Below are 72,089 nucleotides of genomic sequence, written 5' to 3'. Positions count from 1 at the left end.
GATTAATACATATGGCGACTTGGGGACTAAAACTGCGGGTTATCACCCGTGATTTGCCACGATTTTTAAATGATGCAAAAAGCGGACCTTGATACATTTACCTCCTGGACTTGTTCCTAAGTGCTTGCTCCAGTCTCCTATCCTTGGGTGTTCTCCTGCTGGATTATACTGTGTACCGAACCTCTGCTTGTGCTGACCATCCTCCTGCCTGACTACATTGTACACCAAACCTGGCTTTCCCTGGACTCCGCCTCTGCCTACTGCTTGTGTTCTGTTTTTAGCCGTAAGTGTACTATTATTGACTTGTCGTGACCCTCCTTCCTGTTTACCGTTTGGGCTACTCCGCTGCTCCCACGTGTACTGACTCCCGCTTGCCTGACCTTTCTCTACTGTATTCCTCTGTATGCCTGTGGTTGTGCTATTCTTTTCTCTACACAGTACTACACCCTGAGACAGTCCAATGGGCCACGACCTGTGAGTTCTCGACAGCAAAATCCATCCTGCTATGTTGTGCTGTGGTTGTGCTATTCTTTTCTCATCCATCCTGCCTTGTGGTTCTTGGTGAATACCGGGGAATTTGTTAGACTCCGCACCTCTGGTCTGCCAGCATCAATTAGGGTTAGTACTAGAGACCTATATTCATCTGTTTCCATGACAATAATATGGCAGTAATAATGCTAGAAAGCTAAAATATGTTTTTTATAATGCCCATGATAAAGTGCATTAATGCCTAGCAGTAGCAAAAAAAACAATGAACATGTCTAGTAGTAGTAATGCCCATTGAAAGCAATACTAATCAGTACAGGGAAATTTATAGCATCAAATAGTGCAGGTTGATGTCATAATGCATATAAAGGGTTAGTATGCAGTAATTGTCTTCAAATATGAGTGTTTATGAGCAATAAGGTGAATTAGGTTGATGAAAGAATTGCACGCCTGTGTGTTCCTCCCACGCTCGATTCCAAGACTTCTCCCGTGCTGCCCCCCTCCACTGGAACCAGCTCCCCCGCTCTATCTGAACATCACCCAACTTGTCCAGCTTCAAACGGGCCTTAAAAACACACCTCTTCCTTATAGCCTTCCAGTCCCCCACTTAACTGCCCTCCTTCCAGACTCCCACCTACCCACCTCCCTCTCCCGCCCTCCTTCCTGTCCCCCTCCTACCTTCCTCCTCGTCGCTCTCCTCCCCCCCTCTCCGTCTATGCCTCCGCTCTCCCCACGTTCCTCCTTTTACCCTTGCGTCTCTGTCCGTCCTACCCTCCCCTTAGATTGTACGCTCCTTCGAGCAGGGCCTCCTCTCCTCCTGTTCTCCACCACCTTAACTCTGCTCTCCAGCTCCTTGTCTCTTCCGTGAGGCCCTTCTACCCCTTTCTCTGCCCCTGGGGGCTCTCACCTTTCATCTAGCTGTACTTTGAGCTTCCGAGTTACTGTGCTTTTTGTTAAATGTTCCGTGCTGTCTCACCCTGTACCGTGTTTCTGTCTGTCCCTGTACGGCGCTACGGATAACTAGTGGCGCCCTATAAATAAATATTAATAATAATAATAAATAATAATAATATGTAGCACACTAATGTGCCTTTGCTCATAAATGACATAGATGAGCAAATAAAAAGTCATTACTACATGCTTTCGCTTCTACATTACGTAAGTGAATTACTCTCGTCTACATTAAGGTACGTATTACAAGCATACACATTTACATTTGACCTTGAATATAAACGTATGTATGCTTGATTTATGTGCTTCTATACAAAACAGCACATTACATTTGTTTTATGTTCGTTAATGAATCATGCCCACAGTCTCTTATATCTGCATTATCTGAGGTTATTCTCAGGGACCTCCTTTACTTACAGATACCAAATTGGAGTCTATTTATGATATATGTTTTCCTCTGGCTTAGACATACTAATTTCTGTTGAATACTAATTTTGGGCTTTTCATATTAAGTACCTGTCCACATACATCACAACATAAAATTTAGCTATAGTGCTGTCTGGACATTATGTTAAACAAAAGCCACGTGGGAGATCAGGTTTACCACATCTATAAAAAGGACTCTTTGATTCCCATTTACTACCTTTATAGAATTGGAAGATATGACACACCAGGAACCAACATCTCGGACAAGACATTAGAAAATATTTTTGAAATCTGAAATACCATAAATATTTAACAATAAAGATTTATGAATATGAATGTAAGTACTAGTCTTTGTGTATTTGGCTAACTAAAGTATAATAGGATCTAACATATATTATATTTATAATTATAGATCCCTAATAAGCGTTCCAAGCACCTGTTCATAAATCAGCACAAATGACGTTGAATTTAAAGTTTTAGCAGCTCATTTTTCTCGAAATTCCACAACCCGTTGACCAATCTAAATAAAATAAATAGAACAAAGTTAAAGGATGCTTATAGTGAAGTATGTTATAAAACACTAAGCTTGTTCAAGTGAAAAGCAGTATACATTTATATAGAAAGGATGAGTTTATCTTTTGAAGACTTCTTAGAAGCCAATCTTCTGTTTCAGTGTGGAAGCAATCACAACCAGGATTCAGCGTCTTATGCTGTGGATGAAATGCAAGCCCAAAGATGGCCACATATGAAATCTTACAGTTTATTCTAAGATATAAGTTTAAAACCCATACAATGACTATTAATCACAAAGGCTTATCTGGACTTTATGGTAGCTTTGTACCCAAACACAAAATCTCTTTTGTCCAGACCAGGGATGATGATACAGCAAGGAGCCAAAGCTCTTCACGTCCTATTGTATGGATGTCAATGCCAATCTTATACTATGAGGGCTGTCACCCTACATGTATTCTACTTGAAGTGTACTAACACCTTAAAATTATATCATACATCAAGAGTCTGAAACCATTTCTGCCCTTTCAGCAAACATTACACTTTACTTAAATATCCATGAAATTAGAAGGACTTTGATTAATAGAATCATAGCATAATTAAAAGAAGTACTAAATACCATCGAATGCAAAGGTCTATGAAGTAAGGACATTTATTTATATATCCAGGTCTGCAACAGTAATGCAAGGACAGATGAGAACATATATGAAAATTGGAGTGATTCATAAGCTTGTTACCCGACATTTCTTCTGTACGCTTAATATAATCACTGTTCTAACTCAGTAAACACTTATATATTGTTGGTTCTAGAACTTTATTTATTGACTATGTTTTGCACAGAGAGACAATGAGTACATGATTTTCTTATTACATTTTGTGTCTGGTAATCAAGGAGGGATACCTTGTTAATCTTGCAGCTCTTTCAACACACATAGGGTCTGAGAGTTGGTCTGGCTATATAGCTAGTTAATAAAGAATTAATAGCTAAGCCATGCATGTTCTCATTGCTTCTATGATAATGTATTCCATATTACTGATTGCCTCATAATAAATCATGGACACTCCCTGGAAATTAGCCTGGATTTTTATATTTAATATTTAAGATTAAAAAAAGGATTAATTGGTACCATTGGTACAAGGGCTACATGAGTATCATTCATTGCTGACATGCTAAAATTGAACAATGTTGTAAAATTGCTTCTTTATCTTAAAACGGTGTTTCTCATCCAGTGTCAAATTAATAAACACATGCATGACAGGAATGCTCATATTATTCATTTTAGTTCCCAACTATAAGCAGTCTGGGACATTCCTGCTGACACAGCTACTGTGATCTGAGCCAGACATACATAAATGTAACACAGCCAACAATTTAGTCTGCAGTGTTATTGCTGAGCAGTTGCCGATCATAGGCTCTAGGGGTGCAAATTCTGTTTTGCACATAAGTTAAATACTGACTTTTTTTTCATGTAGCACATAAATATCAACTTTAAATTTCAGTGTACAAATAAGCTATCAAGTATTTGTGTGCTACATGAAAAAACAGTCAATATTTAACTTATGTGCAAAACAGCATAATAATTTGCACCCCTTGCATTGTAACATGGTTTTGTCAAGGAGACTGAAATAAGAAGTTTTTTAAGTTAAGATCCTTAATGAATCAGGCCCTAGGCCCTGCACATGACATGAAGTGGAAGCTGGAAAAGGCATCTTATCTCTTTGTCTCGCATTATAAAGAGGCTCACACATAACCTGCAGACACTCTACTGTGTATTTGCTGTTGTAGTTTCTGCTGCCAGTGGAGGCGACGACCATGGGATGCTAGTTGACAAGCAATGTTCTATATGTCAGAGAAAAAAAAGAAACATTATGTGCCACTGTAACACTTCAGGTGATGCACACACAAACACCTTCTTGCTTTTTACTTTGCTTTTATTGTCAGGATGATAAAGTAAATTGACACACACTCTTTCTTGTAACCCTATCGCTAGATAGAGAGAGACCAACTCTCTAGCTACCGGCCACTATCTGATATCAGTCACAAAAGAGCAATGAAACAGACAGGTTTAAATAGTTTACACCCCTCACTAATTTGATGAACAGATGACACTCCCACCTTGCCTTTAAAAGGGAGTTTGTTGCAGGTGTTCTGTTTTGATTTGAGACACACACTGCCAGGCTGCAGCTTGCTGTGGAAAATATGTTTTTTTAAACCACTTCAAAACATGTTATTATTATTTATTTATATGGCGCCACAAGAATTCTGCAGCGTCGTACAACAAAACGAGACGAGTAAAACCAAAGCCAAAAAATAGCTCCAAGCACAGCAAGTACAATGGCTTAGGAGAAGAGGAATGGAGTTGAGACAGAAGGAAAGAGTGCCCTGCTTATAAGAGCACAAATGCTAAAGGGAGGGGAAACAGACAGCAAGCACTAGAGGTGTCAGTAGAGGGTATGAAGCACAAGAGGAGCATGGACAGGAAAAGAGGGAGAAGGAGAAGGTTAGGTGGATGGCTGGAAGTCTTTGAGGAACAGATAGGTTTTGAGTATCTGTTTGAAGGAGCTCAGATTAGGAGACAGATGGAGCGAGGCAGGTTGTTTCAATGGAGGGGGGAAGCGCAGGAGAAATATTGAATTCTGGCATGGGATGAGGTGATCAGTTCAGAGGAGAGGCAATGGTCGTTGGCCGAGCGCAGGAAGTGGTCAGGAGTGTGAATGGAGAGGAGGTTAGACATGTAAAGGGCAGTGGAGTAGGAAAGGACCTTGTAGGTGAGGGTGAGGAGTTGAAAGAGGATTCTGTAGGGGAAAGGGAGCCAGTGTAAGGCAAAGCAGAGAGGGGAGGTAGAGGAGGAGTGGCGTGATAGAAAAATAAGTCTTGCAGCCACATTGAGAATAGAGCGAAAGGGGGTGATATAGGAGTGGGGGAGGATGTTTAGTTAAATTAGACTCTTTACTATTATTATTTCACACATATGTCCTCCACCTGTTTCTCTTTAACTTAGGTGAACTACTGTACAAATGTGTTACTTCGTTTGCAGCCTTTCTCTGCAGATTGCCAGCTAAATACCTGTCTCCTCTTTTAGGAGCCTGTGGCAAACACCTCTCTTTGTCACAAAGACTAATAAATGAGACAGAAGTATTGTGTTTACAGTAATAATTGTATAAGTGTCAATTGCAGTACACAGTCTTATAAGCCTAGTCAAGCATAATTGTAATATAAGTGTCCTAATCAGAAACATTTGCTAACATTTGTTTTACTAGCATTAAACACATTCACTATATGGTGTATTATTAAAAAAAACATGCCTCTATAGCTCCAGTGCAGTCTTGGTGTGACCACAAGTGGAAGCAAAGTCACACACATAAACCATTAAATATTATAACATGGTCCATAGCAATGAAGGAATCATCATCATCTGGAGAGGCGAATCCTCAATCATACAATCAGAAGTGACTACTTAGTGTTGCCAGTCATCATCATCATCATCAGCGAATACATGCAGCTGCTTTCCAGCAGCCTCAAGAGACAACTATAGTGACAGGCGCATATGTAAATACCTCAATTCGCAGTTACAGAAACATGCACTTACTGTACTCGTTCTACATAAGACTGCCCCTTCCCTCCCTCCCTCACTTCTTCAAGTAAGGAGAAGCAGTTTCAGATATGATAAAATCTGCATATGCACACATTTTTTTGTGGTCATGTGAAGTACAATTGTGCATATTTCATGCTATGCAACTGGTCATAGGTTCAACTCAGCATGTGCCCAAACATACATATTTGTCAATGGAACCGGTTCACTTTGAGTTTTAGTTTAAGAGAAACAGCAATGGCTGGCCTCCTGTTGTGTAATATTGTTTAGTTTTGTTGTTCTCAATAACAGAAATGCTCATGCAGCCTTGAGACTACTTGGCCTGCTAATCCCACTTCAATTTCCATAACATGTTACCTTATCTTAAGCTGCTTGCTCTGCACAGAATTCAAGCACTATCTGATGCTACCAGGCTACAGGCAGCTTGGTAACAATGTCGCCAGAGACAGATCTTCATTAGTTCTGCTATTAGATGGATACCTGTAATTGTTGATGGAAATTATAGCTATTTGCAGGGGCGGGCTGGCCTGGGGGGCAGGGGGCCGCTCAGTTTACCCATTGTAAGGGCCGGCCGCCCAGCTTCGCCTCCCCCCCCCCCCCCAGCTGCACTATAACTTAATTATTACCGGCGGCCGCATCACATGACCGCCGCCGGTAAAAATATCATGTGATGGGCCCGCCTCCTTGATGACGCGGCCGCATCACGTATCATGTGATGCGGCCGCCTGTGCACCCCCCGGGCTGCATCTTGCCAGCCCGCGCCTGGCTATTTGCCAGAATTGTTACAAATACTGAGCCTCATTTAGATTTTTTTTGAACCCCCAAACTAGGTATTCATTTTATGTCACAAACATTCAGGACCTGTGTGTGTATGTTAAGTTGCATATATCTGGAAATAGGTTCAACTCAAAACAGAGAAAATATTTCCACTATGTCAGGTGTTTGCCAGGTGCACAAGTGTGCTTATCCTCAATGAGTTGCAATTAGCTGGAGGGATCAATATGCAAGCAACCAATCACAGGCAGCTACATAGTGCTGCTGTTATCATCATATATACACCAGGGCACCAGTACCCACAAAAGATACATCTCTAAAGAAGCATATCTGGGATTGCATTCAAGTTTTGTTAGGTCGCATCTTTAGTGTGAAACACTTACATGTAAACACTCTTAATGTACTCAGCTATAACTCACCCTTCACTATTTTGTCCCACCAGGCTCTAAGATACACTCAAATGTAGATAAGGATGCATTTTGGTATGCATGCACAATGTGTAAATGTGTATGTTTCTGCCCTGTAAATGAACATACATCCAATTTGAATTTAGGCTCAGTGTTGTTATGCCTGCTGGTTACCATTAAGGCAAGAGATTTGCATTTCTTAAAATCACAAACTCAGAAAACTACTATTTGACTATTTGGATTCTCAGAAGTGTATACAAAAGGTAGATCTGTGTAGCAGTATGGTATTATTTTCCTTTAATTATGAAACAAGATGGAGTCTATCATTGATTTCTATGTGTCTCTTTATGAACAGATACTAAGGGCTAGATTTACTAAGCTGCGGGTTTGAAAAAGTGGGGATGTTGCCTATAGCAACCAATCAGATTCTAGCTTTCATTTATTTAGTACATTCTACAAAATGACAGCTAGAATCTGATTGGTTGCTATAGGCAACATCCCCACTTTTTCAAACCTGCAGCTTAATAAATCTAGCCCTAAGTCTGTGATGTTTCAGCACATTATTTACTTGTCTTTTATGGCCATGTTTTCCCTAAACCTGGTACAGTGAACTATGTCCTTTAATCTAGCTCAGACAATGGTTATTTACCAATTAAAGGTAATGTTGGTTTTACAACAGACAGAGAGTATTTGTGTATTCTTAAGTATTTGTTGTAATGTTTGTTCTTAAGCAATATATGGATATAATTGCTCAGTTTGCAAACTTAGCTGTTTTACTCAGAATGATACTGTCATCAACTGCTCATATTGCATCAGCATTCACTTTAGTGTAAGGAAAAGGATTATATAAGATGGCCTCTTTAGACCTCGCTGGAGAGTCATGAAGGCTGTGCCAGATCTCCTCTATCAAAGTATTCTAGGATGCATGATTCAACTTGCTTGTTGAATGCGAGGTCTCCATGCTGAAAATCCAGGGAATTACGTGTGTGTCTAACAACCTATCGAAGTATTTTAATTGTCATATTAATTATTAAATCTTTTTCTTATACATAGTTTGTGAGTTTATCATTATATCTTTATGTTAGTATTTCATGATTGTAATCTTGCAACCTAATACAATCTGCATACACAATAGTAAAACAAAAATACAGACAGATTTATTAGGTAAATATTAGCTTTATTTTATGTAATATTTAAAAATGTAATTACCTTTTATTGGCCTGTTCAATGAGATTGCTATGATGGTATCACTAAACACTGCGAATAAATGGGGTTCAAAAATAAACTTTGTTTCATTTACAGGTCTGTTATACACCTGTCTTTAAAATGTCATTTAACAACTATGCCACTTAATTACCATGACCACTGTCAGTAATATTTTAAATCATTTTGTAAAGGACACATCTCCACCAAATTTCTATAGCTAAAATCTATGCTAGTCAGATAGAGCTGGTTGTCATGATTTCAAGCCACCTCCAACACAATCCCAAGTTTAGTGCATAAAAAGTGAGTATCTCACCCTCCCAATGCCACTAAGCACAACTAGCCACCACTTCAAATAAACCAAGGTTGCCAGCAGTGCCAGCAGTTGCTAGGGTAATTAGTTGATAATCACCCTCTCCCCGCACTGGATTTTCTTCTAAGTGATGGGGATCAATAAGACGCCTGCCTTTACTCATTAGTCCCTAAAGAGTTATGTGTTTCTTCAAGTAGAAACAGGCCACTGGGTAGAAATGTTGGGCTGGATAGTATGTGCATATGTCTGTATTAAGATTTTGCATTTTCCTTACCTGTGTCTCCTTATGGAGAGTTATGTCTGGAGAGACACTGCAGATCCCAGTGGGTCCTGGATGCTAGGGCATACTGGTGCTTGAAGCTCTACAAGTGTAGCATACCTAAGCAGTTTATGCCTGCCAGGGCTAGCTGGTTTCCAGAAGTGTCACATATGAAAATATTTTTGTTTACATTTTATTGAAGGCATCAAGGGCAATGCAAATAACTGTGACAAAAACCTGTACAACAACAAAATGTTAAGCTGTAGTCATAAGAACAATATAAAAAACAATACGAAAAATCAATAACCAGCTACAAACTGGACCAGTGATGCCAATTTTGGTTGAAGTAGGAGTAATGAGAGGAGGAAGGCAGATCAATTTATGTGAGTGTTTAGGGACATCAGATATAGGCATAAGAAGTATGATAAATTTTGGATTATGTGGGAACAAGGCATGGTTGATGGTGGAGCTGGTTGTAGTTTGGAACAGCTCCTTCAGACATGCAGAAAAGACAATGACTTCCCAAATCTCCTCCAGCATACCTCTGAGGTGAAACTGCTATTTTTTTACTTAACAATGTCATTAACACAAAGCGCACTGGCCAGAGATGTTGGGAGAATTCCTCATGCTATACATTTTCCTAAAGGGCTCGCATTTTTTGTTGATGATGCTGATTACAGTCATCTGTACTATGCGGCTGCATTATTATTATTATCATAGATTTGTAAGGTGCCACAGTGCTCTGCAGCACTGTTCAGTAGGGAAAACAGTACATACATAAAACAGGGACATACAAGGTAGACAAAATAAATGCAGACATGAAAACAAAGGGTATGGAGGACCCTGCTCATTAGAGAGCTTACATTCTAAGTGGAAGAGGGCATAGCTGAACAAGAGAAGCAAATGTTTTTCAGAGTGGAGATTGGGATAGTTGTGAGGGTGGATTAGTGTAAATAGTGTTATCTAGGATAAGGTCACCTCTAAAAAATAGATGGGTTTTCAAAGAGCATCTAAAGATTTGAAGGCTTTGGGAAAGTCTAATTAAGCGTGATAGGAAATTCCATAGGTGGGAGCAGCACGGGAGTAGTCTTGAAGATGGGAGTGAGAGGTGGTTACCAGAGATGAGACAAGGTGCAAGTCAGAGGTAGATCAAATAGGGCGGGAGGGAGAGTATTTTTATTTGAGATTTGAGATGTATGCAGGGGTAGTGTTGTTGTGGCCTTTGTAAGTAAGGGTGAGTAATTTGAACTTGATTCTGGAGGATACAGGGAGCCAGTGTAGGGATTTGTAAAGTGGTGCAGCAGATGTGGAGCAGTGAGAGAGGAAGATCAGCCTTGCAGCAGCATTTAGGATGGATTGGAGTGTGTATATATGGGTGTCAGGGATGCTGGATAGCAGGAGGTTGCAATAGTCAAGACAGAAGATGATGAGCGAAAGTAATAATTTTGGTAGCATGTTGAGTAAGAAAAGGGCGTATTCTGGCAATGTTTTTAAGGTGGAGTCGGAAGAGAGTCTGGATGTGAGGAATAAAGCAGAGGGCAGAGTCAAGTGTGACACCAAGGCAGCAGGCTTGGAGACTGAGAAAATTGTGATGTTATTGACAGTGAGGGAAATTTGAGGGGAGGTGGTGACTCTGGCAGGAGGGAAGCTCAGTTTTGGAAATATTGAGCTTTATGCATCGTTGGGACATCCATGTGGAGATAGCAGAAAGACAGTTGGCTACACGAGACAGTACAGAAGGAGAGAGGTCAGGGGATGAGATATAGATTTGGGTGTCATCAGCGTAGAGGTGGTACTGGAGGCCAAGTGAGCGAATTAGTGCCCCAAGAGAAGAGGTGTACAATGAAAAAGTAAAGGGCCAAGAAAAGTGCCTTGTGAAACCCCAGCAGTTAGTGGGAGTGGAAGGAAAGATGTGCCAGAGGTAGAAACACTAAATGAGCTGTTCGATAGGTTGAAAGGACTAAATTGTAGTGGAGGAAATTGGGATAGGAACGAGACTTCCTCCAGTGGCGCTCTGCAGTGTGGGAGCACTTTTGCAGGTAGCAGGTCTGCTTGTTGTGCCATGGCTGGGGTTTGGATTGTTGGAGACTATATGTAGTAGCTGGAGCTGCTTTGTCTAGGGCTGAAGTGAGTGTTTTGTTATAGAAAGGTCTGATTAGGACAGGACAATGCAGTCATTGGAGAAAATAGTTGTTTTAGTGAAAATGAGAACTAGATTTTCATAAGACTCCTTAGGTTTCCTTGTGTACCTGTTTATTTGGGTGCAGGGGGAAGGGCATGTGGTAAGGTGAGGCTGAAGGAAAGAAGGTTGTGGTCAAAGAATGGGAAGGCTAAATTGGAGAAACTAGAGATAGAGCAGTTTCAGAGAAGACAAGGTCAAGGGAGTGCCCATCAGAATGGGTGGGAATTGAGGTCCATTGGGAGTGACCAAAGGGGAAAGGAAGCGAAAGAAGTTTAGTGGCAGAAGAGACAGTGGGATTATCAATTGGAATGTTGAAATCACCTTGTATAAGTGTATGTCAGGTCAAAGGATAGGAAATAAGTGAGCCAGGCCGCAAAGTTGTCAAGGAATTTGGAAACTGGACTTGGGCGGCGTTAAATGACAGCAACATGAAGGTGGAGAGAATAAAATAGATGGATAGTGTGGACTTCAAAGTAAGAGAATGAGAGGGAGGGTGCAGAGGGTATGACTTGGAAGGTGCAGCTTGGAGAGAGTAGAATGCCTGCTCCACTACCCTGTCTGTTTCCAGGGGGTAAATGTATTAATGTCCAGATTCTTCAACTCCGGCGTGTTCAGCGTCTTTGGCGATTAAATTTAAAGCGGCGCTGCATTGTAAAGGGAAACTTCCCTTTACAATGTAGCGCCGCTTTAAATTTAATAGCCAAAGACGCTGAACACGCCGGAGTTGAAGAATCCGGACATTAATACATTTACCCCCAGGTCTGGGAATGTGGCTGAGGGAGAGTGCCCCATAGTAGAGAGCTCCAGGGAACGTAGTGTCAGAGGAGGTGAGACAAGTTTCTGTAATGGCAAAGAGGTTGAGGGATTTAGAAATGAATAGATCATGGATTATGATACACTTAAATGTATCTTCATGTGAATGCATTTGCCATACTATTTTGACTTGCATTTAACTTGGGATATAGGCAACTCAAAATAACCATGTAGATGTGCCAATTTTACAGGTGACCCCCATAGTATGCATTAAACCTTCTTGCCAACAAAACATGTCTATTTAAACAGCTTTTCTTCAGTCAGAAACAAAAAACATAGGATTTGCAAAGTGATTTGCAGAGAAACAAAATAACATCCCAATATGATGAAACAATCTGTGTTAGAATTGCTAATTTGCACAAATAGGAAGCAGCATTTTCTATTTTTCAATTCTCCAGACTGGCGTACATATTAATAATCCAAGCAAAGCTCTAAATATTGCAAGTACTATTTTCTTGTGAACGTATAACCAGCAAGAAAATTAACTTTTAACTTTTACCAACTTTCAAAATATTGCCAGTGGCATATCTGTAGACTAGATATAAGACCTGATGTAGAATTGGACACATTTTATGTAAAACATTGCAAACGTAGAATGTGTCCAAAAAAGGGGTATTTCCATGTGCATGCTGTATCGGATGTAATGCGCCCAGGTCTACAATTGTTGCATGTCTGCTAGGTTGATGTCAGGTATACATTAAAGTTCAAGATAAGGCTGAGTGAGGATTCAGAGTAGGATCTATACAATATTTCTCAATGAAGATAGCTCATAAAAGCTAGCTCATGTTAGATGCATCTTTGTTGTGTATGTCGAGGGCACTGCTATGTCAGTAGGGTGTATGATTTTAATACTGTTTCTTACAGTACCTCTTTCCTCTTTCCACAGGTCATGGATTGTATACTTTGTTTCACACAATTACAATGACTTTATCACCTAACACACTTCAATCATACAATTAATCATGCGCACCCTTCTGCTGTACTCTAAATTTGTATATTTTGTGCGATAACACATGTATAAGCGCAATCATACTCTTCTGTATGTTTGTCACTGTGACTGTAATGCAAACAGAGATATATGATATAGTCACAAAGCATATTAGTTAAGCACAATCAGCTGACAGAGGCATTCCATAAGACAATCAGAAGCCAGCCAATAAGAAGTGTTTAACTGCTGATTCTCAGTAAGATCTTTGAAAAAATAGCTACTGAGTGATGAAACGCATCAAATGCTTGGCTAATTATATGGAACCTAGTCCATGACTTTTTGGATCTGAGGATTGCAACAAAATACCTTATTGGACACCATTATTCCCTGTCTGTTTTTTATACAATATTGGAATAAAATTCATTTTTGTTTTAAATCATTACATGGAATAATGCACTGTTCCTCCTTCTTCTTTTTGTTCAACATTTTTGAGGATTGAAATAAAGGATCATTTGGCAAGCTGCTGCAACTTTGATGAAATTGATATACATAGGCACAAGATGTATGGAGTTCAAGTAAGCATATCAGTATCACCCTGATGGTGTTTCAGTCCTAAGAGCTCACAACATATAGTGTTCTATATCATTGACTACATCGATATTTCATTATATTTATTTATTACACCATATATTTCTTCTTTTTTTTCTTTTTTTTCTTTCCATGTTGGGAATTTTGGACATTCTCATCATTATTTGGAAGACTAGGATTATCCAAATTTGTTACATCATTTTGGATTTTTAGACTTAATATTGGTATATGCATGGTGATATTTGTAGCGCCCAATGCGGAAAATTTTATCAGTTGTCTTATCATTGGGTGTTGTGATAGCCCATTTTTAATTTTGTAGACTGCCACAGATAATGAAACGCTCTATTATTTTTTTAGACTTATTTTCCTTAGTAAGTGTTTAATATGGTTGATTGCATATTTCCCTCTAGGTTTTCATGCCAGGAGTTTGCTCGCCTTGTACGCTAAAGAATAGAATAACTCTTATTGTGAATCATGGTGAGTATGGATTTCCAATTAATATCATTTGGTCAGACAATTGGATTGCAAGCATGGAAGAAAATCAAAGCAGGTAAGCCAGAGAGTTCTAGTGATGTGGCTCCACTTCTTTGGGTGCAGACTTGCAGTCATATGGCAGCATAAAATGGCTGGTCTCGAATCCTCCACTGGTGGGAGGTAAAGATTTAGTATAGGGGATTGTTCCCTGTGGATTCCCGGATCGTGCAGCAGTCTTCCTAAACAGGAGGCTCCAAGCCCAACAGCGGAGCAAAGGATGTTGAGGACTGCAACCGCTTTTCCCAGGAAATGGGGAAATTAACTACCCAATAATGCATTCAGGTAAGTCCCCAGTGTTAAAGGTGACTAGGGTGCCCAATTGTAGTTATGGTTGTGAGGAGGGTAGCCACAATTTGGGCAATTTAATAGCTAATCCTGCCAAGCCATATTGACAAGCATCTGCTCAGGTCGGCATCCAGGTCATGCCCCCCAAAATCTTTGATATTCTGCAATTTTTCCAGTCGGATTTAAAATGTCAATTTTCTTAAATAAAAAATGGGTTAAAAAATTATCCTTGAGCAATAATGTACCTGACTGTTTTTATCAAAAAACTTTATGCGGCTGTCTAAATGTCACTTTTGTGTGCCTGCCTATTACAAGAATTCATGTTTTGGGCAAGAAAAATAGACATTTTTTAACTATACATGGGGCCCACAATACCCTATCCCTATCTCCAGCCTCTGTCTTCATTCCTAGTTTATTTCCTACCAGCTAACTATTTAACAGGACACCACCCCTGTATTTGCAGAAGTGCTCTGGCCACACGGGGCCTGATGCTGAGTTGTACACTCCTGACTCCCATCACCATACATGGCATTGTCACAATTATAATTGCCGGGCCTTCCCCCACCACACAGAGTGACTCTGCACACAATCAAGCTGCAGACCCTTATGTGTGCCACCAATGAATTATTCTTCCCTTCATGCAGAGAGTGTGCAAATCATTCACACAGTGATTGAGATTTGGTGGGATGTGACATCACATGAAAGAGGAGCTGCACTCTGCTCCATAGCACAGGATGGGTTGTTGAAAGGAGGGCCTGTGCCAACATAACTATTTGTACCTGATGAAGTTCTTCAAGGCCCGGCTGGACCATCCAAGCAACTGTAGCTCCATGAGGCCCATTATTAATCCAGCACTGGTTTGGAGAATATTCAGTGGTGACTTGCGGTGAACATGATCTGATTAGTTATAGGTTGTTTTGCATCCACTTGTTTTAAACCTGGGAATGCAGAAATGTGAGCAGACTCTAGTCAAACACACTCAATGTGCTCACTGTATTGCATATGCAGAAATTGTGATCACCAGAATTCAGCTGAATTTCCATTCTTTTTAAAAAAATATTCTTGCTAGTTTGTTTCAATTTACTCTGATTCACCTAATCCCAGCTTTGATCCACCATGACCACCTCATGTCAGCTATCTATAATCTCTGAGGGAGCAGCAGGCTGCATAAGAGTTATTTTTTTAGATTTTTTTAGTGTTTATTTTAACTGCGTTTGGTGTTGTTTATATTTAGAGAATTGTGTAGATTTACATATTTTAGTTTCATCTGATTAGTTTTGCTTTAGATGTTAGTTTAAAATTTCTTTGGCCAGATATCCCCCAGTATTGGTTAGTGGTGGCCACATAGAAGTAAGTCAAGCAGCTGGAGCACGAACATTTACTGCTAATGCCACTTTTAGTAGGACCAGCACAACATCTGCCATTGCACTACCTGCATATGCTATGAGCTTTAAATCTCACAACAGAGAACAAGCTCAGGTTCAGAGCAAAATATTGGCTTTCTGAAACTGGAGGTTAGCCCCAGTTTTGAGGTTGATAATTTCAACAGGGAGAGCCATGACCTCCTTGAAAGTCCGGGATGTTGTGGAGACTTTCCCACCACTGTTCTTAAAGTTGAGCTAATTCTTGTAACATTGCAAGCATTGTCTGTGAAATACTTTGTAGGACACAGATGCCATGGTGTCTGACAGAGACAGCTTTAGCAGTACAAGTCTAATTGTGGGTGTTCATAGAGTTTTGGCCTCTTACTTTTTGCTAGTTTCCATGCTACAGCATCATTGGATGGTAGCAAAGGTGCCCAACCTCAAATTTGTGGCTCTGCAGATGTTACCATAGAACCTTTGACTGCTTCAAAGTATTCATTTGGTGACATAGTGTCCCAGGCTAGCATGGATGTTCAGCCTCTAATGCCTGTGTTATCTGTTACATCTTTTTCAGGTTTGGGTAGCCCAGAATCAGTAACCTCAGGCTTGGCAGTGTAAAATGGGATTGTTGACACCTATATAAAATTCATTTCTCATAATTCATGGCGGACATTGTAGCCACAATGGGTTATAGTTGTGGTGTGAGGAGCATTGACATTTTCTATAAAGATATACTGGCAAGCTTCTCCCCTCTATACCTCTCTTTCCTAAAAATCTGAGTTTAATTAGCGGTATGTTGTGTTGCTTAGGAAGTATCCAACAGTTGGGTGGAATAAGGGTTCACGGACTCTGGAAGAGTTTAACCCATGCTGGTGTAAGCCTGAAAGATCACAGATTTAATCCACCATGCGATAGTTTGATTAGAGGCATGCATCATACAGAAAGAGATTAGAACTGCGGATTTCTTTTGTTCTCTGAATGAAAATCTGCAGGGTGCATACTAGGTCCAGCTCATCTGACGAGGTATCCCCAGCCTCGAAGCTATCCTGATCAAAAAACACAATTTTCTGGTTCAGGTGAAACCTAGAAACTACCTTCAGAATGAAGGTTTTGTTCTGAGCACCACCCTATCCTTGTGGAACACAAGAAAAGGTGATCAGCAAGATAAGACCCTCCATGGGCCCACCACAGACCCTTTCAGCTGTAAAGATCACCAGGTAGAAAGCCATCTTTAAGGAGAAAAGTTTTAAATCCCCAGATTGTCAGGGCTCAAAGGGTGACTTGTAATTCCTTGAGCACGTGGTTAAGTTACCAAGGATCCACCAGATGGATGTGAGGCATGCAGCATGCTCTGGTGAAAAGTTTGGACCTAAGACAAGGATGCCAGCTTTTTCTAGACAAAGCTGACACATAGACATTTAAGGTACTGAGTCTAAGGCCCTGATCCAAATCCCCTTGTAAAAAGGATAAAAAATGAAACAGTCTAAAAACCACTGTGAGTATCCTCTTGTTTGCATCACGAAATGTAAGCTTTCCAGTTTCTATTGTAGTTCCTGATGAGACAGGCTTTCGGGACCTCAGCATGGACTTCACCACGCTGTCTAAGAGACACTTAGCTATTAGGATATTAGGATAGTGGCTTTAATACCCCGCAAAAGTTAACCACGTTAAATGTTGATGCAGAAACAGGCTTTGTGAGAGAATGTCTTGAGGCAACAGAAGTTTTGATGTAGGAGTATCCAGCATACTGACATGATTGGAGTACCAGGACCTCATGGGGCAATCCAGGGCCATAAGGATTGTGTGGACTCCTTTTGATCTTTGTTTATGACCTTGAAGAGCATGGCCACCGGAGGTTAGAGTTAGGCTAGTGGGAATACCCAAGAAACCCCCATTGGCATCTACAAACAATGCCCTGGGGCCTCAGAACCCCATCCTGTAGTCTTTCACCGATAGCAGAGATATCATAAGTAATTGTCCAGCTGTCCCCAGCGGTCCACTAAAAAAAAACTTCCGGGTGAAGTGACCATTCCCCTGGATGAACATCCTGATGAATCACAGTTGTCAACCCTGGGAATGAACATGACCATGATGACCTAAAGATTTATTTTGGCCTATCTCATGATGAGAGCCATCTCCCTCATGACCTGTGGGGTCCTGATGCCTCCTTGGTGATTCAGGGACTGGCGCACTCTGTGGAATAAAGCAATTCATTGGTCATTTGTAAGTGGCATAAGCTCAACTTCAAGAAAACTTTGCTTTGGAAATCCCTTGAGTGGAACTGGGTGAATTGGAATGCTTCAAAGGAGGTGACAATTTTGTCCAGGAATCTCATACAAAAATGAACAAACACCCGCTTCTTTGTAAAGATGGAATTGACCATGTCCTGAATGGAGATGATATTGTCCTCCAGCAAAAACATCCATTGTAAGAGGGCATTGAAGAGTAGTCTAAAGAAAACCATCCTCCGAAATAGTAACAGGTTGGATTTCTTGATGTTCAATATTTCCCCATGTGCCTCCAGGGTCTTGCATACCTCTGTTACATGGCTGAGGAGTAATGCTGGGGAATTTGCCTTTATCAGAAGGTTGTCCAGGTATAGGATCACAGTTATCCTCAAGGACTGCAGCAAGACCACCATGATGGTAATGACCTTGGTAAAGGCTCTTGGGGGTGTTGACAATCCAGAAGCAAGGGCTCTGAACTGGAAGCACTAAGATTGCACCACAAACCAGAGGAGACACTAGTATCCCTCCCAGATAGATATGTGCAAATAGGATTCCTTAATGTCTAAGGACACCATGAACTACCCTGCTCTATATTGCTGATGACATACCTCAACAACAACATTTTGAATTTGCCAACCTGTAGATGGACGTTTAAGGACTTTAGGTTTCAGGATTGGTCTCAAGGACCTGTCCAGGTTCTATACTAAATGATTGAAGTATAAACCTCATTCTCTTTCCCTTTCTGTAACTGGAGAGATAACTTTGGAAGCCCAGGGAGTCTGAATGGCCTCTCTGAGGGATATTTTTTTTGGGTGGACCTGTGGTAAAAAAAATCCCACCACGAGAGATCTTGAAGTCTATTTCATAACCCCTTAAGACAATGTCCCTTGACTAAGCATCGAATGTTGAAGCAAACCACTTGTACTGGTACAGGAGCAAGGGGGCACCCACGCTGTTTGGTTGTCAGCGGACTTGGAAGCCAGGCACATGGCAGCTCACGATGGCTTAATTCTCAGCTAGTTACCCCAAGGTCCCAAAGGTTGGTTCCTAGAGGTGGCCTGGCTTCTAGACTTTTCTGGGGGCTAAAAGGACTGAAAGGAAGAAATCCTGGCTCTAGGATTCTTTGATGGAAGGAAAGGAGTGCTTTCCCTCCATGGCATCTGAGTTATTCTTGCTCTGGGCCAAACAAAACCTCATTGGAAAAATGAATGGATTCCCATGACTTTTTGAATTCTACTTGCCAAGCTTTCAACCAGAGATTCTGACAGGCCACCACTGCCGACCGAGGCTGAGATCTTGTGCCCCAACATCGATGGCCGTCTCCCCAAAGTACTTGTAAGCATCCCAGATGTGTTCCAAGAGTATAAATATCTCGTACATGGGCCTTCCTGATTGTAGACCACTTGTGAGGTGGTTAGTCCACTTTTACCACAGCTTTGCTGACCTATGCTGAGGTTATATAGGATCTGAGCACAGCCCTGCTGCAGAAAAATGGATTTAAAGTCATAGACTGAAGCCTGCGGGATACCTGAAAACATCGATCTGGATGCCCTAAGGCTTCTCATAAAATATCCTTCAATTGGGGAGAGGATGGGAAGGTGACTGTCACCTTCTTCTGATGCTTAAAGAGGGTTGTGGACTGAATTGCTGGTTTCTTACTGTCCTGAATATTCAGGACTTGACAAACCGTGTTAATGAGGGCCTCGATGCCATGTGGAGAAGAAGTATCTTCCTCCGGCCAATGAGGAAGTCTCAGGGTTAGAAAGGTCTAACACTTCACCTTCTTCCTGAGCAGACAAACCTGAGGCAGAAACTTCCCTGTAACATAAGGTAGCTAGAAGCAGCTACCTTATGTTCCAGGTCCTAGAAGTGGAAGCAGAATCTCTATTGCCATACTTGAGTAACTGTTCCTAAGATGATGAAACTTCTGCCAACTTCTAGAATGCCTTGGCCATTTCCTGTGCCTGGGTCGCACTTTCTGCAGTCCCTAGAACCAAGTCAGAGGGTACATACAGTAGTAGGCTCTTTGAAGGAAACTACAATGACAACCTGCAATTTCTGCAGTACCCTTGTGAGGATGGATACAGAATGGACAATACAAAATTGCAAAACTTGCGGTCAAATTTAGAAATTCATGCATTAACCTCTGTCAGTAATGGTGGATCTCCTAGATGAAGGAGTGACCCTCTGATAGCATGCAGTCTGCTGATATTGCCTCCACCAGCATTGTGGGATAAGTACTCACTGCTCCAGTTTTGCAATTCCAATCAACATTGGTTAGCAGAATTGTCATGCCTTCAGTATTGATGTTTTTAGATATGCATGTATTTCTGTGTAAACTCCGCCTAGTGATTAGCCTAGTGTCAGCTTAACTGAACTCTTAGGGCCTCTGTAATTAGTTTCCAATGCACAATGGGTAATGATCGGAGGTCACCATTTTAGATATTACATGCTAAGAAGTAAGAGGTGCAGTATATCTCTCCGCTTAGCTCAGTATCAATTGTAAGATTTTCTGTCAAGTTATGCATTTATGCCATGTTTTCATGTTTGCATTGCATTATATCTGTATATATTGTGATTGAATTCTATAGTTTCTGTATTACAGTTTTACCACTTGATCTACCATGTTCTTTACTACTTGAATAAACACCATTCTTCAGATTTTCACATCTAGACTGTATTAATAAAGTAGGAGTAGTTATGCTGTCTGTCTAAATATACTCAGGCCAAAGGGAAGTTATAGTAAGGACAGTACAATGGTACAGTTATTGAGACTAAAATGACCAATTTATTGTTGTCCGGAGGACAACCAGAGCTCAATTTTTCTATTTATGCAAAAAAGGGTTGATGTTTTCAGTACATAATATTTAATCTAAACTAAGTAAATGTAAGGCATAGAAATTATTCACTTGCTATTTATTTAAAAGCATTGAAGCCAACCTTGTTGTGGATGACACAATAATTATAACAAGTCAAAAAGATTAAGAGAATGACCTTCGTATATCGCTAACAATATCAGCATATAAAATGGATACAACTTTACTTGAAAAATAACAGTAACTAAGCACTTGTCATCTCAATTCTGCGTAACCCATCAATTCTCCAAATAACATACATTCAGCATGTTTAAAAGACATTTTTTTAAAGGTATAATTTTTGCTAAGTGCACTTTTAGAGAGAGTTTCCTAGTATGTGTCCTGGTGTACTCTTTCCCTTTGTCTATTACTTCCAGCAATGATGGGAGGCAGGCTGATTTGGTATTTTATCATGAAAATATTGCAAACATTAAAAGGCACTTCACAATTATCATCAGGTGTGGCTTTACTCCCACAATATTCAACATGTACATCATCATCATCATCATCCTCATCACCATCAGCAAGGACAATAATACTAAATGTACAATTGATATGTATTTTTTAAACTATTTGTTGCAGATGTTAAAAGCTCTGTTCCTTGGCAAACTCGACTGACCCTTTATGCACATACTACACACTTGATAATAAGTCTGTTACCCCTTTCAGTCTTTCAAAATTTGATACTGATGGTGCAAACATCCCCAGTATTGGGGGGTTCCATGGCTGGCTGCCACAAGGGCCAACGTATATATAGATAGAGGGTAAAGGAGGGAGAGAATACTAGTGAAAAGTTCTAAGTAGAAAATAATGGAAAGCAGCAAATAAAGAGCTGTCAGAGATAAAGACACATAAAAGACAGACTAACAGAAGAGTGTAATGGGACAAATTTGAGGGAGATTTAATACAGAGGTGACAGAAAGAGACGTGAAAAATGATGGGAAAGGCAAACTACACTTGCAATGAGTGTGGTAAAATATTTACTCAGAGCTCAGCACTGGTTATTCACCAGTGCTCACATACAGGGAAAACCACACCTCCTTACTGTATGCAGCCCTGGATAGTCCTGATCCATTCCTCCCCTCTCCTTCTCTCCCCTCCCCTCCCCTACTTCCTATGTGGGCAACCAGTATGTGGGGCAGGCAGAAGAGTCTACCTCTGTAGTGCTGAATGGTAGAAGGTAAGTCTGGGGGAGGGAGGGTTCCTTGTGTAATACATTACATTACACTACATCTTACTAGATCATTATGCTGTCACTGACAGTATTAGTGCGCCTATAGAGGAGTGTCAGATCAAGGGTTAGATTGGGAGCCTAAAATCGTACCGGAAACTTCTGAAAGTGGTCTCATGAGGGCAGAGACCAAATCAACAGTAGATGGGGCCAACACTAAAATAGGCAAGATTAGCACAGTTATCCAAAGCCACATCGGTGGCTGGCATGGCTAATGCAACATGCATTAGTATGAGGAGTCATATTTACTGTTATATCAGATGAACTTTCCTTTGGACAATTAACTTAACAAGATGAATAGTATATTACAATGAGTGCAAATATACCCCTGTTGAGGGGTATTTTTAGACCAATTGCAGGTGGAAAGTTGAAGACATATATCAGCTTATCAGCTATGACACCTTAATTTCTGTAATCTTGATGAAAGGAAACCAAATATCTATTACTGATAACAATGGCCATTACATGAAGAAGAAAACAAAAAAAAAAGGATGCTGCCCTAAAAAAAACTTCAACGGTATAATTTATGTATTTTATGTGTACTCTTTACACTAGCATGTTAGTCTGTTGCCTGTTGTTCCTACCTGTCTAGGCACATGTTCTGTTGATCCTGATTCCGTGGTGCCGCAGACATCACATTACTATCCCTGAGGAAGCCCACTGGCCATTGCCACCGGGCGAAACGCGTTGGAGACTGTCCCTCAACTCAGTTTTATTCAACTTACTAGCATGCTAGCATCTTACATTACCATATACAGACATCCACATCGGAGACCAGCCTGTAGCGTGTATGCGCTCATCCGCAGCGGCACTACCGCTTCCCCTGTTTAGCCTCAACTTTATGAGAAAGAGAGAGACTACGTTTGGGGATTAGGAGGACTACATTTGGATCATCACCACCTATATTCTGCTGGGTACCTGTCCATTATTGGAGGCATTTTGATATCTATACATTTAATCTCAACACGGAGATATCCCGCAGCGTGCACACGCTATTTGAGCAGGATCATTTTTTCTTTCAACAAGAAGGAGAGGATTTCCTTTTAGGAACTAGAAGAACTTTCTTCTTCGTTCTTGTTTTAATAATTGGCATTCTGCTGGGTGCTTTTTATCATTGAAATCAACGTTATATCTAACCTCATCAGCACAGACTCTGGGACCGCTACTAAGTGCCTGTCTGCATTATAGACAGCCAGACATCCCTGCTTCATGTGAGGAAACGGCTACCAATTTCATTTTTGCTTGCACTTTTCATCATCACCAACATTTTGATTTACAACTCTGGACATTATATTTCCTTACCATTTCTTTTTGCGGTTCATTTCTTTTTGCGGTTCATATCAATTGTCATTGCATATTTTAGTAGCTTGCAAGTGCACTCTAACCATATTTGCAATTACACAGAGTTTGTTGTGTTTTTTACCATTATCATTGTTTTCGGCAGTGTCAATTGATGCATGTTTATTGTTTAACACATCTAAGCTGTCTCGTTCCGGCCGGAGCGTATTGTGGACCTATCCATATTAAATTGATATATCTTTCCTTTACAAGCGCCCAGAACCTGACTATTTTTATACGTATCTAACATTGTTGGGAGTTTAGGGGTCCCCCATACACTCTCAGGTTCGCATTTGGCTGCTTCATATATTTGGAGGAAGCGCAGCCTATCCCTCTTTTTCATCCATCTGGGTGAACAGAACACCACTGCATGAAGTCTCGAGAGAGCATTGCTGAATGAAGACTTTGGGGGGGGCTGGGGAACTGAAGACAGGAGGACCTATATGATCTAAAATTAAGGGCATAGGTGCCATTTAGTCAGTTCATCAGCGGAAAGCCAGCAAAGAGGACGTCATGGGACCTCCGGAGTGGTGGACCAAGAAGGAAGCCCAGAGGATGGCAGTGGCAGCAGGGAGTCCTTGTAAGGGCTAGGAATGCCCCAGCCAAGAAAACAGAAGATAACCGTGCGCCAAAATGATGTATTTTCCTCTATAGGATCCAGAAGTCTGGCCCCCATTAAAGGTAGGCATTTGGTATCCGGTAATGCCTGTATTTTATGATTTGTTTCTAGAATCTGTGGGGTGAGTTAAAGCAGTGCAGTAGACCCAGTAGTAGTAGCAGTATCGTTAGAGTTACACAGCAATCGATCACATAGTTGTTGGTAGGATCAGGGTGCTGCTTTGCTTGCAGCTATTATTAGAGTCAATGCTAGTGTGGGAGGAACGTTAAAACAGGGAGCTAAAACTGTGGGATGGTTGTGTGTTGTACCTCCCCTGTTTCTAGGTTATAAGTGACAGCGTGCACACAGCTATCAAGAGGAGGCGAGCATTTTCCTGAGTACCATTTTGGGGTTTTGTCTCCTATGCAGTAGTGTGTAGGGTATTGGGGAGGGATTCTTCCCTGTTCCAAAAATCCATAGCCCAGTGCCCATGCCTAGAGAAAAATCAGGGTACAATTAAGTAGCTCTACTCCCTGTTGTTGCCTCAAACACTCCCTCCCCTTTGAACTGTATACCTGTCTTCTAGTAATCTATCTGATTTCCTCTCTAGACCACTGAGGTGTGGGAAGCGGTTCTGATGGGTCCGTGTAGATGGTAAGTGGATCAATCGTGAACAAGGTAAGACATCTGTGTGCATCTATTGTTCACCACAAGAATTACAGCTGCACAAGACTCAGTGCAGTGGAGGAGTGACTTTGGTCTGTTCACCAGAGCCATTGCCAGAAGCAAGTGAGTGATATTACCACCGCAGAGATAGGATGATTGAACACTGCTGAGAGAGATAAATGTGAGCTAAAAACATTATAAAAATGTGACTATCCTTTTAACATAACCATGTCACTCACTCACAAGAAATGTACAGGAAGAAATAGGGTATATGTTAGCTCTACATTTCTGTTTTACTGTTTGCAATTAAAGTTTTGTGCATAAGTGGAGAAGGTGCGTAAATAAAAGAGTTCTATTTGGTGATAACGATGGTTTGGTGCCCAACTTGCTGTTACTTATTATTATCGTAGATTTTTAAAGTACCACAGTGAACCACAGCGCCGTACAGAAGGGAAAACAGTATATACAGAAAACAGGGACATACAAAGTAGACAAATTAAAAGCAGACATGAAAACAAAGGGAATGGAGGACCCTGCTAATTAGAGCGCTTACATTCTAAATGGTAGAGGGCACAGCTGAAACAAAAGGAGCTAGTGTGACTTACAGTGGAGATTGGGATAGCTGTGAGGGTGCATTAATGTGAATAGTGTTATCGAGGATAAAGTCACCTTTAAAAAAGAGATGTGTTTTGAAAGATCTTCTAAAGATTTGAAGGCTGTGGGAGAGCTTGAGTGTGGTAGGGAATTCCATAAGTGGGGAGCAGCACGGGAGAAGTCTTCTAGGCGGGAGTGAGAGCCAGATCACATGATCGCAGGGGGAATGAATCCTCCACCCCTGTGATCGCATCCTGGTGCCTGGCTGTCACGGTGACAGCCAGGCTAAAGACAGAGTAGCGGAGACCAGCGGGGCCCCAGGTAAGTCTGTGCTGCGCTGTTGTACCGCGGCCCCTGGTGAGCCCGGGCCCGGTACAACAGTACCCCCCGTACCCCCCTGATGGCGGTCCTGCACCAGTTAATAAAGCAAGTCATGTATTACCTGGATATTTAATCACATATATATACGTAATGACAAGTAAATTATAATGGGCTTTGAATTTATTACAGTACTGAATTTAAATAAAATGGAGAGAGAGGAGTGTGAAAATACTGAAATTTTTTACAGTGGTAAAAAAACTAAAAAATCAAAACAAACAAACTGCTATGAACCAAGTATACACAGAACAGAAGTGAAGATAAAAATTAGGATAGTCTTAAAAACGCACCTTTCAAATAGACCCCTCACCACCAATAAATCACTAAGTCTTAGGAAGGCTTCCATGAATTGTCTGGTTTCCTCTATAAACTCAGAACTCACAAGATCTAGTCCATCTAAAGGCTAAAGGTTTCAGGGGAACGTGTGCTTATGCTCAATATGGCTTGGAGAGCATCTTTCTCCATCTAGATATTTTATTAGGATTCCTATAAACAACTCACTAATCTGACTTTTTCTGTGGAACACCTATTAATAATGTATATATAACATTTTGTATCAGCACTTTCATTTGGAATTTTCGATTTTTATGCCCTTTACTGAGGCTAAAGATCTAGAGAAACGCTAATTACCTTTATTCCTGGTTTGTTCATGTAACGATTCACATCACATTGTCATCTGCATAAGGGTCAAAAACAATGTATATAAATGAATGTACAGATGGTACTAAGTACCAACTGGGCTCCAAAAGACACATCAAGATAACTGTGATAGATGCTAGAGGGGCGGTCCCTCTGAGGGCTTGTATCTTTATGCCTGTCTCATATTTGCTATCTTGCAATCTTGCAATTAAGCATCGCAAGCTCTTATTCCTCCATCTACGAGTATCATCTGCAAGGCGTAATCAAAACAAATTAATAGGACATTTAAGGCCTGCTTCATTTCTGGATGTATGCCCTATTGCGTCATGTATCTTGCGTGATTTTGCACTGTGCATGGCCAGAAATCAAACTTAAACAACTGCACGGGATTCATATCTACATATATCTGACACTTCCGGCCCCTTATGACATGAAAAGCGGATCGTGAGTGAGAGGGGGTTGGACTTTTATAGGCCATGTAAAGTAAGGGCATTTATAATGCTGATGTGGCTAATTCAAACCCTGTGCTTAACGTAAGTTCACTTGTTTTCAGTTGTATCTTTTGCACCAGCATGGCAGGTGTAAGTGCCAAATAATAGTTGTGATCGACACAACATTGTCTTTGGTTACTGCCTTCCATGCATGCATTTCAGTAGCTAGCACAGGTCATCTCTACGCATTGAAGATTTAATTTCAATGTACACTATATGGACAAAAGGATTTGGACACACCTGTTAATTATTGAATTGAGGTGTTTCAATCAGACGAATTGCCAGAGAACCCAGAACCTAGAATCAAGAACCTAGTCATGCATTCCTCATTTGCAAACATTTGTGATACCAAGCTGACTGCTGGCTGTAAACAACTCAAGCCCTCTTCATTCAAATCCATTATTCACAGTATTTGGCATGTCCATGAAATGGAGTATATGACAAGTCTAATGAAAAACTCCACCAAATCCTTTGAAAACACTTGGGATTCATGAACTTCATTCGTTAACTTCCATTCCTCATTTGTATGACTATATATGGCTTCCTATTGAAGCCTTTTCTTCTGAATACCTTTTTCTTCTCCTCCTATCTCCTCTACAGTCTACCACGCTGTTCCCTCCTGCCTCCTTGCCCTTTTCATTTTTAAAACCTAAAATTGGTATATTGAAAAGGTTACTTGTAATGTTCTTTTTATCTTGACACTTCTATATTATCTCTTGACTTGCTTACAATTTCATCTGTTTGTAACTTACTGACTTTTAATGAAAAAAAAATAAAAAAGAAAGAACTTGAAATAGTCAAAAGCCATGCCCTAAAATGTGACAGATCATGTCACAAGTCATAGTCACAAATAGTAGCATCAACAGATTTTTTTCTCTAGGGCAATCCAGAATGAATGATTGCCAGAGGGTTCTAAGCTCCTTCTACAATGGGATAGACAATTGACATTTGTTGATGCTTTTTAAGCTTGTTTACGTTCCATGCACTGTGATTGGCCTGATTCTCTTGAGGGTGTAAATTGTTCTGTAAATGATGGTGTCACACATCAGCGTGAGTATCCATTTTTAACTTACCCATCTCATCACCTAGTGTTGACATGCAGGCCTGCATCCTCTGCTTCTAGTACCTTCTGATTCAATGAGTTTGCAGTCATGTGATCTCTGGTTCATTTATTCTGAGTACTCATGTGGTCTCTCATATAACTTCTTGGTTTCAGTCATGTGATCTGTGTCCCATGACAAACCCTCTCAACTATTTCAACCACACTCTTTGCAATATTTCCTGCCAGAGAGTCAGGTCTTACCTGCTATAGCTTTCCCTCCAGTCTGTCTAATCATTTCTGTGAATTAACTTTGTTTGCTTCTCGATTTGAACCTGTACCTGTAACCTCGACTTTGGCTTGTCTATAGTGTGGAACCTCTGCTTCGGCTTGCTCATGACTCTGCTTTTTGCCTACTGTTTTGATGCCTCACTCCTAACATATTTACTCAACTAGTCACATCAGGTGGAAGTTAGAGGGCCGTGATCTGTGGGCTCCTAGCAGCAAAGTCCATACCAACTTGCAGCGGTCCCTGGTGAAGAACAGGAGGTCTGTTAGACTCCGCCCCTCGACTCTGTCATGGCCAATCATGACTGACAATAAGAATCCTAATTCCCCAGTTTGAAGTGTGACATAAGGGAGATAATGAACTGAATTTCAGAACTGTCTGGGTAAGTGATCAGTGATGCAAATCATGGTACTTTCATCTCAAATGCTTAACTTCCTTTTTAACTTCCATTTCTATCTTGCCATTTCCGTGTAGAGATAATTCATCAGTGATTGCTCATTTCTACTGCCTCTGTCTCTTGTAATTATTTGATCCACTGAGAGAAACACCCAGAATATAGAGAACTAATAGACAAGCCTACAACAAAATCTTAATTGACCCACAAATAACCTCATCTTATTTTACGTCTGTGACCAACGACATTACTATAAATTAGCTTTTCCATTTCAAATTAAATTTTATCTGTAAAGCTGTTGATTGGTTCACAAGTACATTGTGTGCTGTGTTACCAGAAAAGCACATAAAAATGAGTTTTATAATCTACAACATACTGGGAATATTTGTTTATGAGATAATGCTTCTAGTACACAGCTTCAGGCCAGACATCTTAATTAGACTCTTGTTCAATTGTACAACTATTTAAGAGATTAATGTACTTCCATTATTATGGCTGGTGCAAGAATAACAGTAAATATTATGTTTAAGTAATGTTTTTTATAATTATGTTCTAAGTCTTTTTCCTATGCCGAAAGTCTTAGTAGAAATATAGGGGAGACTGTGTAGCTATGCAGCACCACAAACGTAAATTAAACACAATGCAGTTCTATTAAAAGCTGACTTCTCCTAACTGAAGGTAACCCGTTACTTCTCTGGGGAGATGAAGGTGTCACAATGTCACAATAGAGCCAAGGAAGGATACACTTATTAGAACTGTCAAAATGATTGTTCTATCTATAGCACAATGCATTTTTTTGCTGGAGATGAGCAAGCATATTATAGGTGACATTTAGTATACTAATAAAAGTTACAAAACCAAAACACATAACTGTGGGACACTTTTCTTTGGATTATTCCTTTGCCTTTTTATAATCCATACTTTTGTCCTAATTTGTATTAAATGATGATTATTATTATTATTAATATTATTATTATTATTATTATTATTATTATTATTATTATTATTATATATTTTAACAATTCTTTTATACAACATTCAGTTCCGTAAAGTATGTACAGATAAGTGTGCTTATAGACTCTCACTGATTCATAGGGTATCTAATAAAACATGGAACAAGAACAGTCACTATGACAAAAATCCTCACTCTTCAAACTTTACTTGAATTTGCTAATGCTGAAAAGTTAAATTTATAACGGTAAGTCTGCTGCAACCATATGAAAATGGTACAACAATAAAAACTGTTTCAGAAATAACACCTGTGTTGTTTGTTTGGAAATTGTATTGCCAATGTACGTGTATATTTTTCTCTGCAGATATTGATTGTTGAAAATGAACACAGACTGATAATGCATACAATAAACTACAAGATCATCCCCCTGACAACTGTTGTCGTATTGAAATATTAACGGAATACTTCTACAATATAAATTGGTAACTTTATTTAATTTTGCATGTTAAATGATGTAGTGCACTTTAAATGGATCCTGGGTTGCAGCAATTTTTTATCCATTACTATTCTACAGTTTGTAGTATAACATAATTTTCTAGAAAAACCAGTGATTGGGAAGAAATACTTGAATATGCTCATTTGTTTGACAGACACACAATGAGGAAAAATATCATATTATATTGTATTATAGATTGTTTTAAAGTTTGCAACAAAGTGTTTACAGTTTCAAAAAGCAATTAAACTGTGGTTTTGTCAGTCTCAGATAAAAAAGTAAAATATCATCTGATTAGATTTGCTATTCATGTACCAATATTGGGATTGAGTAGCATTTGTCAGGAACCTTCTGTCAAAATTTTCAAGATCTATTTATTTAGATATGATGCTTAAACAAGTAATCTCATCATTATAAGGTAGTAGTTATTGCCTGCAGATGAGCAATGGTGCATTGCAAGTAAACAAAGATTTTAAATGAAGATAGAATATTTCCTTGGCATACTTACAAACTGCACACTATAGAAATGTATTTTTTACAAGTCGTTGGGGAACTTGCATGACACTGATATCATATAGGTAAAATGTTTTAATAAATATAATTGAGTAGGAAACTGTTTGAAATAAAATAGTGTAGATTTACATATATATATGTGTGTGTGTGTGTGTGTGTGTATAGGTTAGTACGTGGAGTATGGAGTACACAAAGTGAAACATCATAAGCTTACAGAACTATAGCAGAGGTCTTCACCTATAGAAGCCGACTTTTCCATAGAGCTTGATATGCTCAAAGTTAGTTAGGTCAGGTTAGTTTTAAGAAAGGTATAGAGACAACCCTAAAATTGACCAATTTCTTAATTGTAACCCGAAGGCAGTTATCTACGCCCATAGATGCCCATATAATAAATTGTATGTGGGTATCACTAGTAGAGCTATGAAACTGCGAATTCTTGAACATGTGGGCACAATAAGGAATGTGAGGATTGATAAAGAGGGATTGAAACAACTCACCACTGTAGCAAGACACTTTCTTATTAAACAAGGAGGTACAGTCCATGGATTAACATGATTTGCCATAGAAAAGATCCAATTAGGGTTAAGAGGGGGCAATGGTAATAGACAACTCCTTTCAGAGAGAAAACAGATGGATTTTTTTTACTGGACTCTCTGATACCCAATGGACTTAATGAAAATACTAGCTATGCAAGCTTTTTGGGCTGATCCTGTTTTGTTTTTGTTTGATTATATTCCTATGATTATATTGTAGCTTACATGATAAACTGATCTGTAAATACATGAATACTAGATGTGCCTGTTACTATGGATGAATATTTCACCATATGGATTTACAAGAAAATGTAATTACCGTATATACTCGAGTATAAGTCGACCCGAATATAAGCCGAGGCACCTAATTTTACTACATAAAACTGGGAAAACTTATTGACTCGAGTATAAGCCTAGGGTGGAAAAGAGCGCTAATTTAAAAACCTAAATAAAAATGATAGGTTCAATCTATGAAATCATTTTTAGCTAAACCATAAATAACAGTAGATGACAAGGAACATTCATAAATGATTATAAAATCATTGGCATTGGGTACAACCTAACCTAAATAAAGGGGTATATAAGGGGTAGGGATATAAATGTATGAACATGGTGGCTGTATTGTTTGTTCATTATGTAATTGAACTGTAAATTTAAGAAGAGAGAGAGAGAGAGAGAGAGGGAGAGAGAGAGAGAGAGAGAGATATTTTTTTTTTCACTTACCCGGCAGTGGAACGCATATGCGTTCCAACAACAGGAAGTTCGGCATTTGGAACGCAAGTTTGCGTTCCAAATGCCGAACTTCCTGTGTTGGAACGCATATGCAGAAGTTGAAGCCGAGGGACCAGACACCAGGTAAGTTCATCCGTGTATAAGCCGAGTGCCCTTTTTCAGCATACAAAAGTATGCTGAAAAACTCAGCTTATACACGAGTATATACGGTATGTGTTGAAAGTAATGGGTCTAAAGTAAATTCTGAATCATGTTTATATAATCCCTTATATATGGTATAATGAAATCATGTGTAATTTAGTAAAGTTAGAATTGGTTCCTGAAAGTATGATAGGTTAATATTTATATATGGAATTATTTTTAATAGTCCTAATCACTTTCACACATGTTTATGTATACAATGTAACACTATTTTATTATGCAATATACATTTATTCATCCATACACGTTATTTTAACGTATTACTGGTAATTTATTCCAGCTATCCAGCTATCAAAGCACACAGAATTTAATTTATTTTAAGTCATTTTATTTTACCTTTATACAATTGATTATTTATAGCATATCACTTTTATTATTATTCACATTAATTAGGTATTTATATGTATATTTATTTTCATCGATTTATCTGAAATAACGATAATACATATTTTATATTTTATCACTTTATATTAAGCAGATAATTTAATTAGTTTACCCCAATTATTATTTTATTTAATTTATTTATTAATGTGTAATTAAAGATAGTATCCTTTTTATTCATATATAAGAGGACGGGCACACATAACAACTTATTAGACTGTATATGTCTATTGAGACTAATGTTTATTGTTTGTTGAACAAATATGGTGAATGATCCTTAGCAAACCTAATAGGCCAATTGATATGTCCTTGAAAATCTAGCAATTGGATTGGTTAGTCCCAATATAAAGGCAATGTCAGTGCCTGTATTCAGGATTCCTTGATAAAGCTATACCGAGTGAAACGTACGTCTATTCACATATTTCTTTATATGTTTTAATATTTCACCCCTACGGACCAAGGATTAATGATGTGATCGGGGTTAACTATATTACTTTTTCTTTTTAAAAAAAAATATAATTAATAAAGGTGTGAAACCATTGTATTTTAATATAATTGTCTAAACAGGATAGGAGTGTCTTCTTGTATCCATCTCTTTTCTTCTTCCTTAATGTCTACTAATGGGAAGAGCACCTCCTTACCTGAAGACAATCCAGGGATAAATACAACAGGACAGGAGCAGGTCAGCAGCCAGGAACTTAACGCTGTAACCGGTAGGGAGGCTAAGACCTCCCTGCTTTAAATATAGACATAACCAATGAAAAGCAAGAGGACTGGATAAAATATAAGCCCCAGGACTCACTTAATTAATTCATACAGTCCTCCTCCTAATGTCCAGAAGGCTGTACAAATAAAAACTACATAGACTGAGCCTGCACCTGTCTGCCTGTTCGCCCGCGTAATTGCAGAAAGCATCTTGGCCGTTGCTTAGGTGATGGCCGGGATGCAAAACCGGAAGTGACGTCCTGGTCGTCATGGCGATGACCAGGATGCAGGCCAACAGAGAACAGTGAGCCACGGCAGCTTGAGGTACTGCCACTCCTCATAACAGTACCCCTCCTCCACCCTTGAGGAGGGGTTAAGGAAGGCTGACATCCTGGTTTCCCAGAGAACTTTCTAAAGAACTCCTTGAGGAGCTTGTCAGTATGAAGGCATCTCTGCAAAGCCCAAGATCGTTCTTCTGGGCCATAGCCTTTCTAGTGTACAAGGAAATTAATCTGCCCTTGAACTTTCTTGAAAATCCAAAATATTTTCCAAAAGGTACTTGTGGCATCCATCTACATTGACTGGCCGCTGTCTGTATGGTCTGTGAAAATTACACTTAGTACAAGAAACAACAGGTTTCAATAGAGAACAATGGAATGTGTTAGGAATTTTTAAAGATGGAAGCAATTTAAGTCTGAAAGCCATGGGATTGATCTTCCTGATAATAGTAAACGGTCCAATAAACCTGGGTCCAAATTTCCTACAAGGCTGCTTGAGCTTGATTTTCTGGGTGGGGAGCCAAAATTTATCACGACTTTAAAAAAGCAAACTCTACTATGACAAGCCGACAAGGACTTGGATCTGAAGGATGTCTGAAGCTAAGCCGAGTTGACTTTCTTCCAAAGAACTCTGAGCCGTGAGACAGTAGCAGAAGCTCTGGAAACACCAGGAGATGTTATCCAGGAGAGATAATTTGCCCTGGGATGTAAACCAAGATTTTAGAAAAATGGAGATATGCGGGCTGAGGGATGACAAGAATTGTTATAGGCAAATTCAGCCCACGGAAGAAGAGAGGACCAGTTATCATGAAATTTGGAGATATACAAGCAAAGGAACTATTCCAAGGACTGATTAGTTCTCTCTGTCAGGCCATTGGATTGCGGATGGTAAGCGGATAATAGGCTAAGCTTCATTCCCAGTAAGCTGCAGAAAGATCTCCAAGAGTGCGCAACAAATTGGGAACCACAATGTCCTCAGGTAGAAAGTGTAACTGAAAAATATGTTGAATGAACAACAAGGCTAGTGTTTGTGCATCAGGTAGTTTAGGTAATGGTACAAAATGGACCATCTTACTGAAGCAATCCACGACCACCCATATGGTATTGTGACCAGATGACCATGGTATATCAACAATAAAATTCATCGCAAGGTGCGTCTTGGGTGAAACCAGCATGATTCAAGGAGGACGGAATGATGGGCCGAGTATCCGGAGGTGAAGCATGAGAGGACACGAAGCTCTGAGAGAGTGCATTGGTCTTGAGGTCTTAGAGCATGGTCGAAAGGTAATTAATAATTTGAAATGAGTAAAAAAGAGGACCCAATGAGCTTGCCTATGATTCAAGGTTTAGGTGGCCCGAATATACTGTAGGTTTTTCTGATCCGTGAAGATGGTGATTTGATAATTGGCTCCTTCTCACCAGTGTCACCACTCTTCCAGAGTCCATTTGATGGCTAATAATTAATGGTTGCCCACATCATAATTAATCTCTGCAGCTAAGAATTTTCGCGAGAAATATGCACAAGGATGCAGCCTTTGGTTCCGATGATCCCTTTGAGAAAGAATAGCCCTAGCCCCCATGTCTGAAACATCCACTTTTACTATAAACAGAAGTTCCGGATTTGGATGCCTGAGGACTGGAGCAGATGTAAAGGCATCCTTAAGGTTTGCAAAAGATGCTTAAGCTGCCAGCGACCAATTAGCTGTATCGACAACTTAGAGCAGTAATGGGTGCCACTAGTACTGAGAATGAATGGATGAACTTCCGATAATAATTGTCAAAGCCAAGAAATCTCTTAATGGCTTTCAAATTAGTGGGAAGCATCAAATCCTGGATGGCTCGCACCTTGTCATGATCCATTGAGAACCCGTTAGGAGAGATGACATAGCCTAAGAAGGTAATATGGGTGACCTCAAATTTACAATTTTAGAGCTTAGCATACAGATGGTGCTGGCAAAGTTTAAGGAGCACTTCCTGGACATGCTGGTGGAGCTGAGTAAAAGACTGTGAATAGATTAAGATGTCGTCAAGGTAGACTACAACAAATTTGCCCAGGAATTCCCGTAGAACATCATTAATTAAATCTTGAAACACTGCAGGAACATTGCAGGGGCCGAATGCTTATCCAAATACTTCTATTGGTATGAGTGAGTATTAAAGGCTGTTTTCCATTAATCTCCTTCTCTTATCCGAATCTGGTTATAGGCACCTCAGAGGTCAATCTTAGAGAAGATAGTGGCTGATTTTAGTTGATCGAAGAGTGTAGAGATGAGAGGAAGCGGGAATGTGTTTTTGAACGTAATTTTATTTAGACCGCGGAAGTCAATACAAGGCATCAAGCTGCCATCCTACTTGGCAACAAAGAAACACCCAGCTCCCACCGAAGACTTGGAAGGTCGAATTAATCCTTTTTGAAGATTCTCTTTCACATACCACTCCATTGCCTGGGTCTCAGGTATGGACAAAGAATATAAACGTCCTTTAGGCAACTCAGTCCCAGGGATCAATTGCATAATCATATTCTCGATGAGGGGGAAGTGAGTCCACCTTTTCCTTTGAAAATACATCATGAAATTCCTGGTAGGGAGCAGTAAGGGATTCCAGAGTAGGTTGAAAGACTCAAATTGGTAAGGTCAAGCAGGTGGATGAACACTCAGGACTCCAATGAATGATCTCTCCTTTCTACCAATCTATGTGGAGATTATGGCCATGAAGCCAATAATGCCCCAGAATCAGCGAGCGGAAGGACACGAGGTCAAATAGAATGAGAGAACCTCAGAATGGAGGATACAGACAGATAACTGATAGGGTGGACTCCTGGCAAGTATCCTGCCCCTAATCAAGGGGTTATTGTCCAATCCACAGACGGTGATACCTGAGTCCAATTTAATCAAGGGAATACCCAGAGTCTAGGCCAACTTGAGGTCAAGGAAATTACATGCTGCCCCACTGTCAAGAAAGGCTAAAACATCAGTGGACTGAGCACCATAGACAAGATGTGCAGGAATCAACACATAATTTTCTGAAGAAATTGTTTGAAGACCTAGGTGCACCTCTTCTCCAACACCTAGGCCTGGTCTTTTCCTCGCTGTTAGGACAAGCACGGAGTAGGTGGCCCTTGTTGCCACAATACATGCAAAGGGCCAGAAAGTGTCGCCTGGATCATTGTTTTGAGGAGAGATGGTAGGCGCCTAACTGTATGGGCTCCAGAATTTCCAACAGTGCAGGGTAAGAGGTTGGCGGGGAGCCAGAAGAGACGGATATATCTCTCTGCGCTTTCCTTAATCCTCCGATCAATCTTGATTACAAACTGCATCAGGTTTTCCAGGGAAGTTGCTATAGGTTACTGCACTAATAAATCTTTGATTTGCTCTGAGAGACCTAAACAGAATTGACACTCACTGTCAGTGGACCATCGCTTAAGCTCTGCACAATATTCTTTGGCGGTGCGTCACCCTTGTTTCAAGGCCCTGAGGTGAGACTCTGCCAAGGCCATCCTGTCCAGGTCATTATAGAGTAGTCCCAAGGCTTTAAAAAAGCATCAACGGAGTGCAGAAAGGGACTCGTAGGAGGATGACTGAACACCCAGGACAGAGAATCATCTTGGAATAGAGAGATTATAACGTAGACTCTTTACTGCTCAGAACCTGAAGAACGTTGTCTTAGGCGAAAAATAGAGGTTAAAATTCTCTTTGAAGTTGCAGAATAAGGCTCTATCAACAGAGAAACGGTTGTGTAAGTTGAATTTGGGCTCCATAACGGGGCCTGAAGAAGCTTGCTGGGCTTGCGAGGTTCTAGAGGCTTCTTCTTGTGCAGACTACCAGTGCAAAAGTCCTTGAACCATCTGTGACAATGTTTGGATCTGTCCCACCTAGACTAAGGCCGGAGATAGATTTGTTACGTTGTTATTCATAGATAATTCCCTCCAAACAACTTTGGCCGGTTATAATGTTATGGCTACAAGCAATTATCATAAGCTTACAGAACTATAGCAGAAGTCTTCACCTATAGCAGCCGCCTTTCCCGTAGAGCTTGATTTGCTCAGAGGAACTTATATGCCCCCAGGTCTTATACTTAATGTAGTGCAAGCTTATGAGTAATGCCGCAGCACGGAAGAAGGAGGTGATGACAGAAGGTAAGGTGGTCAGGAACAAGCCAGGGTTCAAGGGTCAGAGAAGTCAGCGATATCAGGTTCAGGCAAAAGATCTGCAGCAAACGAGGGTATCCGAGTCTCAAGCAAAGGTAAGGATCACAAGCAAATATCCAAAGTCCAGGAAACAAGCCAAAGGTCAAACACAGAAGACAATCCAGGGATAATCACAACAGGACAGGAGCAGGTCATCAGCTAGGAACTGAATGCTATAACTAGCTGGGAGGCTAAGCCCTCCCTGCCTTAAGTACAGACATAGACCGATGAGAAGCAAGAGGGCTGGATAAAATATAAACCCCATCACTTGCCTAATTAATTCTTACAGCCCTCCTCCTAATGCCTAAGAAGCCTGTACAAATAAAAGCTACATAAACTGCGTACGCGCCTGGCTGCCTGTTTGCAGGGATGCGGCGCTATTGCAAAAAGCATACCGGCCGTTGCCTAGGTGACAGCCATGATGTGAAACCAGAAGTGACGTCCTGGTCATCATGGTGATGACCAGGATGCAGGCCAGCAGAGAACAGGTAGTCTTGGCAGCTTGAGGCACTGCCGCGGCTCATAGCAGTAGTTAAGGTAGCATAAGTAGTTAGAAGACTTATTATCATTGTGCTTTATTATTTTGCAACTTGTATAACCGTAAATAAATATTTGTAAAACAGAGCATGGTTTCCATGTCGAATTGCTTTTGGAATCATTAAAACTACAGATATATATCAAGACTGCATACAAATATATTTATGTCAGATTGCAAAGGTTTGGACAAAATTCTGCATAGTCTATGAGCCAAGGTAATATATCTGTGTGTATCATATATTTATTATTGCATAAATATATTGCTTGGACAGTAGATATATATATATATATATATATATATATATATATATATATATATATTCCCCTTTGAAAAACACATGAGCCAGTCATATGCACGTACGTGGTAAATGTGTTTATGTAATGTATGATTGGACTAGATGTAATTTCGCCCTTTTAAGTTTATGAGCCAACCAGTTGCAAGCCTGATATAATATATCTGCAGACATGTAAGATATATCTATATAGATATATATTAATACTTCTATGTTAAATAGATGACAGATAAATATATAACGATTCCGCAACAACACCAAAGTTGTAGTAGGTTGCAACTTGGAAACGCAAGATGCTCAGGTGGAACATTTGTGATTTGCCTTGTTTTGCCGAACCAATGTTAAGATTGCTTTGCATATTGTGATGTCATGTTTTGTAAAAGGTAGCCCAGGGCAGTAAACAAGTGGGATCTCAAACATCCAGTTTGATTAAAACAAAATCACTAACTTGTGAAAGTAATCAAATTATTAAATAAAATGCCACTGAAAAAATATTTTTGAAATGGTCAAATAAGTATAACAGTGTGTGTCAATAATTTTTATTTGAACCAAAAAATATTCTGGACCAGGTTGCCATTTGGAATTTGCGTGTCCAAGACAATTGCCCTCTCTGTCTTGCCCTTAACATGTATAGAGAGACAAAATAAAATCTTAATCCTACTGAATACGGGCATTGTGAAATAACAAAAGAATCTAGTTATAAAAAATAATTAGAAATTTAGAAAATATTTGTTGCTTTGTTGCATTGTCGTTATGTTGTGTTGTCACAAGGTTTCCTTCCAGCAGTCAAACAAATGTTTACAACCAAAAACCTATGTTTTCAATCAAACTTTTTCGACACTGGCAGCTTTACCTTGAGAGCTGTGAAAGATAGTCACCAACAAACAAACGAACAAGGAAACAAATTTCTTTGAAATATATATATATATATATATATATATATATATATATATATATATATATATATATATATATATATATATATATATATTGTTTAACAATGGCAAATTTCAGCAATTAATATTCTGGAAACCAGTTGTACAGCATTTAACCTTTAAACTGTTGCCCACCCAGCGTCTGTAGACAATTGTGCAAGAATTAGGGCGTCTGTGTAGCTGTTATATTGCAGAGTTCTGTGCTTATATCTTATGAGACAATTGAAAACAATATTATTTTTTATACCTAGAACTACGGAATGTGCACACTGCTGTTTTCATTGTTAAGAGACATCTATTACTAAAGACTGCAAGGAGACACAATAACTGAGTTATATAGGTACTTAAGTCAGCTACATTCATAGAGTACTCATGCATAAGGCATATTCATTCAATATAATAGTTTGCTCAAAAGTCATGCCGGCTAACATGCCACAGCAAAGTCTCTGACATACACATTCAAGAGTAAATTCCAATCAGCTAGCTGTCTGATGCTTTACTCAATGTGTTACACCCTGGATATTTTCCTGCTGACAGATGGATAGAGTATTGCAAGTACAAACAAAAATCAGTTCATAGAGTGAATCCTAACATCAAAAAATCAGTGAAAAAATAAAGTTCACTCAGCTGCTAACCTTTATAAGTTTCAATTGCAAAATGGTGCAAAATCAAAGTACACATAATAAAACTCATCAAAAATGCACCATATAGTACTTATGTCATAGAGCTATAGATAGTTGGCTAAACTCTCTCACTGGCAATCTTCCCTGATGTACTTTAGAGGGGACATATGGATTAAAAGTGACATTATTATATACTTCTCTCAATATCCCTGCCTAGTTTTAGTCAAATGCTCCATAAATATAATTTTTTAGATGATTCATGTTTGTTTTGTTTTTATATCAAACTCTTAAACTTTCAATATTGGCATTCTTCAATAATGTTAAGAAAATAATTAAGCTGCTATGAACTAGAAAATGACAAGATTCTCCAAGATGCCTAGAATCACCTTCATCAACACAAGCAGTCATTAATCTGCAATTAAGGTGCAACAAAAGCACCTAAGGACCTAGCTGACAGGTAACAAATCTGAAATTGTAAACAGCTAAATGGCAAAACAAATTTATTGTGTGTTTTTCAATCCACAATATTAGTGGATAGTCAATGTCATTCCTATTTGTGTCTACCCTTTCCCTTTAGGATGTAAGTTCCATCAACCTCCATTGCACCCTCTGCTAGGTCAACACTTGCCACTCTATGCTCACTGTATAGACAGTGGTTGTTCTGTAATATGCTGTATTCTGTTATTTCATAGCTGTCTGTCCATTTGGTAACTCTGTACTGTGTAATATTGTATTATTCATAGCTATTTTTAAATGTGCACTCTGTTGATTGCTATGTACAGTGCTGCAGACCCTTTATGTTGCTTTATAAATAGAAGATAATAATATTATTATTATTATTATTATTATTATTATTATTATTATTAATAATAATAATAATTCTTTCATTTTTTTCTCCTTGAACTCCATTTTTGCATTAGTTTTTATATTTTAATTTTTGCTGATTAAGTCAGCATCTATGCTTTTGGTTGATGTACAATTACCAAGGTGTTTTAAATAGATTTCTATTGTTGAATAATATAAACATATTTATTGTATTTATAGGTTTAATAAACATACATTATTGAGTTATTTGACTTATTGACCACTGAAACTTGTGATACATCCACTGTATGATCGGCAATTTCAATATTACCTCTTTTCAGTTCCAAGTGAAATATTTCTCCAATGGGTATATCTCTAGTGGAATAATTAAAGTGGGCAGCGATTATTTATACAACTATCACAGGATCATGTCAGTGGCGGATCCAGGGGGGGGGGGGGGGGGTTCCAGGGGCTTGCTGCCGACAGCTGCACACTGTGCAGGTCCGTTCAGCAGGGACAGTATGCTGCCCGGCTGCTCTGATTGTGTTTTAAACACAATCAGAGCAGCGGGACAACACACTTTCACTGCTGAACGGACATGCACATACTGTGCAGCCGCCGGCAGCCTTAGAACACAGAAAGGGGGCGGGCCTAAATCGCACCCCCCCTAAAATCGCCCCGGGTAGGGCAAATGTCTGGGTCCGCCCCTGGATCATGTAATGAGTGATGGGGAAACCAGGGATATAGAGGAGGTAAATAAGCTTACTTTGAGTCCAACTATATCCCTATGTTTGTATGAAAACATCTGATATTAACTGTATTTTAATGGTGTTTAAAGTATATAGGTCAGTGTAGGACCTGCATATAATGAGGTGCCCTTAGCGATGGGATGCAGGCTTAAATGTTTTGATCAAAATATGAATACCTTATGTTTTCATTTTGCTAGATACACACAGATATGCAGTGTTAAGGATAAGTGCTGAAAACTGTCTTTCAGTTTTGTATACATATATGGACATTTATATTGGCATGAAGCTGGTAACTATATATATTAATGGATATACAGAGAGCAGGCTTATTGCTATGCAGCTGGTACAATATATAAGATGGGATATACCGAGCGCAGGCTTATTCTTTCTTGTTTTTGTTTTAAAGTAATTAAAAATAAAAGGGTAGAAATGTCATTGTACATTCTTTGGCGTATCATTGGCGATTATGAAATCTCTAAATCACATGGAAGTTAGGCAAAAACACCAGGAGAAGATATATCACAAAGATCCTTCCCTCTCCATCTTGACTGGAATGTATTACTTAGCACCAGTACTCAGTCTCTTAGGTCTTCTAGGGGAGAAAGCCATATAGAGATGCCTGGTCAAATTCTAAGTAGCATTGGGCCCTTCCTGTTTCCCCCTGGAAGGTGGATACCAGGGAAAGAAAGTAATGGAGCAGTCTGAAACTTTAATATGAGTTTTACTTTTTTATCCAATGGATTATGGTTGAGAAAGGAGTGTAAATAAAATATTTTACATTTTCAGTCTAACTGAATATTACTCACCTCCCACAACTTATATGGCTGGCTTTGCTAGAAAAACAGTTTTTTCTCTGAGAAGCTGCCTACATTATCAAAGACTGTGAGTCAACTTCCTTAGAAATGCCTTCTTTTTCCCCCCTTAGGAATTGAATAAGCCTTTGTAGGCCCATACATTCCCTCTTTGGACTTGGACACACTCTTGTTTTTTCTCCAATGGACAATATGCACATGAACTGTCATTAGCCCTTCTGGACTGTGGTAACAGTTGATCATGTGACAATATAATGGTTAAATATGTATAATGTGTTCAGTGTTTAGTGGCAATGATACAGTGATATTTTTTTTTTATATATATATATATATATATATATATATATATATATATATATATATACAGTGTTTATTGTTAACACTATAATATAGATGATATTGTTAAGTGTTAGAAAATTATCACTTACATGGGAAATATTGTTTGTGGATTAGAAAGTGAAATTGTAAATTATTTATGTGGATTTAAATAATATGGCTGAGATTAGGGATTGTGGATTATGCAATGATGGAAGTTTGTAATGTGAAACTATAGAAATAATGCAGTTTAGTGCTGAATAAATTGAGTTCATGGGACGATAGTTACTATGGTGGCGATGTGTAGTGGAGAATGTATATCTAATCCCATCATGCTTTCAATATGGTTGCCATTGCAAAGTAATATGATCACCATGATTGGACAAAATAAAATATTATGGCATCATTTTTGTTGATGGTATTAAGGTGGGGACCGATGCTATGTATCATGGTCAAGTCTGGATGGGGAAAGAGGGCTTTTTGTTTACATTTAACATTTTTTTTAAACATGCTGACAGGAAAGATGACTCAAACTCAAAAACGTACATCACAGCTACCATAGTGTGCAAGCTAAGGAACTCATCTAGAGTTAGGAGCAAAGCATAAAAGAGAAGCAAATTTGCTCTGAGACAAACCATATCTCAGGACAAGGGGAGCAAATGTATTTATTTTTTTTGCATGCACGGAAAAAAATGGCTGATTTTGCATGTTACACAAAGATTGGACAGGTTTAATTTTACACTGCAATTTAGAGTTGAGCTAAGACATGCCCCCTCCCATCTCTAAACCTGTTCCCACATATTAAATCCCTCCCCTCTTGCTGTGCAACTTGGTTTTGTCAGGATGCAATTTTTCTTCTTTTTATTTGTTCTGCTCCTAACTCTAAATTAGGCCCAAAGTCTTCTCTTTAATCTGTGATAAGCAAGTACTGTATTTTCACCATACAGTATTATATTTTACACCATACTGGAATACCTTTTTGCTGTATGTCTTCTGTGGAGTATTGGACGCTAATTTAACCCTTACTTACCAAAACTTAGTTAAATGAAACAATCACATCTTGAGTTGGCAGGTCTGGACCTATATACGTACAGAGGATAATGTCCAGCGATACTTTACAACACCGGTATGCAAATGTCACATTTAAATTCAACAATGAGTTATTTGGCTTGAAAGTATCAGTTATTTGGGTAAAATATATACATGAATTATGCCTTCACTCCTTTTATAATACTATTATTTTAATACTAATATACTACTTCTATAATAAACTACATTTGATAAAATGCAATTGCTAACAGTTTCACAATAATATTGCAGCCTGCAAAAAAAAGTAACAATTTGTCTTGTTACCATATGTTTACAGTTCTTCACAGCTCAGTTATTACAGGTTTAACACTGCAAAGATGACAATCCTCAGCTTAATAGACTGAATAACAGTTAAAAAATGGTTGTCAAGTTTAATATTTTTTTTTTAGAATTTGATTGTACAAATAAAAAACACACTTGCAACACAGTTTAGGGGTTATTTAAGCACAGCAATTATGTAGAAATTAGATCAAGGTACTTTTCCTGTAGCATCACATTTACCACATAATACACTGAAAAGTCGGAGCACTGGCGAAATTATAAATATAACAGCACTTGCAGCTGCTATAGGATCTAGCGACATAGAACACACCATAATCTCCTAACAAACAGTCAAGTCTGGCGCAGGTTAAATAACTTTCAATTCTTTTGCTTTAACAAATGTAGAAAAGTGTGTATACTGTGAAAAGCTGTATACCTGTCATTGTCGGTCACCTCCCATCCAATCATAGGCTCTACACAGCAGTACTCTACTAGCAAGCTATTCAGTGGTGAGTTTAGTGTCATCAGGAGCATACTTGCAGTACTGGTAATATTGTAGTTTGCAGTGACTGAAAATGGAGGGGCCAGGTTAATGCTCCATAAATAGTAGTTGTGTAGTATGGTGCAATAATATACAGATGTATGGTTTAAGTCATTGTACAATAGTTGTTTTAAGTCACAAGTTGGAGGGCTTGCAGCCGTAGCAAGGCATCAAATTAAATGAAGTTTCACTTATTATACATTATTCTGAAATGTACTAATGGCACAGAGAGGACATTGAATAGAATTAGCAGGGACAGAGAAAGGAAAATGGTTTTCAGAGAGTGCTAATTGTCAAAGAAATGGAGAATAAATTAAAGGTTGGTGGTAGTGTGAAAATATGGACTGCTACCATTAAAATGGTGCGTGGAGAAAGTTTAGATCCATCTACTCCTCTGTGGGGTACTACTAATCTTAAAGAAATATTTTCAGTGGAGGGTAAATATCTTTGATCCTAACAAGGGGTGTTAGCAATAGGTCAACTTATGCAGATGGTACCTTTAAATCTTTTGAGCAACTGCAAATGGAATATAGTATTCCCAGGTCAATGTTTTTCTGCAATCTCGGCATACTATGATGACACAATTTGACAAAGGAATACAGACTTTGATTAAGGCCCCCATAAGAAAGCTGATTCAACCTCTTGCATATAGAAGGCTAATCTCCTATGTTTGCTCCTACCTTTTGTGTGAATTAACTGCATTTGATCTTGTGCAGTTACGAATTAAATGGGATTCTGCTTTAGGTACTTTTACTGACAAAGAATGGGGTAATAATGAAGCTCTCATGAGCAGGGTCCTCCTTGTGTTCTCCTGTTACTATCCCATCACTCTCTGTACTTCATGGCCTGCTTTCCTAGTTGTGTTTTCTTAAGCTCAGGCCTATGTCATGCTGGTCACTACTATCACTTCTCTCTTACTGTCACTTAAATAATTTTATTTGCATTAACATCTTATCTGTATATTTGTTATTGCATAATGTCTAGTCTTTGTATTTTGTTCTTCGTGTAATGTGTCTCACTGCTGATCTCTGCTTTCTACATATGTCATGCACACAGTGGCGGATCCAGGGGGGGGCGATCGGGGCGATCGCACCCCCTAGCAGGGGCTTGCTGCCGGCGGCTGCACACTATGTGCAGATCCGTTCAGCAGAGAGAGTTAGGGAGAGAGTCCTGCCCAACTGCTCTGATTGACACAATCAGAGCAGCCGGGCAGGACTCTCTCCCTAACTCTCTCTGCTGAACGGATCTGCACATAGTGTGCAGCCGTGAGCAGCCTTAAGTGTCAAAAAGGGGGCGGGGCTAAATCGCGCCCCCCCTAAATTGCCCCCGGTACAATTAACTTCTGGATCCGCCCCTGCATGCACAGTGCTGCGGACCTTTTGTGGCACCTTAGAAATAAAAGATAATAATAATAATAATAATAATAATAATAATAATGCCTACACATGTCCAGAAAACCAAGGTATAACCAAACAGAAGTTAGTGTGAGTAATAGGAAAGAAGAACAGTAATAATCTAGAGTCAGTATAAGTATCAGAATTCCTGTAAGAAGGTGACAATGGTATGCAAGAATAACTGTAACTGTAAGTCAGTGCAAGTGACAAATTAAAGTAACTGAGCTAAACTGAAAATTAATTGTTGAACTACCAGGGAAAAAGCACAAGACAACTAGAATAATACAGAGCACGAACATTAGGGTAGAAAATGCATATATCCGGCAATGTGAATAGCACAAAGAGCATAGTAAACAAACTGAAACCAATCCTAAAAAGCCAATTAGTCTAGTCATCACAGTTTTAATGAATGACCAGTTAGAGGGTGTCAAGAAAACCAAGTCTAAACAGTCTAAACATGCTGCTTTGCATTGGAACTCTAGAGTCTACCATCATCATCATCATCATCATCATCATTTATTTATATAGCGCCACTAATTCCGCAGCGCTGTACAGAGAACTCATTCACATCAGTCCCTGCCCCATTGGAGCTTACAGTCTAAATTCCCTACTATAGACACGCACTCACACACAGACAGACAGACAGAGAGAGAGACTAGGGTCAATTTTTTATTGCAGCCAATTAACCTACCAGTATGTTTTTGGAGTGTGGGAGGAAACCGGAGCACCCGGAGGAAACCCACGCAAACACAGGGAGAACATACAAACTCCACACAGATAGGGCCATGGTCGGGAATTGAACTCATGACCCCAGTGCTGTGAGGCAGACATGCTAACCACTACGCCACTGTGCTGCCCATCGTTTCTGTCTCAGCTACTGTTCACAATCCTGACATCCCGTTAATGTCACCTTCGTCCTCTTTTCATCCACTCACTTCTTTGCTTCTTTTTTGTACCCCCTTCCTCTTCTGTCTCATACTACTTATTTGCCTTGTTCTTTTATCTATTTTATTATTATTATTATCCTTTATTTGTTAGGCGCCACAAGATTTCCGCAGCGCCGTACACCATACAAACAGTACACTATACAGGGTGAAACAGTACAAAACAATAAACAGAGATACCAGTACTTCAGGAGCTCCAGGCAGGTTAAAGCAATAAACACGGAGCAGAAGAACAGGTGAGGAGACAGGAGGAAAGAGGGCCCTGCTCAAGTGAGCTTACATCCTAAGGGAGGGAAAACAGAACAGGCACAAGGGGAGCCAGATGAGGCAAGGGAGAGAGCGAGTGGAGGAGATGAAGGGGTTATGCGGATGGTTGATAGGCTTTAAGGAAGAGGTGGGTTTTCAGCGCACGTTTGAAGGAGCACAGAGTAGGAGAGAGGCGGATGGAACGAGGGAGGTCATTCCAGTGAAGGGGGGCTGCACGGAAAAAGTCTTGGATTCTGGAGTGTGAAGAGGTGATAAGAGAGGAGGAGAGGCGGCGATCATTGGCTGAGCACAGGGAGTGGGCAGGAGTGTGTACATTTCCTAAGTTTTCCCACAAAACTTTCATACTACTCACTGTATGCCAGAACATACATATTGCTAAAGATTTATACTTAATCCATGATCTTTCATTTATTTAAATAGATACAAATTCTCTCTAATCCATATTTTTTTAATATTTTATTTGACAGAAATCATGATGCTATCTTCCACCACACCTCTTATGTTTTGAGCCTTATTTGTGGCTGACTTATACCTAGATGGACAAACCTAGAGTTGGGGAAAGGCCAAATAGTTCAAGACCTAGGATACCAGAATTGCTGATATGGCAGCATCTTACCACATTTATTCTTATGTAAACCTGTAAGCGGAAAATACAATCATGTGCAGTTCTGCACATTGTTTAACCAATCATGCAGTGGTGATTAACTGTACTTTTTCCCTCAGATCCACTCCATCATCCCATAGAATATGTGCTTTTTCTGATTCTACTGTGCAAAACCAGTTTCATAAAAATATGCACACTGAGGCTGATTCAAAGTCAGACGTAAGCCAGTTTGCACTGTGTAGCGTATCACCAGAAGGTGGGTGCACACATATTCTCCCATGCAGACTTGCATTATTCTGGCAGTTACACCCACCTGCACCTGGAGAGGCATTATGGGGGAGAGACAAGGCTTGCAAATTCAGGCCAACTACAGTTAAAGAGTGTGGATCATGCTAATGATTATGACTTATTGTATACCAGGAGCATATGTTGTTGATGCAGAGGTGGACACATATCAAGATACATATGCCCCTCCATATCTGTGTAAATATGGCTGTGTTCCTACATATTTTATAGATTGCACTATTTAATTAAAGACTTGGCCACAATCTGATTGCTTCACTGACTGACTTACCTGTGATTAAAAATATATCCAAAAAGATGTGGCTTGTGTCTGGTCTTTAAACCCCAGAGTTATTTTATCGAGTTTAGTTCAAATTTCAACTTATATCAGTGTTTAGTATTTGTCAAACTAGTTAAAGAATTTGAGCTATGATAATTTTTTTTGAATTCGTTTGGAAGGACAGAACAGACCTCTGAAGGTAGAAATTAATCTTAAAGCCACAGATTTTAGTAACTCCTAATTTTTCTATGCACCATTGGCAGGAACCATTTGCAAAGTCTCTGGCAATTCATAAGGGCAAGCAAAGACCCCAGATAGCGGTATAAGAAGAGAGAGAGAAGAGAGAGAAAGGATTCTGTACCTCAATAAAAAAACAACAGTACCAATGTAGTACATTTTTCACCATATACACAAAACTCACATACTGAAAACCAAAACAAACTCTAAATATTCCGGAGGCTACAATGAACAGACTGCAGAAATCTAATTTGAGCCTTCAATTTAACAACACATAAATAACTTTTCTGAAGGCTATCCTTACTAATGAAATTACTGAAACCACTGATTTCTCTTGAAACAGCAATGACTTACTGCAATCTGAGACTGAAACTTACAGCTGGATTTTAATGCAAAGCTTGGGTCTTTAGAGAAGTCAACTGGGCACAATACCTTATTAATGTAATTACATGTGGATAGGTTAACTTGTCAAATTGATTGTCTCCTGCACTAGCAGAAATAGAAATGCCAACAATAATGGTGGATTGCAATAATATAAAAAAAGTTGTTGTGGCTGGGACCAGAGCTCTGGTACACATGCGTCAGCCATCTTTCAATGTGCTCTGGCACCTGGAGGGTTAATAGTAGGCGCCAAAGGGGTTAACTTACTGGTATTAGGTGCTGCATGTATAAAGTGATTGTTTAAACTGTATTTAATGAGTTATACATTTGTAAAAATAAGAATAAATTAAGTGTGCGCTGCGGTGCTATGAGAGGAATACCTGGCGCTGCAGCATTTAAAGGTGTATATTGGAATAAATTAATGTATTAAATAATGTATTGGAGCTGCAGTGCTGGTAAGTAACTGGCGCGCAGTGCCTCAAGGGTTAATTCCTAGTGTTATTCCCAGTTCCTGGTGGTCCAGCGGAGGCTGCAGAAGTCTCCCTCAAAGGCAGCCTCATCGCAGTGGCTGTTGAAGGGGCTGGTGAATCCAACATGCCAAAAGTCATTCTTGAGCTCAGAAAGCTCCAGGAATGGCAGCCTGGGAACTTCTCGGGGAAGGCTAAACTGAGGGGCAGGGGGTTCATCTGCCCTTTAGGCCAGTCCCATAGTGGGCTACCATGGGCTGGGTCACTGGGCCACATGCATTTTTTTCTTTAAAATGTTTCTAATTAGACTGCTGAGTCTTGCCCCCCGGGCTAAAATTTGCCAGTCCTCCTCTGGGTCTGCTGCCATGGGATTTGATTAGCTTCTCCCTAATTTGGCCAGGGGGGAAAGCAAGACTGCAAGTCAAGGTCCTGAAAGTATTTTTAGGTGTGAGATTTAAATATAAATCTTCTGTCCTAGACTCACTGGCACAGGGGTGGAGAGGAAGTTGAGTACCATCTCTCTGGTAACTCGTAGACAGGGGGTATGTACACCGCCCCCTGCCACTGGCTACAATATTAAAAGTGTTGCATGAATCAGATTGGATTGCTTCATGGGGCTAAAGGCTGGATTTCCTCCTGCCAGGTTATGTCTGTAAATGAATAAAAAGAACCCTGTTGTCAATTTAAAAAATATACCATCTGAACTTCTGAATGATCACTAGTACCTCTAACTAGTGTGTAATTGTCCTTATAAGGACCCCTTGAGCAATAAAATGTCACTGTTTCAAGATCCTGATTTGACACCTACTTACATGCTGTAATTGCTGTGACTTACAAATCCATTATCCGGCATTCTGAGGTTTTGGGCCCAGTGTCTAGTAATCCCCTGCCCTCTACTCTGCAGCTCTGTGAACCATCCATAGCAACCCTGATCTGAAGGAAGAGGTCATGGATACCAGCCCAAGTGCCCAGCAAAAGGGGTTCACTAGCAGCAAGAGTTACCCAGGTGGTGGTGAATGAGCTAGGTGGTGGCAACTGAGTTCCCTGTATAGCATGTAAAGGGGCAAATTTGATATAAAGAAAATGGATGGTGGCAAGGCAGGCCCAGCCGGTCCCCAGCAACACTTCATAGGTGGTATAGGAGGTCCATCCTGTCACAGATACCTACAGAAAATCACTCCCCCATCTAGTGTTCTCCCCATAAAAAAGAATAACTGTATATATTGAGAACCAAGAGTCATGTCACATTTAAACATACAAAAGCAAATTTATGTTATTTCAGTCAATTCATGCATGAGTCATGAATTCAGTTATGGTGGTCATAGTTTACAAAATATTTGTTGGAAGACTGAATATTTTATAAAAATGATCCACAGGAGATTTGCTCATTTCTATGTAAACCATGTTTCATTTTTTAGAAGAGGTGATTTTTTTTTGCAAAATGTATGCTTCTCAAAGCTACACTTACTTATGTACAGAGCACATGTCTTTACAGCATAGGGAATCACACTATGACACTAATTTAATGAATAGAGAAAAGGAGAAATCCATAATCATTCTATAGCCAGACAAGGTACAACATGCAGGGGTAAAACAGACTTGAAATAAGTAATGAACATTCTATTGCTGTGCTCTGGAACATCCTTAATTGGCAACGGATTGTGCTTCAAAGGTAATGTCTGCACTTTAGCTGTGATCTGACAGCACTATAATTTGCAATTGCAGGCACCACTCAGCGATTTCAGATGCACGTTTTGCTTATTGAAAGACCTCTAAGAGTAATATGAGATGGAATAGATGATTGATTGTGTTTTACCTCTTTCTTATAGCAGCCATTCCAATGTTCATCAGAATGTGTTAACTTTTAATGAGCCTTTTATTTTTAAGCTATAGCTGTAGTCAAGCATTTTGCCATCGTCACAGTAAATTTACTTCATTAGATCTAAAAGTAAATGACATTTTTTTGACAAATGACTTTTATCTGCAGTAGCGACTGATTCAGATTTAAATTTACTACAAAATCTGATATAAAAGAACTGGCAGAGCTGGTCTATTTTAAAATGAGCCTGTTACCTCGTAGACCATCAGACTGGCACATTTTTCTTTTTTGTACCCCTACAAACTCTAAGTGAACACACAGTTGGATATTCCTCATAGTTCAATTTATAAGACTACATTAATTCACATTAGTTTCTACAACTGATCCCACATGGCAGCTTAACTAATAGTTACCTCAATTGGTCTCATTTAGAGGATGCTTTTGTGCACTGAATTTAGAAAAAAAGACATACGCAATACAAAGTACTTACATGTGTATGTTTAATTGAAAGTATCTTAAGATGCGTAGCCAGGTTTCTATATCGATGGATGGATGAAGTGCTTTTAAAAAAATATCTTAACAAATATTGATTTTTCAAATGAATAAATTGAAGTATCAAAATATAGTATTTCTTATGAAATTTAAATATCTTTTATTCCTTATATATAGTATGAAATTGCTTTCATGTTTACACAGTTCTTTATACTTTTTCTTGTAAACAAAACAATATAGACTTGAGCCAATCTAAGTTCTAGGTTGTCAGTTTTAATGAAGACAAAATGAAATAGTAATCGTAAAAGTAAAAGTTGCATTTTCCATTTAAAATGTAAGAAAATTGGAAACATACCCCCATCTGTCTTTTACCAATTTTATAGATTCTATGGGAATCATCTTTTCTGACGCAGCCCAAATGGAAATTATAAAAAAGCAATCAGAACACAAGACCATAACTTAACATAATATAACCATAACACTAATGAACAAAATGCTATAAGCTGAGGGAGGGGGGTATCAATATGCAAAAAATCAATCAGAAGTATCTAGATAGTGCTTCAGATGTCATCATCATCAGCATGTATTCTTACACTAGGCCCCTGGAACCCATTGTCTGGTACCCTCTTAATAATTGTATCTGGAGATGCGTCCAAGGCTCATTAGATCCCTTCTCCAGAGGGCATGCTATACTCACGTGTCCACATCTATAGACAATTTTTGCTTGCAACCCCCTTTTTGTCTCTTCAGGCATAACGTTCTGTGTCATGATCTGCCTCAGGCTGCAGTTCAGTATCACCTCTCTAGTGGCTGCACTGCCTTCTTCTGATCCTACTTGCAAAGGCCTTCATTATTTATCCTGGAGGCTAATCACCTGTGTCTGACCTTTTAGAGACTGCCTCTCCCAGCCATCTGAGCTAGTTCATCAAATCTCTTTGCTGTTGCTGGTCTCTTTAAGAAACTCGGATCCTGATTTCTTCATAATATTTGACTCCTGCTTTGTTCCCACATTATGCACCTTTTCTTCTGACCCAGAACTCAGCTTCCTTTGATCTTGCTCCTGATTACTTCTTGGTATATTGTGGATGTCCAGGCTTCTGATAACTTGACACTATTCTCTCCTCCTGCAGTTTTCAAGCTATACCTGGTACCTGCTGTTTCTATAGATTATGCATAATGTCTGCATTGACTGCACCTATTTATTATTTGTGTGATCTGTGTTGATAATAAAGATATTCTGTTTCACTACTATAACTCTCCATGGTGTTCACACCAGGAATCCTGAAAGCCTGCAATACATAGATACTCTTAAATCTAAATATGGACACATTTTGGCATGCACTCACAGTATGGAAATGTGTATATCTATGCCCCACAAATGGACTTACATCTCATTTAATGAGAAATGCATGTGCATTGATAAACTTCACAGAAAAAGAAATTAAAATTGGCATCTTCCATATCAGAGAATGGAATTTCAAAATGTTCTTACAGCTGTTATTATTGAAGTATAACACTAGAGTTGCATGAAGCCCCAGAAATTCATTTTACTGAGATTCTGGTAAATGTTGTCTCATGAATCATGATGATTTTAGCTTGAATTCAAAAATAAAAATAAATAAAACTCTCCTCCACTCACACTGACCTCAGCACAGGTCTTGATTTCACAGGTACAGTCCCCATTACAATGGTAGTCACATTTGCTGCGAGAATCCTGACAGTACTTACAGCTACACTGAAATTCTGAATGCTATAATTCAGACCTGCACTCAATTCTGACTTGCTTAAAAACTGACTGTCAACTATTCCGTCATTACAAAATAGCTGTAGTAAGATTGAGTTTACTTAGAAGCGCAATTATTATATTTATGCTATTAAGGGGGCAATGTAAGGACTACTATCCAAACCTTTCTAAAACACATTACACACCCGCTGGGATCTCGCATTGCCCCTTTAATAGCATAGGTCTGAATTGCAGTATTTTGAATTTCAATGCCGCTGTAAATACTGCCGGGATTCTTGCCGTCACTAACTCCTGTCACGCCTGCCTGTTAAAGAAAGGATTTAATGAATAAATAAATCTAAAATAATGGGACACAATCAGTGGTGAACAGCATTGTAAGTGTATTAACCACGTGTAAAACACTTTCCATTTGCAGTGCACTGTGTTAAAAAGAATAAAATGGGCTGTGTGTCCATCAAACCCTCTGCCAGCACCAATGCCAGACAACCTGCCATGTTTTCAATTATAGCAAAGAAACTGATAGAATATCCTCCTACCAGAGGCTGAAAAGTGTGGGGGCTCTTCTCTTATGGTAAAAAACAAGATTGGGAACCCTGGAGTGGCAAACTTGCCACCCCAGAGGGTCTCTAAGAAAGCACATACATACACAACATATAAAACTAAACTTTATTAACTTAATGAAATGTATTTTCTTTTTCCTAATCTGGCATAGTCCAAAATATAAAGTAAAAACTCTGCAAAATCCCTATTAAAAACTAGTGTGAGTGGGGCATTTCTTCCATTTGCAATGGTATTTGGATTATGTTTGGAGTATGCCAGATCAATACATAAGAAAGTAATAATTCATTTTTTATTTAATTAAGTAATGAACAATAATTTGGGGTATGTACTCAATTAAAATGTATTAAAAAATTGTGGACACATTTCGTGTTTGGCCGTAAATCCGTTAACATGTCACATCTTGCGTGAAATAGGTCTGTGCATGCTCAGAAAAGGACCTTACACCAAAATTACCAGCAATTCATGTCTGAACACAAATGACACTTATATCTGTCTACAAATTGAAGGGCAGAATGGACATGGGAAGGTGCGGATGGATAAAGGCCATGTACAGTATAAGCGTATGCCGACACAGATGGGGCAGATTCAAATTCTAGGTTTATGTTAATAACTCTTGTTTCGGCCATATCATTTGCTCCAGCTACAGGGCACATGTAAGTGCCAACTAATAGCGATGCCTGACACAGCATAGTCTTTGTTTGGAAAGAACACGCATGTGTGCCACTAACTAGCACAGAACATGTGTATGTAAGTATGATAAACCATAAAAAAACATTGTATGTATAATATGCATTAAGAACATCTTAATGTATGTATTTAATGTAAAAAAATTAATAAATACAGTTTATTTTATTAAACCAATTATATTTTTATTAATGATTATACTGGTTAGAGTTGTTGTTTTATTTTATAATATAACTTTTTTGTAAGTATTCTGATTTGACCTTATATTGTTTGTGAGCATACTTCACTCTGGTAAGTACCATTTAGGCAGAGCATGCTTACATCTAGATTCAAATCGAAATGCATCTTGAGATCCACTTCTCTCATCTACAGCGGAAACCAGTCCAGGCTGTCTAGCTTTGGGAATGGTTGAAGATTTTAGTCGTATTCAGAAAAGCAGCCCTGGAGAATTTCAAGCTTGCAAGCTCCCAGCTGATCTAGTGAGCAGCACATCTAAGGTAAGTGAAACGCACAACTTGATGTTAACTTAGTGAGCTCCACCCAATACTACATTTTACATTTTGAGTGATTTCTCTTTCATAAAATCTGAGAAAGATCTGTTAGATTAAAGAGACTTCAGAGATCTTAGAGCTTGGAAACACTAGTATCATGCTACTGTTTTTTGATGTTTATCAAATGTATTGTATACTCGTCTCATCAGGAGCCAGACATCAGAACCCTTAGCAGTAGGAATCATAAAAGTGGTCAATGAAGCTGCACATTCCCAATATACACCTTTTTACTATATGATAATTTACTTGAAACTAGTCTATTTTATTCTGACACTGTAGACATTTTAAAAGCATAGGAGTTTATTTTATTTTGCTTTTCATAATGATGTTTACTAAAGAAAAAAATCGACTCACTGAAATGTTGGATGCTTTTCAGTTCCCCATTAAAATGATCAATCGCAGTGGTACAGTGCTAGCTATGTGTTCCTTTCCAATGTTTATAGCACATTACATTTTTAATTATTTCAGTCTATCAACATTTACAAGTGTCTAAGGATTATGTCTTCCCTTTTCAAATAAAAAATACAGTTTGTTCTGTATTCTAGGGAGCTTAGATCAAAGATATTCATCACACAAAGCATCTCAAAGATGTAGAATAACCCAAAAAAAAACCCAGCTGGTGACAATATCAGTATAGTTCTGAAAAAAGTAGGATAAAGGAAAGACAGATGGTTAAGGCAGTGCCTTCCCTGCATGATCTTCGTTCATCATCGCGTTTGATGAAAAGAATTAAAAGCCATAGAAAAAAACAGTGCAAATTACTTTTTCAGTGGACCTAATCAAATCTGGCACTGATTTTATAATTTGGGCTGCTCATCTCATGAAACATTAATTCAACAGTAATATCAATCAATCATAATGCAAGTTAAGAACGTAGTGACCGAATAATGAAAAAGTGTGAATTCTATATTGTCTCTGTACAAACAGATGTGAACTGCACTTCTATTGATTACAGCAAAACAGGGAGATTTTTTTTTTTACTATGCATCAAATACCACTATAAAATGTAAATATTACACGAGTAAAGACTGTGATTTATTCATGCTTTCTGAATGTAAAATAAGCTACATAGTTAAGTGTTGCTTAGGCTAACCCCAGTGATGATAAGCACATTTTCCAACAAAGTTCCACATTTCTGTTAAATTAGTGAATTTCACCAATTAACTTTAGGCCTAAGAATTTCATGATGATATATTTGGTTATATATTTACCAAATTGCAAAACTAAAGATGTGACAGATCCATATAGGGTTGGTATTATTATTAATTTTATTTTTTATATACATGGTGCCACAAAAGACATCTACAGCAGTACACAATAAACAGACAGCAGCAATCCATAACAAATATATAACAGCATGAAAAACAAAAGAATACACAGACCAGACATACTGATTAAGCAAATTAACATATTAACATAGATAACTTGGTAAAGCTGATTAAGTTGTTTACAGGACAGTAAGTGAGGGTAATGGCAATGTCCAATGTTAACTAGGCCTGGACTCAAGAGAACAGGGCTTCGGAAGTAGGCCTAGAGTTACAGAAGGTGATAGAATAGTAGAAGGAAAAACTGAGGAAAGAGGAACCTGCTCATGAGAGCTTACGTCCTAAAAAATAAGGAAAAACCAAATACAATGGTACTAATAGGAGGAATGAAGATGATAGCTGAGGAAAAGGAGTTAGGAGGAGGGATGATATTGACAAACTTTGATCCTGCAATGCTGGTTCATCTACATATATAGGGTAAAGGTCAAGTTTAGCAGAGGATTTAAATTCTGGTGTTTCGCTCTTTGATATGTAGTGTGCCTTTAACTGATGAACTTTGGTGTTAATGCTCAAAAAAACAGGAACACAAGATTCTAGGTAACACATCAAATAAAACATATAGACAGCACTGCATTTAGCAGATAGCAGACTAAGGGCTAGATTTACTAAGCTGCGGGTTTGAAAAAGGGGGGATGTTGCCTATAGCAACCAATCAGATTCTAGCTTTCATTTATTTAGTACATTCTACAAAATGACAGCTAGAATCTGATTGGTTGCTATAGGCAACATCCCCACTTTTTCAAACCAAGCTTAGTAAATCTAGCCCTAAGTTGTTATTGCAACACTATAGAGTAATCAGTTTATAAACGGCATGTATAAACAATTACCTAAATATTACCCAATAAATGTTTTTTATTGCATGTTATGTATTTTAAATATACATGTTATAATCAATTTATAATAACTGAATACTTATTTGATTAAAAATAAAAGGTGATTGAATTAGGTTTTCCACGGATCACTTATTTTTTGGCTCCAGTACGCTATTGCAAGTTTTGTTTTTCTTTTATATATTGTTATTGGGGATTACAGACCCCTTGCAATTAGCAAACTCAAACCACGCCCTATTATGTGACAAAATGTATATATAAAGTATATATGCTATATTTGTTCTCTGTTATCTTTACCATTATAAAACTACATTTTTAACTAATAAACTCATTGATCTGTTATATTATCATGCTTTATCAATATCAACAAAAATGTTCCACTATTCTACTTTTAGCATATGATAAAGAAGTGTCAAAATTTAAAAGCACCATATGAGACAATGGGAACATTGTGCAAAGTAGTTCAGACTATGAGTCTCTGAATGAAGATGTCTTCCATAACTGTATCTATAATATATATCTGCTCCTGACTGTAGTTGATATCAGGAGAAGGGCCTTCTAGTCTGGAGAGGGCACCATGTGATTATGATCCGCAGTAGGCAGCAAGTTATTGGTGCTAGTGGCACTCAACTAAGTACATACCATCAGCACCAGCCTGGTCCCCCAACCCATCCCTGTAATTTCAAACTTTTCCTGGGTGCAGAACTAATAATCAACTTGCATACAGCGGTTTAAAGCCTATTAGCTCTTAACAGTGCAAGATATGGATCAATGGCTCCTAAAACCAACCTCACTATAACTGTAATGCATGCATTGCTTAGGTACTCTACGAGCCCCACACTGCAACAGCCAATGATCCATAACCCACCACTAATAACAACTAATCAGCTTGAAATAACTCTATGCAAATCGAATTAATGACTGATTCAGTGGCTATATAAATACTGGAAATCCAAAGGTTTTGAATGCATGGTTGGCAAAAGGTGCAAATAAGAAGCATTTTGCATATCTCTACCCAGAATTCCTAGGGTGAGAATTAATCTCTTATTCCTTGGCTCTGTATGTTAATGCTCGTTGTTAATAGCTATGAGAATGTGACTAGCCTCTGCTATAGGGAAAATCTTGCTGTATTATTTGTGGTAGAGGGTTCTTAGGCTCTTAGCACACCATCCTTTCTTTACCGATTTTAATTCAATCTGTATCCCCCAATGATAGTAGTGACCCTGAAGGAAGTAATAGATAATGCATGGAGGTAAATAGGTAAATGTAATAAACAGAAGTTTTGTAAAAATCGCAGATTTTCTGCTATTTTGGGGGCCATATTTAAATGGCAATTTTATTAGACATAAACTGGAAAGCCTTGCCTTTAATAAAAACTGTGAAGAAACACCACTTGAGTTTTAAAAAACATACCAATTAGTTACTATGATACAAAGCACAAATGTGTACCATTCTCAGACTGTGTCATACCTTGGGAAACAAAGTTTGTAGTTTGTCACCTCGTTTTTGTTACTAGAAACTAGAGATGGGCGGGCTCGGTTCCCTGAGATCCGAACCCACCCGAACTTTGCCTATCTGAGTACCAAGCCGAGCAGGCTTGGTACTCTCCCGCCCATTCGGAATCGAAATCGAGGCAAAACCTCATTGTGACATTGTCGGATCTCGGGGCTCGGTTCTAGCGATATTTGAAAAGCATAAATACCCGCCTCCACAGCAATCCATAACCATTTGACAGAGGGAGAGAGCAGGGTTAGGTCACAGGCTGTATTAGAGCAGGGACAGAGCAATAATTGTACACCTTATTCTTTCTATTATTATTTCAATTCTATTCAATTCTATTATTATTACCAATTCTATTAGCAATTGTTAAAGCAGGAAGAGAGGAGGATAGAGGAGGCATTTTTTCAATATTTTGCACTACAAGTGCTTTGGGGTTTCCCATATTCCCCAGTGTTAAAACAATAATTTTTCTGGCTGTCAAAAGTCATATTTAGCAGCAGTATCTATCTATACAATATTTTGCACTACAAGTGCTTTGGGGTGTCTCATATTCCCCAGTGTGAAACAATAATTATTCTGGCTGCCAAAAGTCATATTTAGCAGCAGTATCTAATACAATATTTTGCACTACAAGTGGTTTGGGCTCATTAAAATGGATTCAAATCAGTCCACATATGAGCAGAATCAGCAAGCAGGTGCTGGCACCAGTCCTAATGGTAGTGTTCCCAGTATGTCAGCTGGTAAAGCCTATGTAAAAGTACATAGCATTTTTAAATCAGGGAAAAATACACACACCAATAAAAATGTACCGTGTTGAAGCGAAAAAGAAGTGTAACTGAGGAAAAGTTAACTGCCGATAAAAAAAATAAATTCCAACATGCCATTCTACACACGTAGTGGCAAAGAAAGAATGAGGCCTTCGCCTTTCTCTATTAGTGATCAAAAAATGTTACCGATCCTTCTTCTTGTAGGTCACTTGTGACCAAGCAAGACCAAGTAATTTGGAGTCTAAAAGTGGTGCACAACTACTGTTACGCGTGAAAGCCGAGCTGCAAGAAAACAGTAAGGCATTAGAGGATAATGTATGCTCTGAATCAGAAATGAAACCAATCCCTGTGGAGAGTCCATCCACCAGTGGTATATCTAATCATGAGCATTCTGTTTGTGTACCCATAAAGAAGGGTCCTTTAAGCAGTTCTGCTGATGTGTGCCTGAACAGCCCGAGTGTAGCTGGTGATACACAAATTAAAGATGCTACTTTGGAATTATAGGGGATGGATGAGGGGGAGATTTGTGTAGGCGATGAGGGCGCTAATGAGGATTTTGATGAGGATGAGTTTGTTTGTGTAAATCCTGCACCAGTGGCAGCAGTTCTGGCACGTGAGAAGAAAAAGGCCACTGTCATGCCTGGGCATAAAACAAAAAAATCCACTTCTTATGTGTGGAATTATTTCTACCCAAATCCAGACAACAGTTGTATAGCCATTTCTAGTGTATGTCAAGCCAGAGTCAGTCGAGGGAGAGACCTTAACCATCTTTGAACCTCGTCTATGTTACACCATTTGACGAGAGTTCATGGCAAAGTGTTGAGAAAAGCTAAAAGTTCTTCCAAAAAAATAACAAGCACTCCATCATCAGCTAGGACCCTACATCCCGATGACTACAAAATACACCCATAACACCATGCTCATCAATATCCTCAGTAGTGCTCAGAGTTTGCCCTGCATCCCACTTATTAAGGCTGGATGACTCCTGCACTATAATTGAGTCCTCTGAAGAAAGCATTAGTCCCACTGCTGCTGCTGTTGCTGCTGCTGGGGGTGAATCGTCAGCCCAGAGGAAGGCCAAGAAAAAGAGCAGTCCTACATTTCAACAATTAACTGTGAAACAATCATTTGCTAGGAGAAGCAAATATGACTGCAGTCACCCAGTCACCAAGCGAATCACAGATGCCATGGCTGCCATGTTAGTGTTAGATCTGCGCCCAATATCCACAATAAACACAGCTGGTTTTTCACAGTTAATTGAGGCTTTGTGTCCGCATTAAAGAATTCCATTGCGAAACCATTTTTCCTGTAAAGCTATTCCACAACTATACCAAAAAGTGTGTAAAAATGTAGAGGTTGCGCTGAAAAATGCCATTCTGCCCACTGTCCCCTTAACCACAGATATGTGGACAAGTGGAAGTGGGTAAACCAAAGACTATATGACTGTGAGAGCCCACTGAGTTGGTCATTCGCCTTCACCAGCAGGAACAGTAGCAGCATGTACACCACTATGTAACATTTGTCACAGGCAGGCCACTCTTTGTATCACCGGCTTCACTAACAGGCTTACAGCTGACAATTTGTTACGAAAACTAAGAGATGTGATTGATACATGGCTTACACCACTTGGACCCTCCCCAGGATATGTCATTTCTGATAACGCCAACAATATAGTGCGAGCATTACAGCTGGGTGAATTCCATTGCATTCCCTGTATTGCTCACACCATCAACTTTGTGGTGCAGAGCTTCCTAAAAAATAACCATGCGGTGCGGGAGATGCTTTCGGTTTCCCGTAAAATTTCAAGCCATTTCAGGCATTCAGCCTCAGCATGTAGGAGATTGCAGCAGCTCCAAGAATAGTTTAACTTGACCCGCCACCAACTTAAGCAAGAGGTGTTAAATAGGTGGAATTCCACCCTGTACATGCTTCAGAGGATGGAGGCAAAGCGCAAAGCCATCCAGGCGTATTGCACAAGCCATGACATTGGGAAAGGAGGGGGCATGTATTTCAGTCTTGCACAGTGGGGAATCCTTTCAGTGCTGTGCAAGGTGCTGAAACCATTTGAAGTTGTGACATGTGAAGTGAGTGCAGACTCTGCTAGCTTAAGCCAAGTCATTCATTTAATTAGACTACTGGAAAAGCAGCTTGAGAAACTGAAAGAGGAGGTGAAAGCAAGCAATTTCACAAAGTATGTTGGCCTTGTCGATCAAGTACTTAATTCGCTTCACAATGATCCTCGAGTTATTAAAATCTTGAACTCGGACCACTACGTTTTGGCCACTGTGCTTGATCCAGCGTTTAAGATCTACATTGAGTCTATGCTTAAAAATGAGCGAGATGTGAACTTTTGCAAGGAGCTATTGCTCAGCAAGTTGTCCGCTGAACTGGGCCTTGGCTTCCTGACGTGTCCTCCTTCAGTTTCTCAAGTAGCTGCTGCTCGTAAAAATTAAAATTTTCCAAAAAGAAGCAGGGAAGACACAGGGGGCAGACCAGAACAGTTTAACATCTGGGCTGGTTTGAAGGATTTTTAAAAAAAATGTGTGACCTTGCCCATAACTCCATCCAATCTGAGTATTAACATGCAAAGGATGGTGGAGGATTATTTTCAAGAGGTAATTGATATGGAAAAGTCAGACAGTCCCTTTCCTTACTGGGAAGAAAAGCAGGCCATTTGGAAACCCATGTACAAACTTGCTTTGCAATACCTAAGCTGCCCACCCTCCAGTGTGTACTCTGAACGAGTGTTCAGCACAGCCGGGAACCTAATCAGTGATCGCCGTAGAAGGTTACTTCCAACAAATGTGGAGAAAATGATGTTTATAAAAATGAACTACATCTTCCACGATGAAGGCCTTCACTATCAAAGACATCCAAGCGCTGACTGTTCTCTAATGGCGGATTCAAGCGGCGATGAATTGATAGTCTGTGATGATGACGTACACACTGATGAGGGTGAGGATGAAGCTGAAGATTATGATGATAACATCTTTTTAAAACTTTCTATTTAAGTGTAGGGTGCAATCTACCCCCAAATAGGAAAGGGACCTGGGGCATTCTATATCACGTACCGTCTTCAAAGGCTGTTGTTTTGGCAATTTCTCAATAAGGGTAGGGTGTCCTACACAGAGTGACCCCAAACTGGCTTTGTTAATTTCAATTAATATTGTACAGTCTATAACGGCTGAATTTTTTAGTATTTTCTACAAGTGGAGGGGGGCCTATAAAGACACAAACCAAACTGCCTTTCTCCATTTCAATTTATATTGTACAGTCTATAACAGCTGAATTTTTTACTATTTTCTTCAAATGGGGGGGGCCTATAGAGACAGAAACCAAACTGCCTTTGTCCATTTCAATTTATATTGTACAGTCTATAACGGCTGAATTTTTTACTATTTTCTACAGGTGGAGAGGGGCCTAGAGAGACAGAAACCAAACTGCCTTTGTCCATTTCTTTAGATATTTAAGTGTAAGTGTAGGGTGTAATATACACCCAAAGACGATGGCTGCATTGCCAATATGACGGCCAACCAGGAATTAAACTGTTTTTTTCATAATTTATTAGCTTTACAATTACATTACTTATCCAAGAAACAGGTGGAGCACTAAATTTGGTTATTTTATGCCCAAAAAAATAGATTTTTAAACAAAATTGCAAAACAAAACCAAACAAAACCAAAACAAAAAACAAGCAAGGGTGGATTTGCCAAAACCAAAACCGAAACCCGAAGGTAATCCAGATCCAAAACCAAACCAAAACACGGGGGTCAGTGAGCATCTCTACTAGAAACTCACCACAATCTCATCTCCCAGCAGGTTGCATTAAATTGCTATTGTCTTTTTGTTCATGCATTGTATTGCAGTGGCTCTGTTATCAGGCAAGGCTATACATTTTAAGTTTTATTGTATTTATTGACACCCATTGCTTTCATTATTTGTGGAAAACAGGACACACGTTAAAAGCAAAGTTTCCCAATACATTCTCCATACTTAGGGTGACAAATGCAGTTAAACGTTTACAGCTATCTAATTCCACTTCATCTATGCTCTACTACTGTGTCTGCAGGCACAGCTCAATGTTCTTGTTTCTTTGAAGTCTGGTTTATTTTTAATGCACTGCCCATGGATTTACTCAGCAAACTGCTGTGTGAGCAAATTTTAGAAGTGATGATAAGGAGGGCTCTGAAAGACATATTTGTCATTTCAAAAAAGGTAGCAGCAATGTTCTATTACTTTCAAGAGTTATATCAAACACAAGCAAGGGTCAAATGGACAGCACAGTATATTGCTTCCTGGGCAACAATGGACGGCAGTGGTAAGACTGCTTGCCAGGCCAGAGAAGGGAGCCTCAGCGCATGTCTAAAGTGGCATGCTGGCTCAAACATGCGTTGGTGCTGTTAAGGTGGTAATTTAAGGAGGCGCCAGCTGTACAATGTGCTTTAGAAAGCCTTGAAAATTGTACAGCTGGCGTCTTCTTAAATTACAACCTTAACAGCACCAATAATAGTGTCGAACTTCAAAGAGATGTCATTGTTGGCTGCAGGGATCTTTATTGCTTGGAATTCTTTGAAGTCTCTTTTGGAAGCAGTCGGTGTGACGAATCTGTCGGGAATGCCATCTTCAGTGTTATCACGTTGGGGTATGTCTTGTTGGTGTTTACATTGCCGCAATAATGACTACCACCATAATGGGAGCACTCCAGCAAAATAAATTTGTACATGTGAGTGCAAGCCATATGTATTAGATATAAACAGGCCAGACGCTACCATTAGGCAGCTTTAGGCAACTGCCTAGGGTGCCAGGCTTTTGGGGGCGTCCCTGCCACCTAGAAAGAAGAAATTTTTCTGCTGCTCATGAGTGAAGGAGTACACAGAGAGCAGCTGGCATGAAGCACACAACCCCTACCTGTCCCCAGCTGCTTGCTCACACTGACAAGCAGCTGTATCACCTATGGCCTGCAGGGTGCGCTGTGGGGGAGAATTCACACAGTGGGAAACTGGCGTGTGATCAGTTCCATTCTGAATATTACAGGGAGGACAGAGCGGCAACAGGTAAGTGGGAATGGAGGGGATTTAATATACTTGATAGGAAATTAATCTTTATGGGTTTAGGAATAATGAGGCGGTTAATTATGATGGTTAGAGGATTAATGGGGTAATTTTGATGAGGGTGAGAGAGTTAATGATTAAGGAGGTTAATGAGTATAAATGGGATTATTTAATGATGTTGGTGTGAATGAATTAAGGTGATGAAGGAGTTAATGATTATAAAGGGGTTAATGATGTTGAAGGGATTGTTATGATAATTCTAAAGGATTTAATAGCTATGAGGTGGGTGATGTTGGAGTTAATAGTTAAAAGAGGTTTTCATTTGTAATGTTGGAAGTTAATTAATGATGGGGAAATTAATGTTGATAAAGTGGTTATTATGATGATGATGATGATGATGATGATGATGATGATGAAATGATTTTGAAGAGGTTAATGACAGGATTGATAGAGGGGAGTTAATTATCATGAGGGGTTATTTTTGAAAATTTGGGGATCACTTATGAGGAACAGCTGTGCGCGTGGCCCCCAGATTAAAATTTGCTAGTCAGCGCTTGCATATAATGTGTGGGGTGAGGGGTGGCCGTGGTACTATATTAATGTGTGGTGGTGAGGGAGTTATTTGTGTTATGTGTGAGGAGAGGGATGTGGGTGGTTTTGGTGTAATGTGTGGGGTGAGGGGGAGCTGGTGCCAGCTTATTGTCATAAGTTTAATTTTGTTTTGCTTTGTTTTGCAATCTAACATTTATAACCCCCCCTTCCCCCTCAAGGTTGCCCCGGGACAGCGTTCTGCATCAGACGTCAGTGCACCTGGACTGCAGCCTTACCTGCCAGTCAGGATAAGGTAAGTTATTATTTTTGTTTTGCAAATGTCAAGTGTGAGTATTGGGGGAGTGGTAGGTTGATTGTTTGCCTATAGCACTAAGAAACAGTGCACCGGCCCTGGATATATTACAACAAACAAAACAATGGCAGACTAGATGGACCTGAATTTATTTTTTGCTGTCAAAATCTATATTTCCTTATGATGGCACAATGCCACTAACTCATGCATGTTAAGCAAGGAGCAACACCATATGCTCAATGTAGACTGAGAACATATTGTGATTATTACAAAAGCACATTAGTAAAGTAACACTAGCTTTTCTCTCTTAGACATTTTAAAATGCAAAGGATGTCAGGTCTCGGAACAGGCTATTTTCAAAAGCCAGTAACAAATAGCTTTAATGTGTTTTTATTCTCTCAGTGGGTTACAAATGTTCACAGCAAGCACAGGTACACAGTACATTAAAATTGTTTTGCATCCATTCCTGATGCATCATCACTAGAGAATCTGCCATATTTACAATGTCATTTTTTTGCTAAAGAGCCATTTTAAAACTAAGACAGCTCAATGCCTATAAACTGTGTCCTAGTCAACAGAAATTTGTTAATGTTCTTTCCGGTGAAAATTCCATGCAATTTCTAAGCAAGAGAAAACTTGAGTATCTGTTCTGCTGACAATCTCATGTTTGGAATCAAACAGATGGAGGGTTTTCAGTGTTGCTTTTTATAAATTAATTCTGCAATGAGCAAAATAAAATGTTTTAAGCCTAAAATGTTCCCAGTACATTAATCTTATGATGAGTTGTATTAAAAATAGTTAAATACATAGTTAATAGATATGAGCAAAGTTGCACAAACCAGATTTCATGGTGAAACATACCTTAATACAGAAGTGAGCATTCCACATATTTTATGGTCTACATATATAGCTGGGACAATGACAGTGTCCATTTATTCTGCTTTGTGTGGTTGGGTTCTGACAACCACATTGTACCTTGTATGGGAAATTGAAAGAACATATCCACCTTTAGTGGAGCTTGTTTAATTAAATATGTCCCCCACATACAGCAAATAAAAGGTGTCCCACCTCTAACACCCTGTTACCTCACTCAAAATCAGGCCTGTTTTCCCTACAACATTGACAAATAAAAAAGTGAAAATGAGCATACTGCAAGATCCATAGTCATGACCATTCAATAAAACTTTATGGAACAAAGAGTTATGGACAGAAAGACGCCCCCAGCACCAAGAGCTGCAGTATACCAATGGTGGGGAGACAATCCTATTTGCTATACTTGGGGACATATTGTCATGAGCCGCGGTGGTACTCTGGCTCCTGGCGTGAACTAGCAGCCGGCCACGTGCTTTAGTTTCTGTGCTCTGTTTTTATCCTTGTGGCATAGATGTAGGAGGGTGTAGGGACATCCTCCAACTCCAGGGGAAGCTTTCATATGATTTAAACTGGTTCATTTATATTTTTTTACATGCTTCCTGGTTTATGTTATAACCTATGCTATTTCTAGCTAGTAATTAATTAGCAGCCTCCTGAGGCTGATTGTCAGCCCTGTCCTCCTCTGTCCTGATTGGCTCTTGGTACTATTTAAGGCAGTGAGGTCTGCAGCCTCACTGCCAGTTATAGCTTCCTGTTAACAGTTTGCCGACCTGCTCTGCCCTTTGTCCCTGTACTGTGAATACTCTGCTGGATTGCCTGTGTATGACCCTTGCCTGGATTTGGACCCTGCCTGTGTTTCTTGTGACCCCAACCTCTGGCACGTTTACCGACTTTCCTGTTTGCTCGTGACCCTTGACCTTGGCTTTGTTTATTAGATTTGCTGTCTGCTGCCGGCCCTTAACACGTGCCTGGATGGACTTCACTCCGATTTACTGGGTTCTCCCCAGCCAGTACGGACTTCACGACCCTCTGTTAGTCTGCGGCCAAGTCTGTCCCCACCACTAGGGGCTCCAGTGAGCACCTGACTGGCAGAGTAGACTCCGGGTTGCGCTGTATCGGCTAGAGGGGTTCCTAACACATATTCATTTAATTAAAACTCCACTATAGTTGAAATTGGCCTTTAAATCTTGGTCGCTACATGGTAAGTGCTAACAATGGCCATCTTTATTTATCCATTGCAAAACACCAACTGAATCTTTGTTCTTTTACTCTTTATCATGAGCAATCAATGGCATTAGAAAAGCACTGCCTGCAAACGAGAAAGATATGAAACATAGTAAACTACCAAAAAGATAATTGTATGAAATGTATTGTACATGAGTGGTATTTTGGTAATTTTGTTAATCCATTTACTATGGAACATTATCATTTTTATGTGACTGTTGTTTGACAGCTGATTGAATACCTTCCAATAAACACATAAGTCAACGGAGGTACAGACAGTTTTCTTTCCCAATTAAAATATAAGCTTTTGTCATATAAATGGATATGTGACTTGTTCAAAAGGTATATTTCCACATGGTCTCAAGGATACTAGAGAAATGGTGGTAAATAGTGAAAAAGCATTTTGAATAATTCTTGTTTATATATTAGTGTTCACTTGAAAAGCACAATAATAAGAAAACTCTTGTAATAAAGGATTCATCATATCCCCTGTTTGGTGTTACACAAAAGAATGGGGAGCAGGCATCTCATATAAAAAAAATCTGCTCTGAAAAAGACAGGAGTGCAAACCAAAGAGGTTTACCATAATTGTGATAGATGTACCCCAGACTTAGTGCATCAAATAGCAAGCTCTTTTAGTGGGGAAGTTGAGTAGGCCACCTTCTGCACAGGTGGTGTAGCACAGTGCCTGATACTGTGGCCAGTTTAGCTGTCAAAAGGTAGGAAATGAAAGTTATACAAAACATGGGGAACCTGGTGAAATGGAAGGTAAACATTCACTTACAGAAGGGTGAGGTAGAATAAGTATGTAGTAGGTGCTCCAGGAATATTTCTTCTTCTAAGGAGTTGGACGTCTGTATAGTAAAATATTCAATACTCTAATCAATAAAGCATGGGAGTAAAGGAAAATTAGTGCCAAAAACATGCGGAACCTGGGAAAAATGGTAAAAACACAATTATAGGAGGGCGATGTACAATGCTTATCCAATGATTCTTCAAGACTATTCACCTTCTTAGATGATAAGTGAAACAGTTGTGAGATGAAGATGAGCACGGACTTGAATATAGTGGACTCTAGTTAAACTCATTAAATATCTGGCCTTATTGTTTAGTATTGTTGAGATTGTGATAGCTTATCACACTACCAGTGTAAGAATAGTATAAACTATGTTCTAGCCTGTTCTCATCTGAATCTCACAAATACATCTCTACTTATATAAGAAGGTGTTTAGGCCTAGACAAACAACATTTATAACAGTATATTGGAAACATGTTTTAATCATGAGAATTATATTTCTATAATCTCTACATCTCTACATTGCAAAACATGGACAATATCATTAAAACAGGAGTTGTGGATAGTGTCCTAAAAATAGTGACTCGATATAAAAATGATAATGAAGGAACAGATCGCTGATTGTGCATAAAATTAATCAGTATTTAATTACTACAAATTGATAAAATCAATATCAACATAGGATTCTATGCCAATTTATAGTTAAATATTGTTATTGTATATATGATATGGATTAATCCTATGTTGATATTCATTTTATCAATTGGTAGTAATTAAATAATGATTAATTTTATGTACAATCAGCTATCTGCTCTTCATTGTCTTTGTTTTCATATTAAGTCACTATTTTTAGGACACTATTCACAGCTCCTGTTTTGCGCTGTATATATTCTGTATTTTTTTGTGATATTTTTGTGTGGGACCAACACTACCCTTTTTACAGCTGCAGTAAGGATCTGCAGGAGTGTGATCCCTATTTTTGCTATATCCTAGCGCCTGATTAGAGTTCTGTTTATTTAGAATATCATTAGAGAAAGTTTTAATTTGGACCATCCATGGGGTGCATATTCTCCATGAGAGTGACATAATATGGTACAGTGTCCTGAAAGAAGAAAAGAAACTCTAGCAACCAAAATAGTTCTTGATTTTACTCATTATAGTGTGCTGATTGCGGATCTATCCATGATCTTAATGAGTTGCTTACAATATGAAAACAGAATGGTTAAACAGAAACAGACTTTAAAATGTATTCTAAACAACAAAAAAAATTACTAAGCACAATGCTAACATGGGTTGTAATACAGTATATTAGTTACTATAGAAATAAAGCATTGAGACAGTTGAGCAACAGTACTACCTACCATATATATTCAAAGTAACCTGCTCCTTTAGTTTTTATTATTTAGTTTTGTCTTCACTTGTTAGACGGAGTGACAGTTTTTGTGTTATAACTAGAGATGGGCGGGTCCGGTTCTCCGAGAACCGAACCCACCCGAACTTTGGGTATCCGAGTACCGAGCTGAGCAGCTCGGTACTCTCCCGCCCATTCCGAATCCAAATCGAGGCCGAACGTCATTGTGACGTTGTCGGATCTCGGGACTCGGTTCTCGCGATACTTCAACTTTATAAATACACGCCTCCACAGCAATCCATCGCCATTTGACAGAGGGAGAGACCAGGGTGTAGTCATAGGCTAATTAGAGCAGGGACAGAGAATACAATATTGTTCTTGCAATTGCTCTAACCAAAATCGCTAGTGCAGAGAGGAGGATAGAGGTTTATTATTTTTTCTTCATATTTGGCACTCCCCAGCGCTTTTGGGGTGTCCCCCATAATTGTGCATTAATATTTCTGGCTGTCAAAAGTCATATCTGTCAGCAGTATCTACTAAATAATTTGTAGCACACCTCAGTGCTTTTGGGGTGTCCTCCCTAATTGTGCATTAATATTTCTGGCTGTCAAAAGTCATATCTGTCAGCAGTATCTACTAAATAATTTGTAGCACTCCTCAGTGCTTTTGGGGTGTCCTCCCTAATTGTGCATTAATATTTCTGGCTGTCAAAAGTCATATCTGTCAGCAGTATCTACTAAATAATTTGTAGCACTCCTCAGTGCTTTTGGGGTGTCCTCCCTAATTGTGCATTAATATTTCTGGCTGTCAAAAGTCATATCTGTCAGCAGTATCTACTAAATAATTTGTAGCACACCTCAGTGCTTTTGGGGTGTCCTCCCTAATTGTGCATTAATATTTCTGGCTGTCAAAAGTCATATCTGTCAGCAGTTTCTACTAAATAATTTTTAGCACTCCTCAGTGTTTTTGGGGTGTCCTCCCTAATTGTGCATTAATATTTCTGGCTGTCAAAAGTCATATCTGTCAGCAGTATCTACTAAATAATTTTTAGCACTCCTCAGTGTTTTTGGGGTGTCCTCCCTAATTGTGCATTAATATTTCTGGCTGTCAAAAGTCATATCTGTCAGCAGTATCTACTAAATAATTTTTAGCACTCCTCAGTGTTTTTGGGGTGTCCTCCCTAATTGTGCATTAATATTTCTGGCTGTCAAAAGTCATATCTGTCAGCAGTATCTACTAAATAATTTTTAGCACTCCTCAGTGTTTTTGGGGTGTCCTCCCTAATTGTGCATTAATATTTCTGGCTGTCAAAAGTCATATCTTTCAGCAGTATCTACTAAATAATTTTTAGCACTCCTCAGTGTTTTTGGGGTGTCCTCCCTAATTGTGCATTAATATTTCTGGCTGTCAAAAGTCATATCTGTCAGCAGTATCTACTAAATAATTTTTAGCACTCCTCAGTGTTTTTGGGGTGTCCTCCCTAATTGTGCATTAATATTTCTGGCTGTCAAAAGTCATATCTGTCAGCAGTATCTACTAAATAATTTTTAGCACTCCTCAGTGTTTTTGGGGTGTCCTCCCTAATTGTGCATTAATATTTCTGGCTGTCAAAAGTCCTATCTGTCAGCAGTATCTACTAAATAATTTTTAGCACTCCTCAGTGTTTTTGGGGTGTCCTCCCTAATTGTGCATTAATATTTCTGGCTGTCAAAAGTCATATCTGTCAGCAGTATCTACTAAATAATTTTTAGCACTCCTCAGTGTTTTTGGGGTGTCCTCCCTAATTGTGCATTAATATTTCTGGCTGTCAAAAGTAATATCTGTCAGCAGTATCTACTAAATAATTTTTAGCACTCCTCAGTGCTTTTGGGGTATCCTCCCTAATTGTGCATTAATATTTCTGGCTGTCAAAAGTCATATCTGTCAGCAGTATCTACTAAATAATTTTTAGCACTCCTCAGTGTTTTTGGGGTGTCCTCCCTAATTGTGCATTAATATTTCTGGCTGTCAAAAGTCATATCTGTCAGCAGTATCTACTAAATAATTTTTAGCACTCCTCAGTGTTTTTGGGGTGTCCTCCCTAATTGTGCATTAATATTTCTGGCTGTCAAAAGTCATATCTGTCAGCAGTATCTACTAAATAATTTTTAGCACTCCTCAGTGCTTTTGGGGTGTCCTCCCTAATTGTGCATTAATATTTCTGGCTGTCAAAAGTCATAACTGTCAGCAGAATCTACTAAATAATTTTTAGCACTCCTCAGTGCTTTTGGGGTGTCCTCCCTAATTGTGCATTAATATTTCTGGCTGTCAAAAGTCATAACTGTCAGCAGAATCTACTAAATAATTTTTAGCACTCCCCAGTGGTTTGCGCTCAGAATGGATTCAAAGCAGTCCACATATGATCTAAATGAGCAACCAGGTTCTGTCACCAGTCCTGATGTTAGTGTTCCCAGTACGTCATCTGGCCAAGGCGATGTCAAACAACAGAGTGTTTTCAAATTAGTGCAAAAAACAAAAACCAAAAAAAAATTT

The sequence above is a fragment of the Mixophyes fleayi genome, chromosome 9 (genome assembly GCF_038048845.1).
Source record: "Mixophyes fleayi isolate aMixFle1 chromosome 9, aMixFle1.hap1, whole genome shotgun sequence".
NCBI classification, from domain to species: Eukaryota; Metazoa; Chordata; class Amphibia; order Anura; family Limnodynastidae; genus Mixophyes; species Mixophyes fleayi.
This window is presented reverse-complemented; position numbering follows the sequence as displayed.